At 37.1% G+C, this 72,089-nt stretch overlaps 1 protein-coding gene and 2 long non-coding RNA genes across 4 annotated transcripts; 2 read left to right on the top strand and 1 right to left on the bottom strand.

The window, feature by feature from the left end:
- The first annotated feature begins 18,566 nt into the window (after nucleotides 1–18,566).
- Nucleotides 18,567–19,046, top strand: LOC136350034 (golgin subfamily A member 6-like protein 2). Its single transcript, XM_066301558.1, has one exon. The coding sequence runs from the start codon at nucleotides 18,567–18,569 to the stop codon at nucleotides 19,044–19,046; it is 480 nt and encodes a 159-aa protein (XP_066157655.1).
- A 10,116-nt stretch (nucleotides 19,047–29,162) lies between these two features.
- LOC136350053 (uncharacterized) lies at nucleotides 29,163–60,861 on the bottom strand. Of its 2 annotated transcripts, XR_010734051.1 has the most exons (5): nucleotides 60,687–60,861; nucleotides 60,206–60,376; nucleotides 58,636–58,804; nucleotides 44,042–44,097; nucleotides 29,163–34,823 (listed from the first exon to the last, which is right to left on the bottom strand). It is a non-coding gene; the product is annotated as an uncharacterized lncRNA (long non-coding RNA). The 2 variants fall into 2 exon arrangements; XR_010734052.1 differs by lacking the exon at nucleotides 44,042–44,097.
- A 5,426-nt stretch (nucleotides 60,862–66,287) lies between these two features.
- On the top strand, nucleotides 66,288–70,119 carry LOC136350048 (uncharacterized). The gene is made up of 4 exons (XR_010734048.1): nucleotides 66,288–66,462; nucleotides 66,773–66,943; nucleotides 68,345–69,385; nucleotides 69,450–70,119. It is a non-coding gene; the product is annotated as an uncharacterized lncRNA (long non-coding RNA).
- Nucleotides 70,120–72,089: the final 1,970 nt, after the last annotated feature.

Genomic DNA, 72,089 nt, shown 5'->3' with positions numbered 1-72,089 from the left:
AAAACACCTGTGAAATTTTGCTTCAAAGGCACGAAAGAAAATCAGTTTTTCATCGAATTGTTACTGGAGATGAAGAATGAATTTATTTTCAAAATCTTAAACGAAAAAAATCATGGGTTGATTCGGGACAACCATCAACATCGACTGCAAAACCTGATCGATTCGGCAAGGAGGCAATGCTGTGTGTTTGGTGGGATCAGAAAGGTGTGGTGCACCACGAGCTTTCATAACCTGGTGAAACCGTTCATACTGTTCGCTACCGACAACAATTTATTAATTTAAACAATGCATTGATCGAAAAACGATCAGAATGGGCCACAAGACACGGGAAGGTAATTTTGCTCCATGACAACGCACCTGCACATAAAGCAACACCGGTTCAGAATACCATCAAAACACTTGGCTGGGAGTTGCTACCTCATCCGCCGTATTCACCAGACTTGGCTCTTTCGGACTACCATTTGTTTTCATCGATGGGACACGCATTGACTGAGAAACACTTCGATTCCTACGAAGAAGTAGAAAATTGGGTGTCTAATTGATTTGATGCCAAAGAGGCACATTTCTATTCGCGTGGTATCCATAAATTGCCAGGAAGGTGGTCAAAATGTGTAGAAAACAATGGTCAATATTTTGAATAATTTTTTTTTCTTTCCTTGTTAAAATTGGTGTTTTATTTTCACAAAATAGCGTTCATTACGCTGGAAGACGTAAACAATTTGTATGGGAAAGCAATGTGTGACTCTCTACCTTACGGCTGTTTTGAATGGATGAAAGATACAAATGTCGATATATTAATTATTCTTGATGATTTTCCCCTAGGGTACATTGTGCAGGTAAATTTAGAGTACCCGAAAAGGTTGTGTGATACGCGTAAGGACTCTTCTTTTGAACCTGAACACCTTAAACTGCCCCAATCGAAATTGCCTAAATTAATGACTACCCTGTTTCATAAAAAAATTATATTGTTCATTACAGAAATTTGAAGCAAATGTTAAAGCATGGATTAGTATTAACAAAGATTCACAAAATTTTAAAGTTTAACCAATCACCATGGTTAAAATCTTATATTGAATTAAATAATGGACTACGAACCCAAGCTCAATCTTAAAAAAAATATATATTCAAACTGTTTAATAACGTTGTGTTCGGGAAAAGGACAGAAAATATTCGGAAGCATCGGATGGTTAAAATTGTGAAAACTTGGGAATGGCGTTATTGTGTAAAAACTTTAATTTCTAGTCCTAGGTTTCATAGAAAATTAATTCTAGATGAGCATTCGGATTTTGAGAATCCACGAGTAAACATCATGAGAATCTCTGATGTTGTTTGCTTGAATTCCCGCAGTAGTAAGAAAATACGAGTGCTGTTTCTTTTCTTTTCCGATACTTAAATATTGCTAATATAAATAATTATTATTTCTAAAAAAATAATACTCGATATTTAGCCGTAATGTCTAAACATTTGGAGGCTGTTTTTGACTACAAGAGCAACCAAATAATTAAACCAATTGAAAGAATTAATCCAACTGAACAAAACTCAATCAACATGAATGTGACGTGTTCAGCAGTTACCAAATCAACGCCAAGGCAAACCTTTCCCAGAAAAGAACAAGCAATAGTATTGCATGCGGAATCAACCCTTAAGCTGTTTGATTGTGTAAGCACTAACGGGAATCTGGTTGAACCTAAAAATATTATATTTGCTTCAAGAATATCTAACAATAGAATTTGCATATACCTAAAAAGTAAGGAAATCGTAGCTAAATTCACACAAACTCAGCAAACAATGATAATTGAGGGAATCCAACATAGCATTAAAAGACTAGTTTCTCCAACCAAAAGAATTATAGTTTCTAACGTCAGTCCATTCATCCCACATAATGCTATAGAAAATATAATCAAAAACCTAGGACTTCAAATGGCATCGCCCATATTGTTTCTAAAAGCTGGTGTTCCTGGGGATGAATACAGCCATATCCTAAGTTTTCATCGACAAGTGTATATTAAACCGTCCACAGAGGATTTTCAACTACAGACATCAGTTGTTGCACTATGAGGGAGTATATTATAGAATATTTTTATCTACTGATGAAATGGAGTGCTTTTTATGTAAAAAAGCAGGTCATATTGCAAGCAAGTGCCCAAATCCACCAACCACAGTTGATAGCAATGAGAACACTAACTTAAAAGAGGTGTTAGGCGTTCAGAAGGAAATACAAGAGACAGCAACCATAGCACAGCAAAAGAGGCAACATTCTGGCATCATGTCATTCCTTGATTCGGAAGAAAATGACATTGGGGAATGGAATTTAATGCCACCACCTATAACCAAAAAACAGCCAAAAAAGAAAAGAAAAATCCTCTCAGCGATCACCTGTTCGCCCCTTTCGAATAATAGCAAAGATGTAATAAAGGAATGTTATGAATCTGTTGTTAATGATTTCATCCTATATTTTCACCCTTTTATAGCTTTCTCGGAAGACATGTTTAACAATGAGGATCCATATAGCGAAGCCTGTAAATTCACAACTAATGTCAAACAATTGCTTGACAATATATATTCCATTTATCCATTTTTCCAGGAAAGGTCTATTAAAAACAGTTTCACACGACTGCATAGAAAACTGAAAGCAGGCATAAATATTGAGAAAACATCGATTGAGAGTATTACATTCACTTCAGACGAGGAGGACACTATGTCAGACAGTTCCCAACGGTCGAATATCTCAGCACAATAACAACCATAACCAACATTTTCAAGATTATACAGTAGAACTGCGATGGATTCTATTCACGCCTTGCCAATCTACACCAACTGATTGCGAAACATCTGCCAACTATTGTCTGTCTGCAGGAAACAAATTTTAATGAAACTCATAAAAAATCCCTCAAACATTATCAAGGATATCACTATTTGCGAACAGATTGTGCTAGAGCCAGTAGAGGAGTTTCAATGTTCATCTCGAATGAAAATTTTTTGGAACATTTCCGAATAAACTCCGAACTGGAATTGATAGCAGTAAATGTATGGTGTCCTAATAAGATTACAATATGTAATGTCTACCTCCGCCCAAATTATCCACTCGTGAAGGCTGAAATAAGTGGAACCATCAGCTAATTGCCAAAACCGTTTGTTCTTCTCGGATATTTCAATGCGCACAGCCTATTATGGGGATCGGTCCACACATCAGGAAGGAGGAAAATTATTGAGAAGATTGTAAATGTTCTTAACATACACCTCTTAGATTCAGGGCAATCCACACACCTTAACATTTCCTCGGGTTCACTCAGTGCGATAGACTTAAGTTTTACGGATCTAAATACAGCATCTCAACTAAATTGACAAACTCTGGACAGTCTATATGACAGTGATCACTTTCCTATTCCGATTTCTAATAATACGACATCCGAGCCATATATAATTGAGAGATGGAACCTATCAAAAGCAAAATGGGACAAACATTCGGCTGAAACAAGAATGCAAAGTACACAAACCCAGCTCTCGGAAGATGTTCAAACCGCAACAAATCAACTAACAAATATTATACTTTCCACAGCAAATAAACACATTGGCAAGAGGAGGGTGGCCAGCTCTGGCAGGAGTGTTCCATGGTGGAATGACCTCTGCAGTACATCTACTAAGGATTGCAAAAAAGCGTTAAACAGATACCGGCATACAAGAACCTTGGAAGACCTCATTCATTTCAAGAGGCTAAGAGCCTGAGCTAGGCGTATAATAAGGGAAAGCAAAAAACGATCTTGGGAGGGCTATGTTAGTTCCATAGTACCTGATACGCCGCCAGCGGAAGTATGGACAAAGATCAAACACATTCGAGGTGAAGCCATCAACCACAAAATAAATTCTATTAAGCGCAATAATCAAATCGTCACAGATGACCAATCCATTGCGGACATATTGGAGAGCTATTTTCAAGGGAAATCGACAAACCAATCTCCACCACAAGACCTATTCATATCACAACTTAATCATCTCCAATCTTCAGACAGCTTGGATCTACCGTATTCAATGGAAGAACTAACCTCTGCCCTAAACAGTTGTAAAAACACAGCAGCAGGCCCCTATAATGTTCCATTCATACTGCTGAAAAAAGTTTCATTGGAGTATCTTGGGAAATTGTTGATGCTTTATCATCAAATCTGGACATGTCAACTATTCCCCGCCTAGTGGAGACAATCCATCATTCTGCCATTCAAGAAAAATAATATCTCTCCAAATGAAAAAAACTTTCAGCCAATATCGTTAACCTGTACAATGTGCAAGTTAATGGAGAAGATGGTCAACAAGAGACTAGCATGGTATCTTGAATGTAACAAGGTCATTAATCAGAATCAAGCTGGTTTTCGCTCTCATCGCAGTACAATAGATAATCTAATTCTTTTGCAGTCAGAAATGGCTAGAAATGTCCCACTACCCTATAAACTGCTATCCTATAATTCTGACTATGAATTTATTATTATATAAATTTAGAGACCTGCATAGGACACGAACATTCCTGCGTATCTATTCTCTTAGCGATATTCAAGCAGTAGTTCTACGCAACATTAAGTACGTGTAAAAGTTGTGCCGTTCGCCTTATCTTAAGTGCATGTCAAAGCCTTCTGTTCGTCTTGATGTTTCGTATAGAATTAAGGCCCTATTTTAAATAAAAGTATTGTTTTTTAAAAGTGAGTTCGAGAAGTGTTTCATTTAATTAGCTAACTCCATGATGGTTAATAGAGAAGTTATTGCTGCTTTTCTGAATATAGAAGCAGCTTTTGACACTGTCTGGAAACCATTGATCTGCAATAAACTTGAAAGATGTTATATAACCGGAAATATGCTGTCTTACATTAAACATTTTTTAAGTGAAAGAACTGCCAGAGTTTTGGTTAATGGAAAAATATCACACGAGATCTTTTTAAGAGATGGTGTCCCGCAAGGAACGGTTCTCAGTCCCACATTATTTAACCTAGTCATAACGGACATTTGCAAGTGTATACCACCGTCAGTTAGACACTCACTATTTGCTGATGATCTAATGGTGTACTGTTCGGGTACCAATACTAAGTCGACTAGCAAGCTAGTCTAGAATGTAATGAATAACCTGAAAGTTTGGTGAACCAAAACTGGTTTTAAATTTTTCACGGTGAAATCAAAGGTCATGCTTTTCAGCCGCAGAAAGATGCAATATATACGGAAAATTACTTTAAATTCAGGCGTTCTGCAGGTGGTTCCAGATCATCTATTCCTTGGGCTGATTTTTGATACTACGATGAACTCGAAAAACACATCCTTTCTACCAAGACTATTTGCATGCAGCGGATGAGTATAGTAAAAGCTTTAGCACATCAACATTGGGGCTCTAATGAGCAAATGCTCTTGAGGTTATATTGGACGCTTATAAGAGGCAGACTAGATTATGGTTCTTTTGTATACTCAACGGCGTATGAGACAAACTTGAAATTGCTGAACCCAATACAAAACACAGCACTTAGAATTTCTTTGGGAGCATGCCGATCCAGTTCACTGGACTCGCTTGCCTATGAAGCGCATGAACTACCATTAAATCTGAGAAGGGAAAAACTGCTCGTGAATTACTTTGTACCCACTATGTTCTATCCAGGAAATCCTGCAGCACCAATATTTAAAAAACAGCTCAGACCGGAGGAAACATGGAAACGACCCTACTCCGGGCCTCAAATATTACACAAACTGTTATAGAATACTAATTATCTAAATATCCAAGGAATAAACATGGTTGAAACACCCCCATGGATGAAGGAACAGCCGGTAACGCAGGAGACACGGAGGTTCGATGGGGAAGTGAGGCAGTAGAAATCAGAACCCATTTTGCTTGAATCTTGGATGAGAAATGGCAGAATATATGGACCCTTTCAAATACCAAACTGTCACGCATAGAGCCACTGATATGTACGGCAAAAGCCTTAGGACTATCCAGGAGAAGTAATATAGTGATACGAAGATTGCGTATTGGGCACACAAGAATAACTCATGATTACCTAATGAATAGAGAAGCGTCATTGCAATGTGTCCACTGTAACAGCCGCATTACTGTACAGCATCTTTTAGTGGATTGCCCACAGTATTCGAATAATAGAGTAATACATGGGATAGACGGTAATATCCTGGATATCCTCAGGATAGACTTCATAACACAACAGAAAAAACTCATACAGTATATAAAAGCAATTGGACTCTATAATGATATACATAATATAATAAATAAGTGTTTGATATTTAATTTAATGCTGTGATTCTTAGTGCCAATGGCCAGTAGTAATCGAGGCACTTAAATAAAGAAAATTCTAGATGAAAACCTTATTATTATTGAACTGAAAAAGTTTAAAATCTGTTTCAATAAACCGCTAGGGGCATGACAATTTTAGATTGGTCTAAAATATACAAGATTTTCATTATGAGTACATACTACCGAAAATGGGAGTTGATCGGAGTAAGCTCATGTACATGGATACTGACAACTTTATTTACAAATTCTGTTGTAATGACGCTTACTAAGAAGTCATAAAGAGAGATCCAACGAAATTTGATACCTCCGATTATCCTGCTAATAATCAGTACAATAACCCTGTGGTAAATAAAAAAATCTTAAGATTAATGAAAGATGGGGCAAAAGGGAAAATTATTTCCCAATTTGTAGGACTCAGGTCGAAAATGTACAGTTTTAAGATTCAAGATGGAAAAGTTACCAAAAAAGCGAAAGGAGTCAAATATAGTATCGTTCGTAACAAATTAACTTTTAACGATTATATACTTTTTAAAAACTTATAAAATCACATCGGTAGTCCAACGATCTATTCGTTCCTATAATCATAAAGTTTATAATGTTGAGCAAAATAAAATTGTTTTAAATCCTTGATGATAAACGACAACTTTTATCAAGCAGCTTTGATACATTACCTTACGGGCATTTTAACGTGGATGTCCCCGCTGTCGTCCAGGAATTCCATTAGCCGCCTGCCGTTGTCGTTGTTTCTTCTACAGTGCCATTCTGGGAATTTTGTATTGAAGTCTCCCATCACAATGTGCTGTTCTCTTTGTTTCTTGAACAGCGTTTTGTCCAGATCATTCTTTAGGGAGTCTGAATTTGAGGGATTGTAGCAGGATGTTATTCTCAATCTGCCTTGGATCGTGCAGATTTCGACTGCTATCGCATTCATGTTTTCTGTCTGGATTGGTGGCAACTGCACGTGCTGGATGTTTTTCTTAACCAGTATGGCGGATCCTCTCGTTCTGGGATTTTCATTGTGCTTCTTGTGAGTTCGGTATCCTGGAATACCAAAGTGGTCTGTAGCTCGCAATCTGGTTTCCTGTATCGCAGCTACGCCAATGACGAGGCCTTCGAGAAGCTCCTGCAATTCGATTTTACGCCCACTAATACCGTTGATGTTTCACGATATTATTTGCAGTGCTCTGTGTTTGGAGTAAGCAGCCATTAATCTAGGATTTTGGGAAGTTTGGAGAAGAATGCACTCATAGCCTAGTACATTGTCTACATTTGCTTCAATGCCTGTTGGAAGTTGTTAAAGAAAAATCCTTCGCAACGTTTTAATTATATGTTTATTAAACTAATGTACGGTATCAAAGCTTAGAGATGACTGACTGTATTGAACTAAAAAGAAAAGGAGCCAAAACAAAAATCATTAGCGTAATGCTGATGAAGCAAACATACAAATCTATTACATGAATGATGCGTTCAGCAGAAAAACGATATTGGTCTTAAAACTAACATTACAGATGCCGAAAGAGATTCAAATTTCAAATATGGTTATTTATTATAATCCTAACACTCCCACTTATATGAAATTTGTTTCAGCAATTAACAGAGTTTTCGACTCGGCCATATTGCAGGCCCATCATTTCCTAAATCTCCTAATCTTTTCGGTACCTCTGAAATGAAAGATTTTGAAAACCTGCAAATCACAAGGGTTATTTACAATTCTCTTGTATTTAAAAACACAAGAGAAACCAAATCACCACTCCTCCAGTCGAACCTGTTGGTATCCGGCCGATTTTCACCTATCGAAGGTGATGGTTGACAGCACTCGGAGTTAGGTCATAAACCTAAAATCACGTACATGCCGCTCCGCAGTTCCGATCGATCCTTCGTGAAGAACAGACGTGCCTAAAGCAAACGCAAAATTTCGTGAAAAGACGCGAGTCGTAAAAATTTGGGATCACCCAAATAAATGCGAACCGCGACTAATCGGAGAAAGAAACGCGAGTGAAATCGACCCAAGAGCCCATTACCTGGGCATCGTAGCGAATCCGACCCTCGAGTTTTATTGGCCAATCGGAACAACCCGACATTCCAATTGGAGTGCCGCTAGTACCGCAACGGCCAACTGACTCGATCGAGCCGACCGTCGACATTGCAAATCGGCCAGAATAAATCGGTCTTCGAGCGACTTCACCATCGATAGGTGAAAATCAGCCGGAAACCAAATATTCGCGGTTAAAGAAAGGCTGCAGGATTCTCTTGTGTTTTTAAACACAAGAGAGTGTAAATAACTCATTCTTTTCAGGATATAACATTAATTTTTTACAGAGAAGTGCTACCATCAATGATTGGGCCAATAAAATGGCCGAATCTAGAAAGATAGTGGAAGAAAGGGCCTTGGTTGCCATGGAAGTAAAGAGGGACCCGGAGGCGCTGTTCTTAATGAACCAGCACTTCTTCGAACAGAACCAGGATAAAGATAGGAAGATATTGGAGTTCCAGGGGTTAGTAAAGGACTTCCAAAAAATCAACTTCGAGTTGCTGGAGACGATGAAGAGACTCGAAGAAAAAATGGACAGAATGGAGAGAACTAACGAAGCCGGGGCTAGCTCGCAAAGGAAGAAAAAGAGGACTATCGAAAGAATCGAAGAAGAGGCTGAAGGCGCTGCCAAAACGTACGAGCCAGAAATCCCTGATGTGGTAGAAGACGAAAAGATGCAGGAGATGGAATTTAGACTCATCCAAAAAGAGCAAAAGGAGGAACAAAAAAAAGAAAAGAAGGCGCAAGAACTAAGCCAGCGAGGACCAAGCAGGTCTGTTGACTCAACAGCAGCTGAACAACCTAAGAAACAAAAGATCCCCCCGATCGTCATCACGAACTCACAGGACTGGACCGTAGTCTGTAACAGATTAAGGTCTAAGAAAATTGGCTATAATAAAGCCAAAATGACAGGTAAAGGTGTAGCCATTTCACCTAATACTGCCGAGGACTATAGAGTAATGACACGACTTTTGACGGACGACAAGAGAGAGTTCCACACGTACAGTCTACCAGAGGATAAAAAAGTGAGGGTAGTTATAGGTCTTCTACCCATAAATATCACAGAAGAAGAGATCAAAAACGACCTCACTAAACAAGGAGTCGTCCCGTGTTCAGTCCAAAGAATGAAAAGTCCAGTAGACAAGCGCACCCTCAGACTAGTACTAGTCCAAGTAAATAAAGAGGACAAAGAGAAAATCTTTGGAATAAATTACTGTTGTAACCTTATAGTTAGAGTAGAAGCCCAAAGACTACTAAAAGGCCCAACACAATGCCACAAGTGCCAGAAGTTCGGGCACTCACAAATGCACTGCACTGCACTAGCAAAGTGCGTAAAGTGCGGAGGAAATCACCACAGTGGTGATTGTAAAAAAACAAAGAACACTCCGGCAAAATGTGCCAACTGCGGAGGGCCTAATCCAGCCAGTTATAAAGGATGCAAGGAGATCCCTCAACCGACGAAGCAGACCATAGTCAAGCCAAAATCAGTAGTCATAAAGGTGACTAAACAGCAGCTAAAAGCTGCCCCACCACCACCACCACCACAAAAGCCAGGCATGAGCTACGCAAGAGTAGCCAAAAAGAATGACAAAAAAGCCCACGAAAATGCAAAGCCTGTAGATTTCCAACAGGCTCTCAAACAGATGCAAACAATGTACTCTGCAAAGAGTGTATTCTTTGCGAACTTGCCAAAACTACAAGGTTAATGGACTCACACCAGAATACCCCATCTTCATTGCAGATCATATCATGGAACATAAATGGTATGAAAGGGCGAAAAACAAATTGCAGGAGATATTAGAACGCCTAAATATCGATATAGCTGCAATTCAAGAAACCAGATTAAAACCAATGGATGATATAAAAATCCCAGGCTATAAAATATACAGAAAGGATAACGAAAAGCCGGGGAACCCGAGGATGAGCAATTTTAATAAAAAACGGCATTCAGCACGAACAATTGCTACCGATATAGACGATCGTCATGAACACCATCGCAATCGAGCTAAACAATGCAAGGGGACGGTTACGAATTGCATCGTGCTATCACCCTCCGCAACAGAAATTGCTACCTGAAGATGTTGAGAAAGCATTGTTCGGAAGAGAAAGCGGTCAGTACATCGCAATTGGAGATTTTAATGCCAAATCGCAAAATTGGCATAGCAGAGCAACGAATGATAATGGAAGGCAACTTAAAAAGATTCTGGAAAAAAAGGATGACGTCGCAGTCATGTCATCTGAAGAACCCACTCATTTTTCCACCTATGGAAATCCGACGTGTTCGATATTATGCTAATCAGGGATCTAGCCGTGGAGGCAGAAATCAACGTAATTAACGAAGGATCTTCTGACCACAACCCAATACTAGTGGTCTTAGGAGAAGGAATTCCAACCGCGGATACCATCATCACGAAAAGGACTAATTGGAAGAAATACAAGAAAAACTTGCAAGAAAACCTATCGAAAATCGGCAAACTCGAAAGTGAAGCCGAAATAGAAAATGCCGTTTCACAACTAGAAACGGACATAAAAGCAGCACTGGAATCAAGCACAAAAATAAGAAGAAAACCCAAAATAAGAAATTACCTAGGGGGAATTTCCGAGGAAACAAAATAGCTGATACAGCTAAGAAGGCATGCTAAGAAAAAAGCATTTAAAACACAAGCCCAGGCGGACAAAACCGCCTTATATCAGCTAAACAGGAGAGTAAAAGCAGCACTACAGGATCACAAGGAAGAACAGTGGCAGGAACATTTGAAATCCCTTGACCCCCAGGATAAGAGCATGTGGAAAACACTAAAAGCCATTAAAACCGAGAGAAAACCAATGCCACCTATACAAGGAGAATATGGAATAGTATATACTTCTGAAGACAAAGCAGAGGTATTCGCGGACAGCCTAGAAAATCAATTGAAGGAAAACATAAACCAGGACCAAGAAGCAGAAAACTGGGAAGAAGAAGCCATTAGGCATGTCACGCCAAAAGAAATAAAAGGCATCCTGAAACAGCTACAAATCAAGAAAGCACCAGGATGCGATCAAATAGGGAACCAGGCACTGAAGGAATTGCCAAATCGACGGGTAGCCGCATTAGTGAATATCGCAAATGCGGCCCTGAGAAAAAGGCATTTTCCTTCAAACTGGAAAAAAGCAGATGTAATTCTGTTCCCTAAGCCAGGAAAAAATCACAAGCTATCCCAAAGCTACAGGCCAATAAGTATACTACCACTCATGGGTAAAGTAGTGGAAAAAATAATACTAACAAGATTAAAAGAGAGCGAAGAAGAGCTCAAAATTATACCACAGGAACAGTTCGGATTTAGGAAACAACATTCGACTGAGTTACAAGTTCTAAGAATGGTCGAATACATCACTGGAGCATTGAACAAAAACCAAGCAGCAGGAGCGATACTGTTGGATATCGAAAAGGCCTTTGACAGCGTATAGCATAGAGGATTATTGGCGAGACTGTTGGAATCAGGACTCCCAGTACCGCTGGTCAAGCTAGTAAAATCCTTGCTCGACAACAGGAATTTCCGAGTAAAACTAAATAACAATTACTCAACATATAGGACCATAGAGGCAGGAGTACCGCAAGGAGCAGTACTATCCCCGTTCCTGTACAATGTATATGTGTCAGAACCACCGAGAACTAATAACACTCAACTGGCACTGTATGCAGATGATACTGCAATTCTCGCAAGTTCATGGAACGGAAAACTGCTAGCCAGGTCCCTCCAGGAAGAGATGACAGCGCTAGAAAAATGGTTTTCCAAATGGAAAAACAAAATAAACGCTGAAAAAACCCAGGCCATCGTTTTCAAGAAAAATAGAAGAATAAAAACTGAAGAAACAGTTAAAATAAGTAACAAACAAGTACCGTGGACCAAAAAGGTCACGTACCTGGGTGTCGACATGGACGAGAAACTTACGTGGGGACCCCACGTCAATAAAACAAGGAACAAAGCAAGATTAACAAGGGCAAAACTCTATCCTATGATATGCAGGAAGTCCAAGTTGCCGCTCAAAAATAAAATCACGTTAGTTAAAACTGTGATTCAACCACAGCTAACATATGCATCGTCCGCATGGGGACATGCATCAAAATGGCAATTAAAGAAACTCCAGGCAGTTGAAAATATTGCATTAAGGACAGCAATAAACGCGCCTTGGTATGTTAGCAATACAAGAATCAAAGAGGACCTCAAATACGAAACAATGACCGATGTAATGAAAAAACATGCTAAGAAGATATTCCAAGAAGCAGAAGATCACCCGAACGAACTAATTAGAAAGGCAACGGACTACAGTACGGAATTTAAAATTCCGTACAAAAGACCCAAATACCAAGTATTTGACAACGGTTAAGGGACATAAACCTAAACTGCATAGGATCAACGAGCTAAAAGACTTGAAATTAAAAAAAAAACGAGGACAAGGAACCAAAAACCTTATGCAGCATAGAATTTAAAAAGGCCAGATAGCCGTTCTGGTACTTCAAACTCGTTGCTGCAATAAAAGCCAAAGTCCTCGGGAACAACATGGAATTCCCGTAAAGAGGCACGCCAAGGGCCTAACTAAGATTACAGAGCAAAGAGCGGATTCCGTTTGACTGATAATAAACGACCCACCAAATAGCGACCCAAAAAGCGCGATTAAGAATAAATTGAGTCCGCTCAATTTTTCTTTGATTTTACGGGGTTTTTTAGTGGGTGAAACCCCACACAGGCTGGATGCACGGGCACCAGTATCGTCTTCCAGCAAGATTTTTTATCCCCGGGGTCGCGTCCCCCCAAAAAAAAAACGCCAACCCTTTTAGTACAGTGTACAGTGCGGTGACGGACGGATGTCCCTTCGTGTGCGTGGTGATTCGACGCGAGTGAGTGCATGTGCGTTTAGTGCAGTGTAGTGATTTATGCTTTTTTGTGTTTGTGCAAAGAAAATCGTTCTTGTACATGTGTTTTTATTAAAACACATATGCGAGTTAAAAGCTAGCCAGCCTAGTTTTTATTAAAAAAGAAAAAGAAAATCGTTTCACGAGTTTATGTTTTTCTAAAAACATAAGCAAGTGAGTTTTTAATTTTGATTGTGTTATAGGTAACAAACCACGGTCCTTGTCTCAATTGAGACCTAGGAAAGGACCATCGAGCGGGCCCCAAGCCAGGGGCTACCCAAGGAAGTGCACCTTCAATCCAGGAAGGGAATTCAGGACGCCGAAACAGCGATGGAAACCGAGGAGATTAAGAAGAGCCCGGAAGCCTTACTGATGCTAAACAAGCATCTTTTTGAGGCTAACAAGGCTCTCATAAAAAGAGTTGAGCAGCTCGAAAAGATGCTCAACGAACAAACCGATCTTCTTAGGTCTATCAAGGACCAGATGGACGAAAAAGACGACATAAAAAGGAAGAAGAAGAGGACAGCAAAGACGGCCCCAAAGATGGACGAACCAACAAGCCAGGACGAAGAAATGGAAGACGAGCCCGAGGACAACAACAGGGATTTGAGAAAAATCCAATAGGAACAGCGCAAGGAAAGACGGCAACAGCAAGAACGGGAACGGGAACAGAGGACCCAGGAACTAGCCAGGGAACCGAGGACCGCGACAGGCAAACCAGGACACAAAGGATTCCTCCCATTGTGATCAAAAATGCCAAGGATTGGACGGTAGTAAGTAACCGCTTAAGAACCAAAAATATCTGTTACAGCAAAGCAAAGATGACGGGACAAGGAGTGGCAATCACTCCAAACACGGCCCAGGACTACAGGGCTATGGCGAGGCTCCTGAAGGAAGACAAGAAGGAGTTTCACACTTTCTCACTGCCAGAAGACCGAAAGGTGCGCGCTGTAATTGGACGACTGCCCGACAACGTGACGGAGGACGAAATTAAGACGGACCTAGGTAAGCAAGGTATCGTTGTAGCCTCAGTGCAAAGGATGAAGAGCCGGAAGCACAAGAGGATCCTGCCCCTAGTACTAGTACAGGTGGAGCAAGAGGACAAGGAGAAGATATTTACAGTCAAAACGTGCTGTGATTTGATTGTTCGAGTGGAACCCCAGCGACAGCAACAAGGACCGACGCAATGCCACCGATGCCAGAAGTTTGGACATTCCCAGACGTTTTGTACAGTAGCCGCCAAATGTGTGAAGTGCGGGGATAGCCACCACAACGGGGAGTGCACCAAGGCCAGGAACGTCCCGGCCAAATGCGCAAACTGCGGAGGGGCTTATCCTGCGAGCTACAGGGGCTGCAAGAAAGTCCCGCAACAACCAAAGGTACAACAAAAGGCTCCCCCCAAAAACCAGGAACCAAAGAGGACAATGAAGGACGCCTCCATCCCGGCACCATTCAAACCGGGAACAACCTACGCAGGAGCGGTAAAGAAGACAACAAACACGCAAGTAGCCAAAAAAGAGCCTGTTGACTTCCAGCAGGCTCTTAAGCAAATGCAAATGATGTACTCAGCAATGAGTGCATTTTTTGCTAACCTTCCTAAAGTAAACCATTAATGAATCTACATCCTTCTTTTTCAGCATTGCAGATAATATCGTGGAACATCAACGGTATTATAGGGCGTAAAAACGAGCTGCAGGAGCTGCTAGAACGCCTGGACATCGACGTAGCCGCCATCCAAGAGACGAAGCTGACACCGACGGACGACTTCAGAATCCCGGGATACCAAATCCACAGGAAGGACAATGACAATCCGAGACGATCAAGGAGACGAGGAACCGCACTACTGGTGAGAAACAACATCCAGCACGCTCAGATGCCACCAATCCCGACGGGACACATGGACGCCATAGCAGTTGAAATCAACACCTGCAAAGGACGTTTGAGAATTTCATCCTGCTACCACCCGCCTCAAACCGACTCTCTGCAAAACGATGTGGATGAATCTCTTTTCAGACGACAAGGGGGACAACATATCGCAATCGGCGATTTCAATGCCAAATCGCCCGATTGGCACAGCTGGACGACGAACGGGAACGGCAATCAATTGAGGACGTTCCTACAAAGACGGGATGACGTGCATGTGATGGCAACTGAAGAACCCACCCACTTGGCAACGACGGGAAGAAATGACGTGCTGGACATTATGATCACCAGGAATCTAGCAATGGAAGCCGAAATCGAGGTCCTCAATGAGGGATCCTCAGACCATAACCCGATTTTAGTAATTCTAGGAGACGGGACGACCCAGGAAGACACGATCACAACCAGAAGGACGAACTGGAAGCTATTCAAGACGACCCTGCAAAAGAACCTATCGACCATCGGGAAACTGCAAAGCAATACCGACATCGAAGATGCCATTTCAACGCTCGAAGTGGACATAAAGACAGCAATGGAAGCCAGCTCCAAGACGATCATCAAACCAAGGATGAAGAACTACCTCGCGGCAGCAATCCCGGAGGAAACCAAACAGCTGATCCGGCAAAGACGGAAGGCAAAGAGGAAGGCATTTAGGACCGGCGACCTTGCGGACAAGAACGCACTAAACCAGGTAAATAGGAGAGTTAAAGCTGCTTTACAGGAACACAGGGAACAACAGTGGCAAGCGCACCTGGAATCCCTGAGCCCAGACGACCGGAGCATATGGAAGACGCTGAAGGCAATCAAAGCGAAAAGGAAACCGATCCCAGCCATCCACGGGGAACGGGGCATAGTCTATACCATCGAGGACAAAGCAGAGGCATTCGCTGATTGCCTAGCCAGACAGTTCAGACCAAACCAAATCAAGGACAAGGACGCCAAGGACTGGGAAGAAGAGGTCAACAAGCGCATCCAAAGCCTACAGACGACCGGAGAAGAAGGAAACATACGACACGCCACGCCCAACGAAATCAAGGCCATACTGAAGCACCTCAACATCAGGAAAGCACCAGGATGCGACCAGATAGGGAACAGAGTCCTCAAGGAACTGCCACAAAGAGGGATAGCCGCATTACTAGCCATCACGAATGCGATACTCAGACAGAGACACTTCCCGACGAACTGGAAGAGAGCGGACATCATCTTGTTCCCGAAACCAGGTAAAAATAATCTTTTTCCACAGAATTACAGACCTATTAGCCTACTACCGCTAATGGGGAAAATCGTTGAGAGGGTGATACTAAGGAGACTGACAGACTGCGAGGAAGAACTCAAAATCATCCCGGCCGAGCAATTTGGATTCAGGAAGCAGCACTCGACCGAACTACAAGTGCTGCGAATGGTGGAGCACGTGACCGAGAGCTTTAACAAGAGACAAGCCACGGGAGCAATACTGCTGGACGTCGCGAAGGCCTTTGACAGCGTATGGCACAGAGGACTGCTAGTGAGACTGTTGGACTCCGGACTCCCGGTACCACTGGTCAAGCTAGTGCGATCCTTCCTCGCTGACAGGGAATTTCGCGTCAAGCTGGACGGATGGTACTCAACCCACAGGACCATAGAAGCAGGAGTACCCCAGGGAGCGGTACTGTCGCCGTTCCTATACAACGTCTACGTGTCGGATCCCCCCAGGACGGAAAGGGCGGAACTGGCACTATACGCGGACGACACGGCAATACTAGCACGATCTGGCAACGGAAAACAGCTAGTCAAGTACCTGCAACAAGAAGTCACAGCGCTGGAAAAATGGTTCGCCAAGTGGAAGATCAACGCCAACGCCGAGAAAACACAGGCCATAGTTTTCACCCGTAGGAAGAAGCTCAAGACGGAGGACAAAGTGATGATCCAACAGAAGCCAGTACAATGGAGCAACAACGTTACGTACCTTGGAGTACACATGGACGAGAAGCTCACGTGGAAGCAACACATCGAGAAGACCAGACTAAGGGCAAAGATGACGAGAGCGAAGCTCTACCCCATGATCAGCAGTAAGTCCAAGCTACCGCTCAGGAACAAGATCACACTGGTCAAGACAGTGATCCAACCACAATTGACGTACGCATCAACAGCATGGGGGTATGCAGCCAAGTCGCACCTGAAGCGCCTTCAGGCAGTGGAAAACATTGCACTGAGGACGATTGTAAACGCGCCTTGGTACGTCAGCAACGAGACAATCAGAAGGGACCTCAACTACACGTCGATGACGGAAGTCATTAGAAGCCATGCCACCAAGACGTTCCAAACCACGGAAGACCACACCAACGAACTGATCAGGAAGGCAACGGACTACCAACTGGAGGATGCCATCCCACACAAGAGGCCACGACACCAACTTCTGGACAATGGATGACAATAGGGAGCCAACCAACAGGACACTAATAAAAATTATTCTTTTCAGGACACTAATTAAAAATCTATTTTTTACAGGATTTATTCTTTCAGGACACTAATCAAAAATTTATTTACAGGATTTATTTTACAGGACTTGTAAAAAAGGCCTTCACAACGATGTATGAACAAGGACCGAAAGCAATTCGGGACTTTGACATCATCGTCTGTGAAATAAGACCAAAAAGAGCCGACAAACAAAAATGGACCACAACAACAACATAAAAGATGCTAGAAAATCCCTCGTCGGCGGGAAAATTCTAGCCAAAGATCAGGGGGGGACCTAAACCATCTCCCCTCAAAAGAGGAAAAAGGATCCCAAAGAGATGACTGAGTAAGAAGCGACGGTCCCGCTTGTCTCTCTTTAAAAACAGGACCAAAACCAAGCGACCCAAAATCTCGATCGAGGTTGTTCGGGCACGGGCTCGAAAACCTCTAAAAACACGGGGATTTTTTAGTGGGTGAAAACCCCACACAGGCTGGTGCACGGGCACCAGTAACGTCATACCGACAAGATATTTTGCATCAGGGTCGCGCCCCTAAAAAAAAAAAGATCGTTCGAAGAGAGTTCCGATCGAGAAATCGTAAAGAACAGACGTGCCTAGAGCAAACAGAAAAATTTCGTGAAAAGACGCGAGTCGTAAAAATTTGGGATCACCCAAATAAATGCGAACCGCGACTAATCGGAGAAAGAAACTCGAGTGTCGTTCTGATACGTACGATCGACGCCATTGCCCAATTACCGGGGCAACCGTGACGGGCCAACCAACACAATCGAGACGACCGTCCGATATCACAAATCGGGTCGAGTGACTTCACCTTCGATAGGTGACAATCGGCCGGAATTTAGGTCCATGACCTAACCGGCCAGAGTCACCATAGTTTTTGTTAAATAGCGTGTTTTTAAAACACGCTAACCATTTTTAACTAACTAATAAATTTCTTTCTGGATAATTAACAAGTAAATTTAGATTACAAGATAAAGCAAAAGGACAACTACCATGGCGGAAGGCCTGCTGAGGCCTAGCGCGCTAAATCTTCTGCGGCAACAAAAAGATCTGAGCGATTCACAAAAACAGATGGCAGTAAACGAACTGCAGACGAACCCCAGCAGCCTCATGGAACTCAATAGATATCTTATGGAGAGCAACAAGGCACTCATTGAGGCAAACCAGGCCCTCAACAAAAGAGTTGAGGAGCTGGAGCAAATGCTGTCCAAACAGAACAAAATGTTCGAACAACAAGCCGAGATGCTGAAAAGCATCAAAGCAAATATGGATAGAAACGATAACAAAGGCCGAGAAGATGAATTGAAAAGAAAGAAGAAAAAGACGACATGGACGCCTACAAATGAGGAAGAAAACCAGGACCCACAAGAGCAAGAAGCATCAAAAGAGGACGAAGAAATGGAAGTAGCCGACTTCCAAACAATTCAGAAGCAGCAGAAAGAGGACAAAATTAATAGGGAAAAAAATAAGTAGGAACAAGAGACAAACAAACCAGGACCCAGCAAAACAACTGACTCAGTAGTCTTAGAGGAGCAAAAAAACAAAAAATACCGCCTGTCATCATTACTAATGCTCAGGACTGGACCATAGTCTGCAATAGACCAAGGTCAAAAAAGATAGGCTTCAACAAAGCCAAGATGACCGGGAAGGGAGTATCTATCTCCCCTAATACCGCCGAAGACTACAGGGCGATGACAAAACTGTTAAGGGACGACAAAAAAGAGTTCCACACTTACAGCTTACCAGAAGATAAAAAGGTGAGAGTAGTTTTAGGACTAATCCCAGCTAACATTACTGAGGAAGAGGTCAAAAATGACCTAACAAAAGAAGGGATCAGTCCTCACTCGGTACAAAGGATGAAAAGCCGGGTGGAAAACGCACCCTTGGACTACTTCTAATTCAAATGAGCATGGAGGACAAGCAAAAAATATACGGGGTTAAACACTGTTGCAACCTCAGTGTCAGAGTAGAAGCCCAGAGACAACAAAAAGGGCCAACTCAATGTCACAGGTTCCAGAAATTCGGGCATACCCAGATGCATTGCACTGCACTAGTAAAGTGCGTAAAATGCGAAGGCAATCACCAAAGCGGTGATTGCAAAAACGCGAGGAACATCCCGGCTAAATGTGCGAACTGTGGCGGACCTCACCCAGCAAGCTATAAGGGATGCAAGGAAGTCCCTCAACTCCCAAAAAAGCAAGAAGAAGCAAAAACGAAATCAGTGGTCACAAAGGTGGCTAAACAACAGTTAAAACCTGCCCCTCCCCCACCACCATTCAAGCCAGGCAGGAGCTACGCAGCAGTAGCTAAAAACAACGAGAAGAAAAACCAAAAAATGAGGAGCCTGTTGATTTCCAACAGGCCCTTAAACAGATGCAAACAATGTACTCAGCAATGAGTGCATTCTTTGCAAATTTGCCAAAACTGCAGGGTTAATGGAAGCACACCAGAAAACCAAATCATCATTGCAGATCATATCATGGAATATAAATGGTATGAAAGGATGAAAAAACAAATTGCAGGAGATACTGGAACGTCTAAACACTGACATAGCTGCAATTCAAGAAACCCGACTCAAACCAAAAGATGAAATAAAAATTCCCGGCTATAAAATCCACAGAAAGGACAACGAAAAGCCGGGAACACGAGGATCAGCAATTTTAATAAAAAACGGCATTCAGCACGAACAATTGCCACCGATAAAGACGATAGTCATGAACACCATCGCAATCGAGCTAAACAATGCAAGGGGACGGTTACGAATAGCATCGTGCTATCACCCTCCGCAACAGAAATTGCTACCTGAAGATGTTGAGAAAGCATTGTTCGGTAGAGAAAGCGGTCAATAAATCGCAATAGGAGATATTAATGCCAAATCGCAAAATTGGCATAGCAGAGCAACGAATGATAATGGAAGGCAACTTAAAAAGATTTTGGAAAAAAAGGATGACGTCGCAGTAATGTCCACTGAAGAACCGACGCATTTTTCCACTTATGGAAAAACTGACGTTTTGGATATTATGCTAATCAGGGATTTAGCAGTGGAAGCAGAAATCAACGTAATTAATGAAGGATCTTCTGACCACAACCCAATACTAGTGGTCTTAGGAGAAGGAATTCCAACCGCGGATACCATCATCACGAAAAGGACTAATTGGAAGAAATACAAGAAAAACTTGCAAGAAAACCTATCGAAAATCGGCAAACTCGAAAGTGAAGCCGAAATAGAAAATGCCGTTTCACAACTAGAAACGGACATAAAAGCAGCACTGGAAACAAGCACACAAATAAGAAGAAAACCCAAAATAAGAAATTACGTAGCGGGAATTTCCGAGGAAACAAAACAGCTGCTACAGCTAAAAAGGCATGCTAAGAAAAAAGCATTTAAAACACACGCCTAGGCGGACAAAAACGCCTTATATCAGCTAAACAGGAGAGTAAAAGCAGCACTACAGGAACACAAGGAGCAACAGTGGCAGGAACATTTGAAATCCCTGGATCCGCAAGATAGGAGCATGTGGAAACGCTCAAAGCTATCAAAACAGAAAGAAAACCAATGCCACCTATACAAGGAGAACATGGAATAGTATATACCTCTGAAGATAAAGCAGAGGTATTCGCGGAGAGCCTAGAAAATCAATTCAAGGAAAACATAAACCAGAACGAAGAAGCAGAAAAATGGGAAAAGGAAGTCAACAAACGAATCTACAACCTAGACAAGACACAGGACGAAGAAACCATTATACACGTCACGCCAAAACAAATAAAACGCATCCTGACACAACTTGAAAACAAGAAAGCTCCAGGATGCGACCAAATACGAAACCAGGCACTAAAGGAATTGCCAAATCGAGGGATAGCCGCACTAGTGAATATCGCGAATGGTGGTCCTGAGAAAAAGGCATTTTCCTTCAAATTGGAAAAAAGCAGATATAATTCTGTTCCCAAAACCGGGAAAAAATCACAAGCTACCACAAAGCTACAGACCAATTAGTATACTACCACTCATGGGAAAAGTAGTGGAAAAAATAATACTAACCAGATTAAAAGAGAGTGAGAAAGAGCTCAAAATTATCCCACAGGAAAAGTTCGGATTTAGGAAACAACATTCGACTGAATTACAAGTCCTAAGAATGGTTAAGTACATCACAGGAACATTCAACAGGAACCAAGCAGCAGGAGCAATACTGTTGGACATCGAAAAGGCATTCACCAGCGAATGGCATAGAGGATTGTTGGTGAGACTGTTGGAATCAGGACTCCCAGTACCGCTGGTCAAGCTAGTTAAATCCTTCCTCGACAACAGGAATTTCAGAGTGAAACTAAACGACAGTTACTCAACATATAGGATAATAGAAGCGGGAGTACCTGAAGGAGCTGTAGTATCCCCGTTCCTGTACAATGTATATGTGTCAGATCCACCGAGGACTCAAAATACTCAATTGGCACTGTACGCAGATGATACTGCAATTCTCGCAAGATCATGGAACGGGAAACTGCTAGCCAGGTACCTTCAAGAGGAGACGAAAGGGCTAGAAAAATGGTTTTCAAAATGGAAAATCAAAATCAACGCTGAAAAAACCCTGGCCATCTTTTTCAGAAAAAAGCGAAAAGTAATCACAGAAGATACAGTCAAAATAAACAACAAACAAGTACCGTGGACCAAAAAAGTCACGTACCTGGGTGTCGATATGGACGAAAAAACTTACGTGGGGACCCCACGTAAGTAAAATAAGAAACAAATCAAGATTGACAAGGGTAAAACTGTATCCTATGATAAGTGGAACGTCCAAATTGCCGTCCAAAAATAAAATCACGCTCGTTAAAACCGTTATACAACCACAGCTAACATATGCATCGTCAGCATGGGGATATGCAGCCAAACCGTACTTAAAGAAACTTCAAAAAAGAATTGGAAGTGTTATTGGAGGAAGATTCGTCTCAAACACAAAAAGAACTTGCACTTACATTAGAAGTGACGCAACAAGCAATTTCACATAGTTTAAAAATGTTGGGAATGATTCAAAAACAAGGGAATTGGGTTCCTTATGAACTGAAACCCAGAGACGTCGAACGCCGATTTTGCATGAGTGAAATGCTGCTTGCCAGGCATAAAACAAAGGGTTTTTTGCGTCGTGTAGTCACTGGGGATGAAAAATGGATCCATTATGATAACCCAAAGAAGAAGAAATCATGGGGTCCACCTGGCCATGTTTCAACATCAGTAGCCAAATCAAATATTCATGGAAAAAAACTCATGTTGTGTATTTGGTGGGATCAACTTGGTGTTGTATATTATGAGTTGCTCAAATCGAACGAAACTATTACTGGAACTCTCTACCGAACACAATTAATGAGATTGAGCCGAGCACTCAAGGAAAAACGCGCTCATTACTACTCTAGACATGACAAGATTATTCTCCTACATGATAATGCTCGTCCGCATGTTGCGGCACCGGTTAAAACCTATTTGGAAACACTTAATTGGGAAGTCCTACCCCACCCGCCATATTCACCAGACCTTGCCCCATCCGACTACCACTTGTTTCGATCAATGGCACACGGTCTGTCTGAGCAGCGCTTTACATCATATGAAGATACCAAAAATTGGGTCGATTCATGGATAGCTTCAAAAGATGAAGAGTTTTTTCGCCGTGGTATCCGAATGCTGCCAGAAAGATGGGAAAAAGTAGTGGCCGTTGATGGGCAATACTTTGAATAAAACGTAATATCCCGTTCTTTCACAATTAATTCCAATTTTTTTATAGAAAACGGCGGAAACTTATTTGTACCCCTAATATGTTAGCAACAAAGCTATTAAAACGGATCTAAAATACCAAACAATGATCGACGTCATATAGGACCATGCAGCGAAGATACTCAAGGAAATCGAAGACCACTCGAACGAGCTGATTAGAACGGCAACGGATTATAGCACGGAAATTAGCATTCCGCACAAACGACCCAAATACGAATTGTTTGAAAATAGATAAAGGAATACAATCCAACTGCATAAGATAAACGAACCAAAAGACAAATTCCAAAGGAACAAGCCGACAAACAAAGGAAGCGTACAACAGGACAATAAACACGGCAAGAAAATCCTCGTCGGCGGGGCAACAAAAGCCAAAATCCTCGGGAATAACACGGAATTCTCGTAAAAGGTACGCAAAGGGCCTAATTAAGATTACAGAGCAAAGAGCGAAGGTACCGTTTGACTCTGATAATTAAACGACCCACAACAATAGCGACCCAAAAAGCGCGATTGAGAATTATCGAAAGCCTCTCGATTTTCTCAAAATTTACAGGCTTTTTTAGTTTTAGTTAGGTGAAACCCCACACCAGCTACATGTACGGGCACCAGTATCGTCTTCCGCCAAGATTTTTTATCCCTCTGGTCGCGTCACCAAAAACAAAAAAAAAATGAACTCTTCAGTTCCGATTGTGTTGTGTTAGTGAAAAGACACGTCACGAGAACGAAATCGGCAACCAGACATCGCGATTCGCGTCAAAAGGTCAAACGCTCAAAGCAACGAGACGACAACGAGAAACCAAAACATTCGAGGCGAGGCAACTAGAGTGTCAAATCCCAGGGGATTGGGTATTTTTGTGTTTTTCAAACACAAAAATCGCAAGTATTTTCTCTTTTAGGAATTGTTTTTCAAATTTCAGTTAGCGAAAAACAAGATTCCACATACAACAAAGAAAAAAATCAAACGGTCAAACGAGCGAGCGGCGATTTCGATCGTCACATCCAGACGTTCGCGCGCTTGGCGCGGCGTTGGATCCTTGGAGGCGAGCTACCAAAGCGCCGAATACTAGGGGATTTGGTGACTTGAGTGTTTTTTGAGCAAAAACATCGAAACTTTTTTTTCAGATTCTAATCTTTTTTGACTTCAGTTAGGGGAAATTAGAGGTTTGGAAGAAGAAATACAAACGCCAAGTTCAAGCCACAAGATGGCGGAACTGGGCGCAAATAAAGGGGGAAACCCCGAAATGGCAATATCCATCGAAGAATATAGACAAAATCCCGAGATGTTGTTCGAAATGAATCAGCTTGTACACCAAAAAAACTTTGCTTAAAGCAAAGAGATCGACGAACTGAAAGAGACAAACAAGAGACTTGTTGCAGCCCCAAACCAAATGGAAGTCAGACTCGAAAAAACTGAAAAATTGTAGCGCTGGCGAAGAAACAAAAAGAAAAAGGAAAAAGAAAGCACCTAAAGGGACTGATTCGGAAAGAGAAAGCAAACGATCGGACGAGGAAATGAACGATTTGGATCTGAGACAAATTGAAAAGGAACAAAGAAATGAAAAATCGAAAATGAAAGGAGAAAAGAAGAAGAAGAAAGACACAAACCAAAGGAAAAAACTGACCAGATCTTACAAGTAAACATAAACAAAATACCCCCGATTATAATAAACAACGCAAGCGACTGCACAACGATCAGCAACCGATTGAGAACAAGAAAGAGAGCCTATAACAAAATAAAGATGATCGGAGAGGGGGTCATAATAACCCCGAACTCAGCTGAGGATTGAAGAAGATAAAAACAATTTCACACCTACAGTTTGCCCGAAGACAAGAAAGTCAGGGCAATGATCGAACTTCTTCCCGGAAATGTTACGGAAGAAGAAGTCCAGAGAGACCTTTCTGGACAAGGGATCGAAACCTTTTCGGTACAAAGGATGAAAAGTCGGGTAGACAAAAGAACCTTGCCCCTGATGTTGGTTCAAGTGGAACCAAAAAACAAGGAGAGGATCTTCAACCTAGCGAGACGCTGCGACCTCAACGTGAAAGTTGAGGCACAGAGAATTCAACCAGGACCAAACCAGTGCCACCGATGTCAAAAATTCGGGCACTCCCAACGGTTCTGCCCGGCCCAGCCGAAATGGGTGAAGTACCGAGGACACCTCACCGAAAAATGCCAAAAGGCAAAAACCGTCCCGGCAAAATGTGCCAACTGCGGAGGACCACACCCGGCAAGTTACAGAGGATGTAAAAACGTCCCTCAACTGCCGAAACCCAAGAAGGAAGCTAAAAACAAGCCAGCGATGAAGGAAGCCCCAGCTCCGCCCCCGTTCAAACCGGGAACGAGCTATGCGAGCGCGACAAAGAGCGAAGCAAAATCAAAAACACCATCAACGACGAAGACGATGGCAAAGAAAGAAGAGCCTGTTGACTTCCAACAGGCCCTAAAGCAAATGCAGATGATGTACTAAGCGATGAGTGCATTCTTCGCGAATCTCCCCAAGATCCAAGGCTGTTAAATGTCAAGACAACAAAAAGTGTCAGCACTGCAGATAATATCCTGGAATATAAACGGAATAAAAGGAAGAAAGGCAGAACTGCAGGAGCTGATACAACGGAAAAATCCAGATGTCGTAGCTATCCAAGAAGCGAGGCTACGACCGACAGAACATTTTAAGATCCCGGGATACGAACTCCACAGAAAGGACAACGAAAACCAAAGAGAAACCGCACACGGAGGAACCACACTTCTCGTCAGGGATAACATCCAGCACGCACAGCTGCCGCCGATAGAAACAGAGGAAATGGAAGCCATAGCAATCGAGGTAAATACTATCAGGGCTAGATTGAGAATTGCCTCCTGCTATCATCCATCGGCCAGATGACTCCAGCAAAACGACCTGGAACAAGTTCTCTTTGGGAGACAAAGAGGTCAACAAGTGGAAATCGGAGATTTCAACGCGAAATCCCCAGATTGACACAGTGGAATCACAAACGGAAACGGCAGGCAGCTAAAATCGTTCCTACGAAGGAGAGAAGACGTGCAAGTAACAGCAACTGAAGAGCCCATGCACACTGGAGGTGTGGGAATAAGCGATGTCTTGGATATCATGCTGGCAAGGGACCTAGACATGGAAGTGGAAATCGAGGTCCTACAGGAAGGATCTTCGAATCACGACCCGATCCGAATTCGACTAGAAAACGGACCGCCGACAGAGGACACCATCGAGTTCAGGAGGATTAACTGACACTGTTCTAGAAAACTTTAGCGAAAGATCTATCTGCCATAAACGGAATAGAAAATACGGATGAAATCGAGGAGGCCATCTCGACCTTTAAAAGAGACATAAAAACGGCCCTAGACGCAAACTCGAAAATCATCAGGAAACAAAGGATTCGGAATTGCATGGCGCAAATTTCAGAAGAAATCAAACGACTGATCCGACAAAGGAGACAGGCAAAGAAAAGAGCATTTAGGACAAATACATCGGCCGATAAAAATTCCTTAAATAGATTAAACAGGAGGGTAACAGTGGCCCGGCAGAAAATCAGGGAAAAACAGTGGCAGGAGCATTTGGAATCGCTGAACCCAGAAAATAAGAGCATGTGGAAAACGCTCAAAGCAATTAAAAGCAAGAGAAAACCGATTCCTCCCATCCACAGGGAACGAGTAATCGTGTACATCCCCTAAGAAAAAGCCAAGGCCTTTGCCGACAGCTTGGAAAAATAATTTTGAAAAAACGAAACTGACGGCGACGATGCAAATTTGTGGAAAAAAGATATAAACACAAGTCTCCAGACAGATGGAAAACATGGAGAACAACGAAGTCATCAGGCACGCAACGCCAAAGGAAGTAAACGAGATCTCACGGCACCTGAAAACAAGAAAAGCACCAGGATACTATCAGATCAGCAACCAGATTCTCAAGAAATTGCCGGTACGACGGGTAGCCGCATTGGTGAACATTGTGAAAGCGGTCCTGAGGCTACGGCACTTCCTGAAGAACTAGAAGAAGGCTGACATCATCCTGCTACCCAAACCAGGAAAGAATCACACTCCTTTATAGAAATGCAGACCGATAAGTCTCCTGCCATACAAGGGAAAAGTCGTGGAAAGAGTCATTTTGAGAAGATCGAGAAAATGCGAAGAAGGGTTTAAAACCATCCCGCAAGAACAATTTGGGTTTAGAAAGCAACATTTGACAGAACTTCAGGTACTGACAATGGCGGACTACATCACGAACAGCTTTAACAGGAAGCAGGCAGCAGGAACGGTACTGTTGGACGTCTCGAAGGCATTCGACAAAGTTTGGCACAAAGGTCTTCTGGTCAAGATTATTGACGCGGGATTCAAAATCTCGCTGATCAAACTCGTCTGATCGTTTCTTAGAAACAGGACATTCACGACCACATTGAACGGACAACATTCAACATATAGGGCAATAGAAGCGGGAATACCTCAAGGAGCGGTACTATCCCGGTTCCTGTACAATATCTAAGTATCCGATCTTCCCAGAATCAGACAAACCGAACTGGAACCATACGACGACGATACGACGATACTGGGAAGATCCTGGAAAGGAACGCTGCTAGTCGGATATCTACAAGAAAAAATCCGATTATTACCTATGGTCCCGGACTCTACGCTAAAGGAAAGCTGATGCAAGAGCTTTTTTCGTATAAATCGGATTCCTGTATATTGGATAATTAGTCTTTAGGTCGATAAATTTAGTGTGATTCTCGCAGTCGATATATATAGAATAAATGGATCGTTCGAATTTCTTCATCTCATTTTCCTTTCTTTAAATAAAGTTTTTTAAAAACATAAGTTCGCGATAAAGAAACATAACTGACTCTTAGAAATTGATTTTCGAAATGGTAGATACCAATAAATGCAGAAAAGACCCAGGCCATCGTCCTTAGACGAAGAACGAAAATTTGAACCGAAAATCGAATAGTGCTCAAAAACGAACAGATACCGTGGGACAACAAAGTCACGTACCTGAGCGTGGACATGGAGGAAAGGCTTACGTGAAAACAGTACCTAACGAAGACCAGGAAAAACGCAAAAACAACGAGGGCAATACTCTACCCGACGATAAGGAAGAAGTCAAAACAGCTCTTGAGAAACAAGATCACGCTCATCAAAACAGTTATCCCACCACAGCTAACGTATGCATCAACGACATGGGGTTATGCAGCCAAGACGCATCTGAAGATTCTTTAAGCAGTGGAAAACGTTGCTCTGAGGACGGCTCTGGGTGCGCCTTGATACGTTAGCAATGAAATGATAAAGAAAGATCTCAATTACAGATCAATGAAGGACGTCATCAAAGACCATGCAATAAACACCTTCAGAGCAACGGAAGAACATCCGAATGAGGTGATCAGAAGGGCCACGGACTACAGTCCGGAAAATACCATACCGCTCAAGAGACCAAGACATTAGTTGCTGGACAACGCATGATAAAAGGGAACTACCTACGCAAGACCAAGAAGTCAAAATATTTTAAAAATAAAAGATAAAATGCCAAAAGGCATCTCCTGCAATGATGGAAGAAAAAAGGCCGGATAGCCATTCTGGAACTTCGGACTTATCATTGCGAACCAACAATCAACAAGGAGACAGCCGACGAAGAAAGAAGCATCCAGAAAGGCAGAAGAAGGCGGAAGAACCCCCTGTCGGTAGGGTAATTTAAACCAAAGATTGGGAACTTTTCTGGACTGGAATCGACCGGCAACCATGGGAAAGAATTTTCATTCGGTTTTTTTTAGTGTGTCGCTGAACGGTGTTGAGAACCGAAAGGGAAAATGAACAATAAGAAAATCTTTAGGAAGAGGTTTCTCACACACACAGCTGTTCGTACGTGGTCACGTCGAAAAAAAGGCGTGAGTTAATTTTTATATATTTGATTTAGTGCTTTCTTTCGTCTATCTACGCTTGCTTTATTCTGCTTCGTTGACGTAGTGTGTAGTGTAGCTTTCGTTAGATGGAGTGTACGTAGACATTTTTCCATTTTCCCGCCTTTCAAGACTTTTCTAGACTTTATCTGTTTTTTCTAACTTTTTTCAAGACCATTTTTTTAGATTTTTTTTTCTAGATTTTCTTGTCCTCAGATAGAATGTGGGTAGGTTATTCCCTCTTTTCTTCATGGAGGAGTTTTTCCATAGTCTTGTAGTCATCTGCAGTGCTGGGGGTTACTGCAAACCCTTGTCCTATGATTTTTGCCATATTATAAGCAATTTTCTTGGACTTCAATCTGTTGCAAACCGTGGTCCAGTAATTTGCATTTTTAATGACAATGGGCGGTATTTTCTTCCCAGCCTCGCCATTATCTGGTTGGTTGGTTCTCTGTAGATCCTTTTATGTGGAATGGCATCCTTCGGATTGTAGTCGATGTTGCCCTCCTGATCAACTCATTTTGTATGCACCGCCGTCGCTTGGAAGATCTTTAATGCATGTTCCTTTATGACGTCTGTCATTGTTTTCTATTCTAGATTTCTCTTTATCGTCTCGTTGCTAACGTACCATAGGGCGTTTAGAGCTGTTCTCAGGGCAATGTTTTCCACTGCTTGGAGACTCTTTAGATGTATCCAGGCAACATAATCCCATGGTGGTAATGCGTACGTTAGCTGTAGCTGAATGACGGTTTTAATGAGCGTGATCTTGCTCTTGAGAGGCAGTTTGAATTTTCTGTTTATCATTGGGTAAAGCTTTACTCTAGCGACTTTGGCTCTCTGTCTTGTCTTTATTGCGTGTTATTTCCACGTGAGCTTTTTGTCCATGTCTAATCCGAGGTAAGTGACTTTATCGTTCCACTCTATTTGCTTGTTTTGGATTACCACTTTGCCTTCAATCTTAATTTTCTTTCTTTGTTTAAATATGATGGCCTGGCTCTTTTCGACGTGGATGTTTATTTTCCATTTCGAAAATCATTTTTCCAGCGCTGTGATTTTATTCTGTAAGTACTTGATTAACAATTTTCCGTTCTAAGATCTTGCTAATATCGCTGTATCGTCTGTATATAGTGCTAGTTCTGTTTGATTTGTTCTCGGTGGATCTGACACGTAGATGTTACACCAAAAAGGCGATAGTACTGCTCATTGAGGTACTCCCGCTTCTATGGTCCTGTAGGTTGAGTAACACTCGTTCAGTTTGATATGGAATTTCTTGTCGGCGAGGAAGGATCGAACCGGCTTGACAAGAGGAAGTCCTGAGTCAAACTGTCTCACCAGCAGTCCTCTGTGTCATACGCGGTCAAATGCCTTCGTAACATCCAACAGTACTGCTCCTGTAACTAGTCTTCAGTAGAAGCTGTCCGTCAAGAGCTCAACCATTCTAAGAACTTGAAGTTCGGTCAAGTGTTGTTCCCTGAAACCAAACTGTTCTGGTGGGATCATTTTGAGGCTTTCTTCCCACTCCTTCAGTCTCGTCAGTATAACCTTTCCCACGACCTTTCCCACGAGTGTTAGTAGGCTGATCGGTCCATAATTCTTTGGGAAAAGATGGTTTTTCCCCGACTTCGGGAATAAGATTATATCCGCTTTCTTCCAGTTCGGCGGAAAATACCTTAGCCTTAGGACCGCATTTGTGATATTAACTAATGCGGTTATCCCTCGTGCTGGCAGTTCTTTGAGAGCCTGGTTTCCGATCTGGTCGCATCCCGGTGCTTTTCTCACTTTCAAATGTTTCAGAATGCTTTTCAGTCCTTCCGGAGTAGTATTCCTAATGACTTCTTGTTCCTGGATTCTCTCTAAACTTAGGACGCGTCTGTCGACTTTTTTTCCCCAGCTTTTTGCGCTGTCATCCTTGGTTTCATTTTCTCTGAGCTGTTTTTCCAGGCAATCCTCAAATGCCTGTGTTTTGTCTTGAGAGGTATACATTATTCCTCGTTTCCCGTTGATGGGGGGAATCGTTTTTTTTTTCCTTGATTACCTTGAGAGTTTTCCACATGCTCCTATCTTCTGAGTCAAGGGATTCCAGGTGCTCCTGCCACTGTTGTTTCTTGTGTTCTGGCAGTGCCGTCTCGACTCTCCTATTTAGCTGATTCAGGGCGTTTTTATAAGCCGGGTCATTTGTCCTAAATGCCTTTTTCTGAGCTTGGCTTCTTAACTGAATCAGCTGTTTAGTTTCCTCAGGGATTCCTGCTAGGTTATTTCCTTGTTATGTTCGTATTGGCTTTCATCGCTGTTTCAATGACCGTTTCCAGTGTTGAAACGGTATCGTCTAATACGACGTTACTTTCCAATCTGCCGATGACAGATAGGTTGTTTTGCAACGTTGTCTTGAACAGCTTCCAGCTCGTCCTTTTAGTGATAACTGTACCTTCAATTGACACTCCGTTTTCTAGGATCATTCGTATAGGATTGTGACTTGAAGATTCCTGGTTAATGACGTCGATTTCTACTTCCATGCCTAGATCTCTGGTAATCATGATGTCCAGCACATCGTTTCTTCCCACATTTTAAATGTGAGTGGATTTTTCGGTTGCCATGACATTGCAGTCTCTTCTTTTTTCCAGGAGCTTTTTTAGTTACCTGCCATTTACGTTGGTTGTTTTGCTATTCTAATCTTAGGATTTTGTATTAAAATCCCCGATTGCTATGTGCTGTCCTCTTTGCCTTTTAAAGAATGCTTTGTTCAGTTTAATTTTCAGGGAACCTGATGCTGCTGGTGATTGATAACAGGAATATAAACCTCAATTTGTTCCTGTCGGTGTTGATTTCTGTATCGGTGTTGATCTATTGCTGCAGCGTCCATAACTTCCGTCTGAATTGGAGGCAACTGAACGTGCAGGATGCTATTTTTAACCAGTAGTGTAGATCCTCGTCTCCCCGACCCCCGGATTGTCGTTATCTTTTTATGAGTTTGATGGCCTAGGGTTCCGAAGTTGTCGGGTTAACGGAGCTTAGTTTCTTATACGGCAGCTATGTCGATGTTCAGGCTTTCTAGTAACTTTCGTAGTTCTGATTTGCGCCCACTAATACCATTGATTTTCCATGATATTATCTGCAGTGCTGTAAGTTGCGGGCGTAGAGCCATTCACCTTGTAACTTAGGGAAATTGGTGAAAATATACTCATGGTAGAGTACATTGTTTGCATTTGCTTGAGATCCTGTTGAAAGTCAGCAGCCGCAACAGTTTGACTGCTGGATTCTTTACGCGTTTGGCTACTCCTGCGTAACTTGTTCCAGGTTTGAATGTTGATCGGGGAGGGACGGCTTTCATTGTTTTCTTCGCCTCCTGTTTCTCCGGCTTTTTCAGTTCCTTTGACCTTTATAGAACCTCTTTGCAGCCTTTGTAACTAGCTGGGTAGGGTCTTCCACAATTGACGTATTTGGCAGGTACTTTCTTGGCTTTTTTGCAGTCCCAACTGTGGTGGTTTTTGCCACACTTTATGCACATTGCAACCGCAGTACAGAATATTTGTGAATGCCAGCATTTTTGATATCTGTGGCACTGAGTAGGTCCTTTTGGCTACCTCTGTGCCTCCACTATCACGCTGAAGTCGCCACAGTGTTTTATTGCGAAAATATTTTCTTTATCTTTTTCGTTTACTTGAATGAGTACTGGGCAAAGATCTGTTTGGCGACCCGACTCCTCTCCTTTACACGGAGAAGGGGACTATTCTTTGTTGCGCGAGGTCTTTTTTGACTTCTTTCTCCGTGACATTGGTCGAAAAAAGTCCTATTACGGCTCTCACCTTTTTGTCTTCTGACAAGCTATATTGTGCGGAACTCCTTTTTCTCGTCCCTCAAAAGTTTTCCCATCGTCCTGTAGTCTTCTACTGTGTTAAGCGTGATCGTCATTCCATTTCCCAACATTTCGGCTTTGTTGTGGCCAATATTTTTTGTTCTGAATTTGTTACAGACTACAGTCCAATCTTGTGAGTTATTAATTACAATTGGTGAGACTTTTCGTTGTTCCTGTTGCTCGGTTTTTATTGAGTCAGCAGCCCTACTTGGTCCTGGAGCATCTCGGTTTATAACTTCCTGCAGTCTTCATCTCCTTCTACTCCCTTTAGATCCGTCTCAGATCCACTTCCTCCATTTCCTCGCCTTCGACTTCAGCTGCTCTTGCTGCGGTCCCTCCTCCCTCTGGTTTTGAGGTGTCCTGTCCTGGTTACCTTTTTCTTCTTCCTCTTGATTTCCTCGCTGTCATTGTTGTCAATGCTACTTTTAATGCTTCTTAGCATCTCGGTTTACTGTTCCATCGTGGCAGATTATTTCTTCAACATGGCCTCTACCTCCTCGACATAGCAGTGCTGAAGTGCTAAAGGTTTTGGGTATACTAGCATTTAAACCTATACTATTGGCAGATTTGCGAAAAATGCACTCATTGCTGAATACATCATCTACATCTGCTCTAGAGCTCGATATAAATAAATAGGTTCTTCTTTCTTCGTCGTCTTGGGCTGGGTTTCAGTTTTTGCTGCTCCAGCATAACTGGTTCTTGATTTGAAAGGGGGCGGAACTGGAACCACTTTCATTTATTTTTTGGGTGTCGCTTTCTTTGATTTGGGGGGATGGAAAGCGTTCTTGCATCCCCTGCAGCTTGCTAGGTGTGGTCCACCACAATTTTACATTCTTCTGTTAGATGGGTCTCTCCACATTTCACGTACTTTGATGCGGCTATGCGATATCGCTGCGACTGCCGAATTTTTTGAAACGGTGGCATTGCGCCGGTCCGGATTGCTGCCTTTGGGCTTCTACTCGAACACTTAGATCGGCAGCATCTTTGCACATCGAAGAATTTTTCTTTGTCTTTGGGGTTTATCTGGACCAACATCAATGGTAAAATCCTCGTGTCTACCCTGCTTCTCATTATTTGAATTGAAAAGGTTTGAATTTCCTATTCAGCCAAGTCGGTTTTGACCTTTTTTCGGTCACATTACGAGGAATCAGGCCTACTGCTGCTCGGATTTTCCTATCCTCAGACAGGATGTATATGTGGAACTGCTTTTTGTCTTGTTTCAGGAGTCTTGTCATGGCTCAGTAATCTTTCGCTGTGTTAGGAGATATTGCCACCCCCTGTCTGATCATTTTTACCTTGCTGTAGACAATATTTTTGGACCGTAGCCTGTTGCAGACGGTGGTCCAATCATCGACATTGTTAATAATTATTGGAGATTTTCTTCCCGATCAGTTATCTATCTATTTCATGTTGATACTGCTGATTTTATGCAGTCGCAGATCGGTCTCAGATCCAGTTTCTGCATTTTTTCGCCCGTTTCAGCCGATCCAGTTTTTCTTCAACTCGCTGAAGAGCCTCAAACAGTCTACGGTTGCTTTTCGTCAGTTCTTTCACTATGTTTCGCAGCTCTTCAATTTTCCTATCTTTTGCTGCGTTATCGTCGTACAGATGCTGGTTCAACACCATTCGTGCGGCGGGGTTCCGTCGACATTCTTAAGCTGTCTTAGCAACATCTTCCATGGCTCATTTGCTCTGAAATTCCGTCATCTTTTTTAGTCCTTTTCTTTTGCTTCTTTTTTTCCTTCTGAAAAAAAAAATATTATTTTGTAAAAGAAAGAATATCTTCACACGATTCTATATTTAAAAACAAACGAATTTCCCGCTGTTTTGTTAATCTCAGGAGTTCAACCGCTAAATCGGCACAGCCCTTGACAAGATCAAACTTGTACCAACACAGACCTTGATGTCCGGCGGACTGGTCATGAATTACCGAAAATTTTATATTTTTTGTGCGTTTCGGAAGCTCCGCCCCCACTGAGTCAATTTACATCAATGGCATCACGAAGCGTTTCAACAAAACTAGGACGACAAATTGAACGTGACGTTATTTACGTTTCGACCGGCCACCGTTTCTGTGTATCGTCGTTGTTGTTGTTGTTAATTAGTCGCGTTTATTATAGTTTATAGTTTGCTTGTATAGGTATTTGTGCGCGTGTATGGGTATGTGTTTTGTGAAAATGTAATTTCTTGTTGTTGTTCTATCATTCTTACGGGAACAGAGAGAGACAGGTATATATTTGAATATCTGTTAGTATTAGTTATATTTGAAGTGTCTAGGAATTTATTCTTACCCGGAAATTAAGCTTGAGGTTCGAACAAACTTATTTAAAAATATATATATATATATATATATTTATTATTACAATTTATACTCATTTTCAGCAACATCGACACTAGACTAAGGTAAAAATCGGAATCCCTTCTTTCTTCGTTTTAACTATTATAATTTATATAAAAAATATACTTATTATACATAAGGGTTCTAGAATCTATGATTTCCTATATTACGTCGCAGTAAAGAGTAGTAGTTCCTCTAATTGCAAGTTCTAGACAATAGTAAACACTACGCAGTTAAACTATTTTTCATGTTTCGTAAATATGGCAATAGTTGTCATATAAATGGCATGGTTGACTCATATTGTGTACGCAAGTTACGGAGGCGTATTGTAGACAATGATGTTTCTAGATTTCCTTTTTACACAAACTTCCAGTATTATTAGAAAAAGTCTCTTTAAATATTAGAACCATCATGTGGCTTCAATTGAATCGAGCTCCATCTCATTATCATCGTGAGGTTCGGCAATTTTTAAATGTCAGCTTTAAAAAAAGGTGTATTGGGAGAAATTGATTTCAAAATTTGCTCCTGCGATCCCCGAACTTAACTCCTCTAGATTTGTTTATGTGGGGATACATAAAATGAATTGTCTACAATACGCCTCCGATAACTCCGCATGATATAAAAATACGTATAAGAGACGCGTTTGACCCCGCAAATGTTGTCCAGAATTAGTAGTGGTTTTGAAAAAAGAATTTGTAAGTGTCTGGAAAAATGGACGGTCGACATTTTGAACATTTGTTATAATTATTTTGTTTTTGTTTTATGTTATAGTTGATATGTAATTTAGAACTTTGAACAGAAACAAACCAAATGGTGCAAACAACAATTATATAGTGTATTCTGTAAAAACGCGAAGACTTAGCTGTGAACGTCCTAGTACCATTCGATAGGCAACTGAAAATAACATATTCTGGTAAGTTAGAAAATGTGGCATTGCGTTTAAACTAATGTAGTTATGGCCACTTAAAGTTTTTACTAGATTAGTTTTCATTTTTGCACACCCTGTATAAGATAGCAAATTTATCATGATTGGGATACAAAATATTATCTATTATTACACTACACTGCAAATTGCACTTACATAACTTAAATACTTCTTTTAAGTGTTTAAAACATGAAAATAATGTAAAATTTTGATGAAATTTTAATTATTTAAACAACCTTAAGTGTTAGGTACTGTAAATCTTATTAAAATACACACTTATTTTGAACGAAGAACTCAAAAATGTAATAATATACAAGGGGTTTCATTTGAAAAACACAACTTTGATACTTTTAGGGCTTTTGGGACACCCTATATAATATGAAAATAATTTTAAAAAGTAGTCGTAACAGACCCTCATATAGTCCAAAGATAAAACTTTTTGAAAGTCTCGTATTTTGGCCACAATATTCCGTGTCGTATAGCATTAATACCCTTGTATAGTTCAATTAAGTGTACATTTCTTATGATTAAAATTTTTTTTTAATGTAAAAAGAATCGGAAAAATAGTGGGTCGTGTATACGTTTTCCTTCCAACTTTTTTTGGCGCTCGCCAATGGTACATTTGTTGTTTAATTATTGAAATTAGTTGTTCCTTTATTCGGATTTTTTCATTCTTGTAAAATTTAGATTTATAGCTTACTTCACAAAAAATATTTCAACTTATTGCCCCGCCATACATGGCTTCCATTTACTATTTATGTCGAGACCGTAGTTCCAAAACACACATACGATTGTCGTTTTGGTATTTGGTGTATGTTGAACTTACTATTCTCTCGATTTTCCATTTGAAAAGCAATCATTCTCGTGCCAATATCCAGATTGTTATGGACAATTTGTGAAATTTCCTCTTCGTGGTACATGTTCGACGTAAATAAAAACCGGAAATAACGTGTTAGAGGCAATAAGCCAAAACATCTTCCAACGTACGGTGTAAATTTAAATTTTACAAGAACGAAGAAATCCAGATAACGACACAGCCAATTCAAATAACTAAACAAATGAATCGTTGACGTGGACAAAAAACAGTTGGGGGCGAAAAATATATGCGACCCCCCATTTTACTATCGTTTCTGTAAATTTTTTTATCCAAACCGTAGAAAATGTGCGTCTAATCGAACTATACGCCACTGCAAAATTTAATTAAAATGTTAAAATATCTTAAAAAACACCCAAGTTATTAACAATTTTTTAAAACTAACTTCAACTGTATGATAAATATAAAAAACACTAAAGAAAAAGTGTCACAAGAAAAGTCTGATTATTTTCGTTAAGGAATCTTCGGTTATTGAATTGGCTTTCTAATAAGAGACACCCTGTATGTATAATGTATATACAGGGTGTCCCATTTAAAGCTGTGATTGAAGATTATTCCAAAGCGGTACGTTGTATGAATAAAAAAGTTGAAAAAAAATTGTCTGGTAAAGAGTGGGGCATGTCATGAAGATAGTGACTTTTAGTCAAAACGTCGTTTTAAGGCAATTTCAAGTGCAACTATTTTTTTTCAAATGGCAACCCCATATTTTTTTTACAGATTCTTCTAAACTTTCAAAAAATTAATATCTTTTATTCGAACAATGTTTTTATTAGATATTTCGCTGCAGAGTTATCCTCGATTTTTGTCCAATTTTTGAAATACTACGTAAAGTAATGAATAGTCAAAATTTTTGCATTTTTGTTCTTAAAAAGTTTTGCAATACATATTCTGTTTAAAACTCATAACAATCCTTCTATCCAATAATAAAAAAAATGTATTTGGCAAATTAATTTAAAATCCCGACTTGAAAAACTTATGAAAGAAAATGTTCAAAAGAATGTTTTTCCTGCTCCTAACACGTATCAACACTTATTCGAAAAAAAAATTGTTTGCTCTGCGCAAAATCTCTCCGTTTATCAATTCTTTTTTTTATGTCGTCTACAGTTGTTGGTGCTTCTGCATAAACTTTGCGTTTAAAAAAAAAAAACCCATAGGAAAAAATGTAATGAGGTCAAATCAGATGACCTAGGAGGCCAATTCACTAGGTCGCTCTATCAGATCTATTGATCTAGATACAGTTCATAAAAAAACTCACGACACATTCTAAAAAAATAAGATGGATAGCCGTCATACTGATACCACATCACCCGTCTAATCGCAAGTGGAACGTTATCTAACAATTTCGGAAGTTTATTACGCAAGAAATTGCGGTACATTTCTCCATTCAAGTTTCCTTCAATGAAAAAAAATCCAAATATGTATTTCCCGACAATATCGCACCATACATTTATTGACCATAGTCTTTAACGTTCAACTTCTTTAAGCCAGTGTAAATTTACAACACTTCAAAAATGCAATTATCGCGATTCACTGCAACATGGTTTGTGAATGAGGATCCGTCCGAAAACAAAACGTTACAGAAGAAATATCCATTTTTAATTAATTAGTGCCTTGGCCACTTAAAAAAATTGATTCGATTTTCAAAATCAGTTCCGTGAAGTTCCTGATGAAAAGAAATGTGGTAAGGATTAGTATTTATTCACCTTTATAATTGTTTGGACCCGTATCTATGATACTCCCGATTCAGTAGCAATTTGACGACAACTTACATAGAAATCGAAAGCAACAGCTGCAAAAACTGCCATTTGAGTGCCTTCATGTGTTGCACTTCGGGAGCAATTGTGTTTTCTGTTTTCAACGTCTTCGTTTCTTTAAAATTTTTAATGACACTGTTGAATTCGCCCAATAGAGAACTCTTTCATTTGGAAATCCTGCAGCATAAAGTTCTACTGCACGACTAACATTTCTTCCAGCCTCTCCATAAATAAAAGCCCTTTCTAATTTTTGATCCAAACTGTAGCAATCCATTCAAATTATTGAATTTTGAATAATTTCACACAAAACAATTAATTTGTCGAAAAAAAGAATATAGATTTCCTGTAGACCTTGTTATAAGGTAGATTCTAACAAGAAGAAATTTAAGATTTTTTTTCGTAGATATATATATTTTTTATTGATTAGATAGAAGGATTTTTATGAGTTTTAAACGGAATATGAATTACAAAACTTTATTTTAAAAAAGCCAATAATTTCGGCTATCTCAAAAATTGGACAAAAATTAAGGATAACTCTGCAGCAAAATGTCTAATAAAAAAATTGTTCAAATAAAAGATGTTTATTGTTTGAAAGTCTGCGAGGATCTGTTAAAAAATACAAGGTTGCCATTTGGAAAAAAAATTGCCCTTGAAATGACATTAAAATGACGTTTTGGCTAAAAGTCACTGTCGTCATGACATGTCTCCTTCTTTATCGGACAACTTTTATTTGAAATTTTTTTTCGTACAACGTATCGTTTTTCAGTAATTTTTAATCACAGCTTTAAATAGGAAATCCTATATATATAGACTATAGGCAAGTAGAAAATAAAGTACACCTGCATCTTCTTCATCAGATGGCGGAGGGAATTTATTCATACTTTCCATTGCCTCTGTTGAGAAATACAAGGAAAGAACACTGCGAGTGAAAAGGATCGAAGAAAAGTTTTATTAAGATTTTCCTCGACCAAGAAAGAAATCTACCCTCTATCCGACGCATAAGACTAACGTGATAATTTTGTCTTACGTTCGGACCGTTTCGAACTAAAATTTGAAAGACACATGTAAAATACAAATAAGTGCACGCGGAAATACACTACGGGCACGTGGAAAATCATTATGTAAAGGTACTCGAAATATAAACTACGTACACACAGAAAAACACAAAGTAGAACCACGTGACAAGAAGATACCGGTGCCAGCCTGCCTACCCACTATAGGACGGACACACAGTTAATATATTAGCTTTTCTCTCTAATCGTATTCTATTCAATTTAAATTTGAAAATTCGACGCATTCAACATACAGGACGACCAAAAATCTATCCCTCGATATGGCTACCTTTTTCATTTCAAGAGATGGAAAATCAGTTAAATGGACAAAATTTTCTATTTTAAATTGAAAACAATTCGAATACAAGGAAAAACTATTACGTTAACTGTGTGCGTTATATAGTGGACAGGCCGGCCTACAACAGTACATCACGTCACACATATTTTTTCGTCGTATACACACAATATAATAATTTCGTTAAGCTAATTACGTTTTTACTAACTTGAAATATAAAAAAAAATTATTTATTAATTAAATTACTACAAATATCTTAACAACGATAACTAACAACTGACTTCGATAATAATAATAGCAATAATGGCCCACATACATCCTTACCTCTCTATTTATAATAATATTAACATAGACTCAGCATTTATTCTGGATTCCGTGGATTCTCGTGGGATTGCTAACTACTCCGACATCAACATCGACTTGTGCCTAGAGTTTAGGATCGATTGACTCGTGTACAACGGCTGTTTACGTGAAACCCTTTCCACGTCAGTCTTCCACGGCCTCACTGAACTATTTGCAACTACTAACAAAATCTGCAAAAACGGCAGCTCCAGACAGCCTCGCGACCAGCCCTTCTGCGCTCACCACTGTGACCCTCCTACTCGTCAAAGCTTCGTGACGATGCGAAGACTGAGTTGTCGCACGTGCCGCTGATGGTCGGATATAAGCACGACGCTTATATATAAGATGTCCCAGAAATAATGGAACAAAGAGCAACAGCGCGTTTCTGTCATCAAAATATTACGATCCAACGCAATTGTTGCATTCCGAAAGTTGATATTAAAAAATATACAGTGTTAAAGTTAAAATTTTATTTTTGATTTTATTTTATATCTTCGGAGTCTTTTGACCTATGGTAATGAAATTTAGTATACGGAGTTTTTCGGACGTGATAAACAATCTAATGCTGTTGGTTTTATTGTAACTAATAGAGGGCGCCCTTGAAACTGCCTTGGTAAGTTAAAAACGCTTTAACTTTTTTTCTATGCAGCTTCAGTAGCCATATTAATTAAAAATATTATTCTGTTTAATATTTGAAACAAAAAAGGTATACCTATTAGTAGCCTCAAAATTTACATCACATTTGCATAATTTACAATAGGAATTACGTACAGGCATCCTCTTTCCTTTTGCATGTCAAAATAATATTGTTTCGTGTTTTGATTGAATGGAAGCAAAGGGGAACCATTGTAATATAAGGTAATGTATGAGACTATATATTACAACTAAAAACCAATAGAAAAACAACACTCACAACCTAGACATACTAAACTCTCTTTGCTTAGCAAGACAAACAAGACAATCCCGCTTCTTTTTTCCTGCATCCAAACTGTTAGTGCATTTCCAAACCTAAAATAATCCTACTCCTAATTTCATTAGAATTCATAAATTTAATTTCCAATGTAAATTTTTTTTCTTTTTTTGTCTTTCGTAATTCATAATTTAACTTATAAGAATCCATAATTTAATTTATGTTAATGTTGTTCAAATATGAGTAGGTTTGAAAAAACTCTATGAAAAGTTGAAAATACTCTAAACAAGGGCAGAAAGACCTAACGGTCGATAGCCTATTTCTTAGGAAGTAAAGATTATTATTAATATTATTATTATTAAACAGAATAATATTTTTAATTAATATGGCTACTGGAGCTGCATAGAAAAAAGTTAAAGTCCTTTTAACTAACTAAAGCAGTTTCAAGGGCGCCTTTTATTAACGACAAAAAAACCGACAGCATTAGATTGTTTATCACGTCCAAAAACCCCCGTATACCAAATTTCATTGTCATAGATCAACAGATTCCGAAGATATGAAATAAAATTTTAACTTTAACACTCTATATATTTTTTAATATCAACTTTCGGAATGCAACAATTGCGTTGGATCGTAATATTTTGATGACAGAAACCTGCTGTTGCTCTTTGTTCCATTACTTCCGAGACGCCCTGTATAAATACATATGCAGTATCAGGTTTTAATTTGGATGTAGATATAAGGTGGTGTTTATATCTATCAAAGAAATTACATGTTACGAAGAAAGATTGTAAGTATTAATTTATTAATGTGAAATGACAATATAGCGAAAGACAGAGCGCGGGCACAGTTTCTGAATCGCTAGAGACCAACGGCAAGAAAAAGCTCCTATACATATTTTTCAATTCCCTTAAATATAAAAAAGCCTACGGTCATAAACCATGGGCGTACCCTGGCTAGGGTGCCGCTAAGGCAATCTAGTCTACCCGTCACATTAAACTATGACGCTTAAACGAAAAATTGGTCATTTACCGCTAATTTCACCAAACGGAATTGGGACTACAATTCTAGGTCCGACCAAAATTTATTGTGGGGAAGTCCAATGTCGACAAAGTCTATTGGGAAGAATTTCAATATCGACGAGGCAAATGGTTGAGAATTCTTGTCTATCACCTAATACCTACCACGGGCGTACTCTTAAGAGGATATCCATGAGTGCCCCTTCATTAATACAACTTAAAATTATTAACTATAATCTATAGCTATTTACAACCCTACACCTATATACAGAGGGAGTCTTAAGTAATAGGACACAGAGCAACGATGGATTTATGACATAAAAATAATGCAATATAGCTAAATTTATGTTATAACAAAAGTTGATAATAACTGAGATACAGGGTGTCAAAGTTGAAACATGAAATCAAATTTTCTTTAATATCTCTGGAACAGTTCGGGCTAATTTCACAAAATTTCTTATATAGTTGTTTTTGGAGATGATCAATTCAAATTTATCGACGATTTCGGTGTATCTTCTAGAGGGTGCCACAATCGACAATTAGGAGTCATTTAAACCATATAAACTTTTTTGTGCCACGGTGTATGTCATTTTGGACTCATAAAATTTGTTCCCCTACCTTTTCTAGTTAAAAAAGTTATACCGTATTGGTGACGCTAGGAGCAACGGTTTTCGAGAAATTCAATTAAATAACTTGAGTTCCCATTTTTTTTACTTGTTGGCATGTAACAACATAATTTTTTTTGTATTCGACAAATCCATCGCCGATGACCACCATTTCTAGTGCACTAGTGTTTCTAGTTTTCTTTTGTGTAAAAAAGTTTGGTATAGAAACTAAGTGTAAAAAGCCTCACACAAAATTAAACATTTCCGCAGCCACTGGCCACAAAATCTATAAAACACATTGAACTGTATTGGCGCTCGAAAACACCTAATGTTAATGATAATTTGTGTACAAGAGCTCAGTTTTGTACCTCAAACCGGAACAATCTATTTTTCAAAAATGTTGCGTCTGTCCAAAAACATTCTCTGCTCGAGGAGATGTTATGAGAAAAAATGTGCATTTGTACTTTTATCTTTTGATCGAAAACAAAAAATAATCCAGAATTAATTGGTCTTCAAAATAAAAATTGACCAATTCGCGAGTGCAAAAGGTTCATTTTCAATAAGAGAGGAGAATGACAAACGCCCCAACACAGCCGCAGCCAACTAGAGAGGATATACTTATGTGTAATCAGTTTTATAATTAAATGGTATATTTAGAGATAACTTTTAATTAAATCTTGAAAATAATTCTACGTCGATACACGTTTGCACTTTTACAATTTTGCATTTTTAAGGGATCGTCAGGTGGATTATTGCGATAACGGTTGCAATCACAGATCCATGAACAATGTTAATTACCTTATAAATTGTATATTGAATTCATATTACAAAGTTTTGACTGAACTCACCTGCCTTGTCTTGACGATTTCCCAACTTTTCCGTTTAGATACCTGGCTTGCCATTTCTATTGGAATTAGAAATTATTAATTATTATATACTATTTGATTTAAATTTGATTTACTTGATAATGAAAGTTATTATTACGTATTTTTTACTACCTAATTCAAATACCTATACTATAATAGTAATGATGATTTCATTGATTTTAAGTAAAGTATTAATTGGATATCAATCATTTTCGTCAAAGGCATAACTAAGCGAAAAATAAACAGTCACTCTAAGTGGAGTCTAGCCAAGTTACATGGTAACTATTGCCATATTTACGAAAAATGAGAAAGGGTTTAATTGCGTAGTGTTTACTATTGTCTAGAACTTGCAATTAGAGGAAATACTACTCTTTACTGCGACGTAATATAGGAAATCATAGATTCTAGAACCCTTATATATAATAAGTATATTTTTTATATAAATTAGTTAAAACGAAGAAAGGATCCCGATTTTTTACCTTAATCTAGTGTTGATGTTGCTCAAAATAAGTGTAAATTGTAATAATAAATTTATATATATATATATTTTAAGTAAGTTTGTTCGAACCTCAAACTTAACTGGCGCAGTCGGTAGGATTGCGCAGTAATGTTGGAAAATCGAATCGTGCGGTTAAGAAGACACTACCAGTGGTTTCAACCCTGATTTGCACAATATGTAAAAAGCATCAAACTCGACCACAACGGAACCCGAGAAGGAAATCAAGTTCTCAAGAACCAGCAATTATCCTCTGTTAAAGGATTTGGATGGGGATAATTAAGAATTGCGAATTTTATTAAATAGTAATAATTTGAAAAACAATCGTTAATGTGCGATAGTGAAGTTGACGAACCGATCGATTAATTATCATATCGACTGATTAGCGTTTAAATTAAAGGAAATAATACATCTACTAGTGAAAACCTAAAAATGACTTCTAGTAGTGGTTCAACAGGTGCATGTGTAGTACCGCCTAAATTAAATTGGGATTTGTTTCAATCCAGATTAAATTCGACTAAACCCTATTATTATAGCAAAACACTTAATAGGTTTATAGGCCGTTTTGAGAGTGTAATTTCTAGTTATTTCTCGTTAAAAGACGAAAAGCTAAACACACATATTTTCGAATCGATCCAAAATTTATTAGTAGGTAGAGCTGAAAGACTCAAGAAGAGTACAATTAATTTTAAGTAATATTATCCAACGTATTGAAAATGATAATACACTTTGTACAGTACAAAAACAATGGGATATTAGACACCATGAGAAAACTGCATTGAATACCTTTATCGCCGGATGTACAGGAGTTTTAAAAAATAATATGCATTTAAAACGACCTGAGAGTTTAGAATATGAGATGGCTTACGCAAATGAATTTAATAATTTCCAATCTTTATTTGGTAAATGAGGCGATAAACCAATGAAATAAAATTTTTATCAACAAAGACCTAATCGAGATTTTAATAGTCAAATGCGACGATTTGAAAATTACCAAACTAATTATAATATTAACTTGCCACCACAAAGATTTAATTCAGATTTTAACCCACAACAATCAAATACGTTTTACCAAAATCAAAGACCTATGAATGTATTTAGACCGGGTCAAATAAAACCAGATCAATTACGAAAACCGATTCCAATGTCAACTACTTCAAAAAGCCCTACAATTCGAACTAACTATTCAAATTTTGGAAATACTACAGGAAATTATAGGAATTACAATAATTTTCAGAGAAACAATGCTAATGACATAATTAGTGCACAATTATTTGCTCAAGACTAATTGGAACCAGAAACTAAATGGGATAGTTACAATCAAGAAACCGAGTACTTTCCTGAAAGTGTGGAAGAAACCGAAATTGCTTCAAATGAATCTGAAGGGAAAAGAAATGGAAATTTTCGTAACATTTTTTGAATCAAAGAAACTCAGATAGTAGAAACAAATATTTCACTTAAAGGCGCTCTGTCATATATCGAAATTAAAGCATTAAATATAAAATTTTTAATAGATACCGGTAGTAGTCGTTCAGTAATCAAACCAACTTTTGTCAAAAAATATTTTCCAAATAATATTTATGAATCAAAAAATATTGTTAAAACAGTCTTAGGCAGTCAAACTACCAATTTTTGTGCAATCATTCCAATTTTAAAATAATTTAACATTAACCACGGTATAGAATTTATATTATTTGATTTTCACAATTATTTCGATGGAATCTTAGGTTTGACAGATTTATTGAATTTGGATTTGAATATAGATTTAATAAATAAAATTTTAGTGAATTCCAAAATTAAAATTCCTTTTAAAATTCAAGAAAAATTGGATGAATGTTATCATTTCTCAATAAATCCACATGAAAAAATTGTTAAGAAACTTCCAATAACAATATTTGAAAACGATATCATAATAGATCGAGTTGACCTAGATGGAATGATGATCTTGCAAGGTCTAAGTACTTCCAAGAACGGATACGCACTTAGAGAAATTCAAAACCATACAAATGAAACTGTTGATATTACAATGAAAGAACGCCTTCCAGTCCGACTGTTCAATGGGAAAACTTATATTTGCACTTTAGATAATATGAAAAATAATATATTATCTTTGTATAATGTTAATTATGAGGACGGAAATGATATACAAAATTTAATCAGAATAGATCATATAGGCTCAGAAGAGAAAAGTGCAATCATGAAACTATGTAAAGTGTAATGAAACTTCGCGAAACAAAACTCGGAAGCACTTTTGGTAGATCTTTATTGTACTGGTTGTGATACGCACACCTTAATCGTTCACAAATTTAAATAATGAATGATTTTTAACATCAAAGTAGCTATTCGAAAGAGGATACTGAGAGATTATTTTAATCCTGCATTGACACTATATATCTCCTCTATGTCTCTCTGTGTCTAACTCTTTCTTTTTACCTTCAGAGTATCTTCAGTACCAATATGTGGGGGTCGGTATTCATAGACGTACCCCGGGTTTTGGCAATTCACAGGATAATCCATAGTTGGTAACTTTCTAAGTCTTTAAACCGTGACGTTTTAAAAGAATAGCAAAATGAGAATTTAAGGAGAATTGCAGCTGTACCGATTTTTTTTAGCCAATGAATACGTATTTAGACTTTTGTCTTGATAAGGGTAAAGGAGTGAAAGGTTCTTTATGTAAGGGAACCCTAATAGGAAAATAATGGGTTCCCAACATATGGTCATCCCAGGGCAATCTACTAAGATAGCGTATTGCATAGGCGTAGCCTAAGGGTACATTACAAAAGAATACTCCGATATGTTTTTAAAACCTGATGATAAGTTAACATTTACCTCAAAAACTAAACATGAAATGAAAACGGTGGATGAAATTTCGGTACATACTAAATCATATAGATATCCATTTATTCACAAACAAAAGGTTCAGCATCAAATCAACGAAATGCTAAAAAATGAATTATTCGACCATCTTCTAGTCCTTGCAGCTCACCAATATGGATTGTTCCAAAGAAATTAGATACAACAAATAAACAAAAATGGAGGATTGTAGCAGATTATCGGAAAATTAACGAAAAAACGGTAAATTCACGATGGCCTATTCTAAATATTAATAACATATTAGATAAATTAGGACGTGCTCAGTATTTTTCTACTTTAGATCTTGCCAGTGGGTTTCATCAAATAGAGATGGCCCAAAATTCAATCGAAAAAAACCGCTTTTACTGTAGAAAATGGTCATTATGAGTATCTAAGAATGTCTTTCTGACTTAAAAATGCACCTAGTACATTTCAAAGAGTTACGGATGAAGTTTTAAAAGAATTACAAGATAAAGTGTGTATGGTTTATATGGATGATATTATTTTCACTACTGGGTTGCAAGAACATATTCAAAATTTAAAATTAGTATTTTCAAAATTACGCCAAGCATGTTTTAAGGTACAATAAGAAAAAAAATTAATTCCTTCGTAAAGACGTAGAATTCTTGGGACACGTAAGAACACCATTAGAAATAAAGCCAAATCCGAAGAAAATTGAAACAATTCAAAAATTCCCTCTACCAAAAACAGTTCAAGAAATAAAGTCATTTTTCGGATTAGTAGGCTATTATCGAAAATTTATTAAAGATTTAGCCAAAATTACAAAATCAATGACACAATACCTAAAGAAAAATTAAAAAATTTAGTACTATAAGGAATTTCTCGATTGTTTTCAAATTTGTAAAAACGTCTTAACCTCTGAACCAGTATTAGCGTATCCGAACTTTTCCAAACCATTTGAACTCAATACGGTTGCATTAAACTTCGCTATAAGCTCTATTTTGTACCAAAATGGACATCCGATTGGTTATACTTCTAGAACCTTAAACCCAGCCGAGATAAATTATTCTACGATAGAAAAATAGTTACTTGCAGTAACACGGGGATGTAAATACTTTCGTCTATATTCGTTTGGAACAAAATTCACAATTTTAACAGATCACAAACCACTTCAATAGGTTTATTTCCTAAAGGAACCAAAAAATCGGTTAATAAGGTGGAGACTTAAATTAGAAAACTTCGATTACACAATTAAATATAAGAAATGAAAATTTAATACTGCTGCAGATGCATTACCTAGAAACTCAAGTAAAGATCTAAATGCTTTAGAAACACTTTCAATAACGAATAATCCAGGTGATTGTGATGAGGCAATTTTAGAATTTTGTAAAAATAGAGAAAAGTATCCACAATTAAACGAACAAACGGTTAAGGAAATATTAGGAAATATAGAACCACCAAAAATTAATGTTATATCTGATGTGCAAAACAAATCACCTAATAATAAATACGGAAACAACGAAATATTGAATTTAAAGAAATTTCCACAAGAAATCATCGAGAATTCTGACGATGATTTAGAAACAGTGTAAACCTCATTAGAAAATCCAATTTTTAATTTACCAATTACGGAAAGAATATTTAACGGGTATAAAAATCAAGTCCTTGTAATAAGAGGCGATATTCAAAAGGCAGAATGTAAAAAGGAAAAGATTTTCGAAAATACAAAATTTTATGTTATACTTCCAAAAAACGATCTAGTTAATGGAATTATTCAATTTATAAAAGAATATGTTAATCCTAAACGTCTTTACGCACATTTGTTCCGAGACTCGCGATTGGGAATAATTTTTACGGTAACAATGCAAAATATTTTTATAAACTCTTCATTTAGATTCGTACAATCTCCAAAGATGCGAGAAGATATTTTAACTGACGAAGATCAAATTAAAAAATTAGATTTGCATCACAATACAAAAACTCGCCATAGGGAAATAACAGAAATGAAGATTGCTTTAACAAAGAAATATTATTGGCCAAATATGGATGTCTATATTGAAAAATATGTTAATGAATGCAAAATATATCAAAGAAACAAATATGACTGAAATTCTCCAATTATTAAATTCAATTTAACATCAACAACTACCAAATCTTTTACATTACATACATACAGAATAGAAAACAAATATTTTTTAACAATAGTTGATGCATTTTCTAGGTATGGTCAAGCTTATTTGTTAAATAGTTTAATAGGTGTGTCTATTGTCGAAAATTTGATAAGTTTCATCACTCATCATGAACTTCCTTTAAAAATTACTAGTGATTGAGGGTCAAAATTTAAAAACATCGATTTAGAAAATTTTTGCAAAATTTATAAAATAGAACTGCATTACACCACCTCTAAGAATAGTAACTCTAACTCTCCCGTTAAAAGGTTTCATTTGACAATAATCGAACATTACCGATGGCTGAAAGAAACCAATAAACATTGGAATTCAGAACAAATTATGAAAAGAGCTGTATTGGGATATAATAACTCAATTCATAGCATTACCAAATTCACACCTTTTGAAGTTAATAAGGGACGCATAAACAATTTAGACCCACTCGGTATGAATGATCGCGGAATTGTATCGAACTATGTTCAGGAACATAAAGAAAATTGTCAAGAACTGTATTAAAAAATAGCCCAAAAGAATCAACTTTTAAAAGAACAAATAATTTTAAAAAGGAATGAAAAACGTGAAGATCCCGTATCTTAACCGTTAAACAAACCAATCTATGTAAAAATAAAAAATCGTAACAAAACCTTACCAAAATTTAAAAATTATAACTTAAAAGATCGATCAATGATAAAAGTAAAAACAACCAATGCAGAATATCATAAAAATTCAATTAAAAGACCTACAAGTAAAACAATTGAAATTTTTCAGGATGAACCCAAAAATCGTGACAATAGTGCTGATGATCAGCCTTCAATGAAGAAGCCAAATTTATTTCCATCAAAAATCCCTTACTACTAATTAGATTAGGATCAGCGCGGATAATTTATACGAAACATACGGTTTTATATTATGTAGATGTGGAATCATTAATTAACCAATTAACTAATATAAAGGAATCATATGCTTCAATTAGAAACGATATCGTTAAAGAGAACGCAACAAATCTAATATTTAATCATTGATTGGTAGAAAATTTACTTTCTAGAACAGAATTTCTCATAAATACAACTGAACAAAAATTAGTAGATATTTATCCTAATTCCAATCTTTGGACAAGAGAAGAGATTTAGTAAACGTAATCGATCATTGTAAAAAATGGATATTTGAAAATTTAGACTATGAAGATGGCAAATATTATTATAAAACTATTAAAAAATTGCAAACAAATCAAATAAACTTAGTAAAACATATAAATGGACAAATGACACTATCCAGGAATATTATAAATCTTTTGAATAACACAATGATAATAATTTCAAAAAATCAAGAAAAACTAAAAAAGAGTATAGAATTGATCCAAGGTACTGTAAATAAATTAATTCGAAATCAAGACCAATATTTAAGTATTCAAAACATTTTAACTCAAATTAATCTGGATTGTCAAAGTTTAATTACATTTTTAGATAACTTAAAAGATGCTATTATTTTTGCAAATTTAAATTCAATCCATAACACTATAATATCTATCTCTCAAATTAATGAATTGCTTTTAGAACTCTATAAAATTTACGAAAATGATAAAATACCTAAATTAAATAACCCTGTAGAATATTATCAATTATTAGGAACCCAAGTCTTTTTTGTTAAAAGTAAAATAATTTTTGCAATACATATCCCAATCCTAAAAACCGAAAATTGTAACTTTTATCGCATACATTCAGTTATCCAAAGTAAATCCATACTTCTCTTAAAATTTCCCTTTGTGGTACAAAACAATGGAAAGTTACAATTCGAGAAACATATCTGTCCAGAAATTGGAGAAATCTTCTTCTGCAAAGAAAATGAAGAACCTGTCGATGAATGTGTCGTTAATCTATTTACAAACTGTCCACTAGAAAGGTGCCAAAAGACATTTCTATCATCACAGAAAACGCTAACAGAACAAGTTACAAACAATAAACTATTAGTGATTCCTTCAGAAACTATACAAATGTTGTCAAGGTGCCCATCAGACCATTATACGAAAACTAGTGCGCCTACTTTGATTGAATTTTCAATTGATTGTGAACTTATCATAGAAGAAAAGATACTTGTTAACAAATTTCAATTAAGTAGAGAAGTTGCATTTATTCTACCGAAAGTTCAAATGGACTACATCCAAAATATGTAATCATCTCTAACAATCAACTTGATTGGGTCTACAAGAATACAATTACTTGAAGAACATTATCGAGTACCTACCACCAGCATTGGAAAATAGCCAGTATGAAACATTACTTTGGTCAGATGCAACCTTGTGGATATTTATAATAATCATAATAATTAGTATTTTATTAATAAGATGCAAAGGACTTTCAAAAAGAAAAAGAAAAGTTAAAAAAGAGGAAAATAGTGAATTAAAATTAAAAGATGTTAACAGTCAAACCCATTCCATTAAGTTTGCCTCTTAAAGATGGAGGAGTTATATGGTAACTATTGCCATATTTACGAAAGATGAGAAAGGGTTTGACTGCGTAGTGTTTACTATTGTCTAGAACTTGCAATTAGAGGAAATATTACTCTTTACTGCGACGTTACATAGGAAATCGTAGATTCTAGAACCCTTATGCATAACAAGCATATTTTTTATACAGGGTGCGCCAACTAAAACGAAACAGAGCTGTTTTCTCGGTTAATAAAAAAGTTATGCAAAAATGCTCGGACACGTCAACTTTAGTGTGGAGGGGGAAGATCTTTTATTAGATATTTACGGTGGTTGCCTTCACCCCCTGGGCAGGGGATGAACCACCTCTGAAATTTTAAATGGGAAGGGGGGTCGAGTTATATATCAAATTAAAGGTTTTTTGACGGGCTTTATGGTGATATCAAAATTTCTTACTTTCGAACAACCACTGATGAGTAAAACGATTATTTCTTTATGAATACTACAAATACATAACGCATAAAATCATTTAAATCAATTGTTTAAAATGCTGTCCGTTAACTTTCTGACAGTGAAATAAATTTTCTTCGAATCTCTGTCGTACCTTCTGGAGTATTTCGGGGGTTATTTGGCGGCATTCATTAACAATACGTTCTCGCAAAATTTCCAAAGTCCCTGGAGGAGTGGAGTACACTTTCGACTTGAGATGACCCCAAAAGAAGAAATCTAATGGAGTCAAATCTGGAGACCTTGCAGGCCATTCAATTGGATCCCTTCTACCAATCCAATGACTAGGAAAATTTTCATTTAGAAATTGCCGAACGGCTAAAGCATAGTGCGGTGGTGCACCATCTTGTTGGAATGTCAATAAATTTTCTGAATAATCCGGATTATTTTCCACAAGATCTACTAATTGGGGATAAGCGAAGTCTTCCAGCAACTGAAGATAAGTCTCGTCAGTCAGATTTCCGGGAATAAAATATGGTCCGATAATGTGATCCCCAAAAATACCCGCCCAAACGTTTAGTTTTTGAGGATGTTGTGTATGCGCTTCGTGGAAGATATGTGGGTTAATATCTGACCAATATCTACAATTATGACGATTAACAATGCCATTTAAAGAAAAACTTGCTTCATCCGAAAAGCAAATATTGAAAATAAAATTATGATTTTCAGTGGCTCGTTGGCTTATGAGTTCGCAAAAATGTAGTCGGCGGTCAAAATCGTCTTCGTTTAATTCTTGGACAAGTTTAATTTTGTAGGGGTGAAATTTGTGTGATTTTAAAATTCTACAAATGCTGGTTGCGCTTATTCCAGTGGAAGTCGCCAACTGTCTTGTACTGGTTATTGGTTCTAAAACCATATGTCCTAAAACTCCTACCTCCACCGCCTTATTTCTGACCGGGTGTCTACGATTCGTTTTTACGTTAAGAATTGAACCAGTTTCTCTAAACTTCGCTACTAAATCCAACACATACTTTCGGCTTACATGCTTGTCCCCATAACGTTGGTTGAAAACATTAACTGCTTGGTTCGCACATTTTCCATTTACAAAAAATAATTCAATAATCTCAACTCTCTCTGCAGTTGAATAAACCATTTTTAACGATTAACACAGACGATGAATTACCAGGTCACCTGAGAGTCACAAACCAAATGGGTTTAATTTTCGATGTTTTCGATACTTCCAGGCAAAAACTTGTTGATAAGGATTTTATTTTTAGTATAGCAAAAAACATTAAACTTTGTTCATTTTGAATTATTTATCAAAAATGACTAAATGGCATCTAACTTTAATAGAGAAAAAGAAAAAATGTTAATTTGATTATAATATTTAATTTTTTTTTAATTCATAAAACCCATTATTATTACCTAACAAAATCCATGATTTTAGCTTTAAGTGTGGTTCATAAAGAAATAATCGTTTTACTCATCAGTGGTTATTCGAAAGTAAGAAATTTTGATATCACCATAAAGCCCGTCAAAAAACCTTTAATTTGATGTATAACTCGACCCCCCTTCCCATTTAAAATTTCAGAGGTGGTTCATCCCCTGCCCAGGGGGTGAAGGCAACCACCGTAAATATCTAATAAAAGATCTTCCCCCTCCACACTAAAGTTGACGTGTCCGAGCATTTTTGCATAACTTTTTTATTAACCGAGAAAACAGCTCTGTTTCGTTTTAGTTGGCGCACCCTGTATAAATTAGTTGAAACAAAGAAAAAAGGGATTCCGATTTTTACCTTAGTCTAGTAATGATGTTGCTCAAAATGAGTGTAAACTGTAATAATAAATGTATATACAGTGTGACCCACTTAAGAGCGGGACACCCCTGTAAAATTTTTATTTGTGGTTCGATTTTGATCATTTTTTTATATGTTGTAGGGCATCAAAAACTCTATTTTGTGACAAGTTCTTGTTACGCTCGCTTAAAATCTAAGGTCTACTTTGCCCCTTTCTCATGACGAAATTTTAAGAAAAGACATTAGGGAATTTTTTATTTTAAATTTAGCTTCAGTAATAACTTTAGAATTATTCAAAATGGCTGTATTTCAAATTTCGTTAAAAAATGTTTATCCATAAAAAAGTTGTAGAGCAATCCAATTTTAAATTTATTGAACCATCTGGATGTAATAATTTTTGGTCAAGTTGGCTGAGTACGGATCCAATAAACATAGTTAAGTCACTTGTTTTATCCTTGTCATTAAATACAATGCAATTGTCTTTTTGTAAATAAATAAACCAGTTCTTGGTGGTTTAGAAGAAAATTTAACTGTTTTTGATTGAAGAAAAAGTTCAGATATGAATAATCAATTAACTTTAAGGGAAAAAATTGAAATAGTGCGTCTTTCTGGTGACAATGACAGAAGTGTAAGGGAAGTGACTAGAATATTTAACACAAGATATCCTAATCGACGTCCGATTACTAAAAGTACAGTGAATCGAATAAATCGTACATTTAATGAAACTGGAGCCGTTGATAGATATTTGTTAAAAAACAACCGTCCTGGAAATAGAAATGAAGGTGATACAGAAATCGCAATTTTAAATTATTTTACTAATAACCCACATGCTACATTAAGAATAGCAAGTTTAGATTTAAATGTACCGAGGGAAAACATTCGTCGATGCCTGAAAAAGAATAAAATTAAGCCATTTAAACCAAAATTTCTGCATACTTTGGAGGAAGGAGACAAGAACAGAAGATTGGAATTTTGTTTGTGGGTGCAAGGGGAGTATCAAGATAACAACAATTTTCTAAAATGTATTCTATTTAGTGACGAAGCTACATTTACTACTAACGGGATAGTTTCTTCACAGAATTGTAGATTTTGGTCTCATGAAAATCCACGCTGGATTATCAACTGCAAAAGTCAATATTCCCAAAAAGTAAATGTTTGGTGTGGAATAATCTATGACAAACTTATCGGTCCATTTTTTCTTGAGGGCAATATGAATTCTGCAAGTTTTTTAGAACTATTGAGAAATTAATTATCCAATGCGATTGACAATCTTCCACTATTATACACAAGTAACATGTACTTTCAACTTGATGGAAGTCCTATACATAACGCGAAAATTGTTCGGCAGTGGCTAAATACAAACTTTCCCAATCAATGGATCGGACGGAATAGTCCATTAATACAATGGCCACCCAGATCACCGGACCTGACCCCTTTAGATTTCTTTTTGTGGGGTACTCTTGGGCAAAAAGTATATAAAAACCGCCCCAGAAATAGAGAAGAACTATGCATAAGGTTGAGACGCGCCTGTGAAGAAATTACTCCCTTATCTCTCGGAAAAGTAATGAGTAATACTAGAAGAAGATACGAGAAATGTATCCAGTTGAACGGTAGCTTAATCGAAGCAAGGGTTTTTTAAAATGAATTAAATCTCTTTTCGTTACAATTTTTTTTTCACATTGAATCATTAATTAATTTAAATTAAATAAAATTTGATTGTTCTATAACTTTTTTATGGATAAACATTTTTTAACGAAATTTGAAATACAGCCATTTTGAATAATTCTAAAGTTATTACTGAAGCTAAATTTAAAATAAAAAATTCCCTAATGTCTTTTCTTAAAATTTCGTCATGAGAAAGGGGCAAAGTAGACCTTAGATTTTAAGCGAGCGTAACAAGAACTTGTCACAAAATAGAGTTTTTGATGCCCTACAACATATAAAAAAATGATCAAAATCGAACCACAAATAAAAATTTTACAGGGGTGTCCCGCTCTTAAGTGGGTCACACTGTATATACAGTGAAATCCCTCTTAAGCGGACACTGACGGTGCCAGAAATTTTGTCCGCTCAAGAGAAGTGTCCGTTCAAAGGGAAAAAAAGTTCAGGCATAACGGATTTTTTTTATCATATAAAATGATCAAGAAAATATGCACATATGTATTGAAATGAAGGATTTTTTTACTTAAAGAAAAAACAAACATATATACACATTAAAAAAAAATTAAGATAAAAATTCATCTAACGTAGTTTGACGGATTTTTCTTTTCAAAAAGGCTTCTTGATAGTGTATTTCTAAATTTGACAACATTTTTAAGGCTTTGGTGTCTCCTTGGTGTAAAGAAAAGACTCTCAGTGCCTTTACCGATTTAATTGCTTCATTGTAGGTGTTAATACTGCATTCTATTTCTGCTGCACTTTCTTGGTCATCATCAGACTCATCTGACTCACTTTTTTCAACATCCATGTTTTTTAAAATTGAATCTGAAACAAATTCCTCTTGCATTTCTTCCACAAATAAATTTTGATCCATGATAAAAAATTCTTCAAAGCTCTCCTGCGTTATTTCTAAAGGCACTTCTTTCTTATAAATCTCCGCTAGCAGGGATAGAGGGAGTTCTTCTTCCGGATCGTACTGTCCTTCTAACTTTGGGTTTTCAATGTGAAATGCGTTTTTAAAACAATTTTTTATAGTAACGCTAGTCACTTCACTCCATGCTTTATTTGCATAGAATATTGCATCCAATAAAGTTATTATTTTTACTAAATCCTGTGCAGAATTTGCATCATCGATGTTTACCAGTAAGTGTTTCAATAATAAAGTCCTGTAATTAAATTTGAAATTCTTGATAATTCCTTGGTCCAGCGGTTGGCACACGCTTGTGCAATTTGGGGGAAGAAAACATAGTTTTATATTTTTGAGATTGATTTCTTTGGGATGCGAACAAGCGTTGTCCAAAAATAATAGAATTTGTCGTTTTTGAGCACCCATTTGTCGGTCAAAGTCTCTTAGCCATTCAGTCATTATGTCAACGGTCATCCAAGCCTTTTTGTTAAATTTCCACATCACTGAAAGTTTGTTTAAGTCAATATTTTTAAATGCTCTCGGCCTAGCAGCTTTTCCAATTATCAAGAGTGGTTCTTTTTCACCATTCATATTGGCACAATGTAAAATAGTAATTCTATCTTTGGACAATTTTCCACCAAAACATCTTTCTTTTTTTAGAGCTAAGGTTTTATTTGGCAAAGCTTTAAAGAAAAGCCCCGTTTCGTCGACATTGTAGATGTTTCTTGGTGGGTACTTCTCTATTAAAGAGGGTAATTTTTCTAAAAAAGTTTTCACATCCTCAGGATTCACTGAAGCAGACTCCCCTGAGATTGTTTTAAAAGCTATATTGTGACGAGTTCTAAATCTATTAAGCCAACCGGTAGAAGCACTAAAATTTTTGTTTCCTAGCGTTTCTGAAATTTCCTTTGCTTTTGCTTGTACCAATGGACCTTAGTAGAAATAATAACGATTAAGGAAATTAACGAATTGAAAGAATTTGGAATTTGTACATACCTGTTAATGGGATTCCTTTATTCCGAGACTCTACAAACCACTTGTAACATAACTGATCAATTTTTAGACCCTGCGACTTTAAAAAACTTCTTTTTTCGTCGACGTTAGTATTGGAATACCATTTCTTCATAAGATTTTCTCTATTTTTTATAATTTCTGCTACCTGTGTTTTGCCTATTTTAAAACGTACTGCTAATTGCCGAACACTTAACTTTTCATGTTCGCGTACTTCAAGAACTTTAATTTTTTGTTGTAGTGATAAAAATTGCTTTTGTACTTTTGGCCCCATATTTAGAAATATGAAACGATGAACAACTCTTGAAATGAACTACATATTAGACTGCTCTATTAGACGCCTTATTGTACATTTTGTATTAAATCAAGGGTTGCTAAATTCTCATTAACATTTCAAATCATAAATCAGTGCCTTTTGAATAGACGCCGACACTGATGCCGACAATACATCAAAGGTACCGCCAAAGGGCCGAACCGTTATATAAATGAAATTTACCGACATTTTTTTAAGAAATTTACCTATCTTTATTTGCCGGTTTAATTTTTATTCGTCCGGTCAAGAGAGATTTTTTTTTCTCGAAGTTCTAAAAACGACTGTCCGTGTCCGGACAAGAGAGTGTCCACTCAAGAGGGAATCGCAGCAATGCTTTTCTAATGGAAAGTATTTGGGACCAGGACAAAGTGTCCGTTCAAGAGGGGTGTCCGCTTAAGAGAGGTGTCCGTTATGAGAGATTTCACTGTATATATATATTTTTTTTAATAAGTTTGTTCGAATCTTAAACTTAACTGACGGGTAAGAATCAATTCCCAGACACTATTCAAATATAAATGATATTAGCAGATATTCAAATATATACCTGTTTCTCTCTGTTCCCATAAGAAAACATGCCATTGGCAAGCGACTTCTTCCACTATCGAGCCATGGAATCTTTTTCAGTTCCTTCAAGTTGAAACCATAGTTTCCCATCATTCGACCGTTTTACATGACTTTTGCGATAAAATGATAGAGTTTTGATCATATTGTTCCTAAAAAAATATAGTATTAGATTTCATTAACTATCCACAGTGATATTGAGATACATATGAGACTGATCTTCTAACTATCCAAACAACAAATAATTTCAAATTGCAAGTGAATCCAACTTTCAAGATGAAATTGATGTAGTCGTTTGTGAAAAGGCTGCTTCATAATGGTGCCCCAGATAAATTTTGATTGCGTAAAAAAAAAGAAACATTTATTACTAGTTCTTATACTCTGTGAACACGTACTAGAGAGTAGGTAGTAGAAGTGGAGCATTGTTGAAAATTCCTTTTTAACGATGAGTTTCTTTTCGTTCTTACTGCCTGAATCGTCCAAATTCCGTAGACGTTCTCTCTATCCACTGGAATAATTTCTTTCTTATTATTTTCTGCTCGATTTAAAATGGCTTAATATTTTTAATTCAACCGTAAATTATTATGTAACTTTCCAGTTTCAATTAATGAAAACAAAGGAAGAACTCTCATGTTTCTGATTACTGACCACGACTGTCATCGAACTATTTTATGAAATCTCTAACAATATATATCTTTCAAATAATATCTATATACTCCAAAGAAGACTTTTAACCAATCAGCTTTCGAATAAATCTCATGAAATCTCAAACAATCTTCAAAATCTCAACGAAACCTTTTCTAAATTGTCAACTTTTGAATGAATGTTACAAAATTTGAATCACACAACAAACAATATATCTTCCAAACCATATAAATCCCAAAGAAAACTCTTCTAAACAGTCAACTTTCAAATTAATCTTATGAAATCTCAAACAAAACATCTTCCAAACTATATGTATTAACATATAATTGGTTTTATAATTAAATTGAATATTTAGAGGAAATTTCTAAATAAATCTGGAAAACAATCCTATGTCGACACATGTATGAACCTTTAGAATTTTGTATTATTACAGGATCCTCAAGTGAATTATTATGATGAAGGTTACAATTACAAATCCAAAAAAAATATTAACTATTTTATAAATTGAAGAAATATCAAATGTTCAATAATTCATATTACAAAGTGTTAACTAAACTCACTTGCCCTGTGTTGACGATTACCCAACTTTTCCATTTACATACCTAGGTTGCTGTTTCCCCAGGAATTAAAAATTATTAATTATTATATACTATTTGATTTAAATGATATTTACTTGGAAATGAAAGTTATTATTACTTATTTTTTACTTCCTAATTCAAATACCTATGCTATAATAGTAATAATGATTCTATTAATTTTAAGTAAATGATTCATTAGATACCAGTTTTTTTAGTCAAATGCATAACTAAACAAAAAACAATAATTCCAAGTGAGGTCTAGCTGGGTGAGAATTAATTCCCAGAAATTATTCAAATGTAATTTACACTAACAAATATTCAAATATATACCTGTCCTCTATCAGTTCCCATTAGAAAACCTTCCTCCAGCAGGCAGCTTCTTGCACTATCGAGTGATGGAATCTTTTCCATCTTATTCAAATTGGAACCACAATTTCCAGTTTTTCAGCTGTATGATGTGATTTTTGTGCAAAAACGAGAGTCAGCTTTGATCATATTTTTCTTTAAAAAAATGTGGTATTAGATTTCATTAATTAAACACCGGGATATTGAGATATGTGTATGAGACCAATCTTCAAAGTATCCACACAACGAACAACTTCAAGTTGGAAGTGAATCCCACCTCCAAGATGAAATTGAAGTGGTGGTTTATGAAAAAGCTGCTTAGCAAATGGTACTCGAGATCAATTTTGATTGTGGTAAAAATAAAGAAAAATGTATTACTAGTTCCTGTACTCTGTGAGTACCTACTAAAGTAGATACTAAAAGTGGAGAGTTGTTGGCAACTCCTTTTCAGCGATGGGTTTCTTACCTCTTGGGTTGTGTTAGTTCCGTAAACGTTTTCTCCATCGACTGGGATAACTTCTTTCTTAACTGTTGCTGTTCAATTTGAAATGACATAATATTTTTATTTCAAACGTAAACTATTTAGCAAATTTTCAGTTTAAATTAACGAAAACCAAGGAAAAACCCTCATGGCTATGATTGATAACCTCGAATGTCATTGTTGTCATCCACGATGCACAGGCGGGAAGAAGAAGAAATCTACAGACACTTGCGACGCTGGTGCACAGATGACGCCACGCATAAAAAAAATAATAAGTCGAAAGTATTCGTTGTTTCTTTCAATGACAAAACATATACACGAGTTAATTCCCAATTTTACTGAAATTTCACGATAAATCGAAGCCTCGCTTAAGCCACTCAAAGTAAAAGTCTCTCAAAACTGCTACTCCATTGATAGATGAATTATATGCACCGACGCTCGTCACTGAGCTATCGTTAGCATAAAACTTTTTTGTACTCATACTAATTATCAATAAAGAGAACGAATTTCGACACGCCGAAGAAACGCTTTCTAAACAGTGATAGTTCAACCTAATTTCCACTTCCAATCTTCCAAAAGGTATAAATCTCAAAGAAAACACTTCAAAACAGTCAACTTTCTAAAAATCTTATGAAATCTTAAACAATACACGTTCCAAAATATATACAGTGCATGGCAAGAAAAAGAGAATACCCCGTAAAAATAGTTTTTTTTTTTAATATTTTTTGTTATGCATGTTTGTATATGAGAACACAAAAAACAATCAAAATTCAGCCAATATCGACAATATCATTTATTGGTGTATGTCAGAAAATTGTTTTAAGGGTAATGAAGGAGGGTGAAATAAAGCACAAGTCTTGGCAGTACTTCTTTACTTCCCTGAGATCGGGGGTCGAATGCCCCCCCACACACAATGTATCCGAGTCACCCTGGGTGCACCTGTTCTTTTTCACCAGAACCGGCACCCAGGCCTCCACATTCTTCCCACGCTCGCATCCCTGAATCACTCCCTTCACACTTCCATATATTTTTGGCGAGATTATAAACAGGCCCTATTTATCTTTTATCACCGATAATCTATTTAACTATTACAGGCTAAGTCCATTTCTAAAATGTGATAAGACAGTACCAAGTGTTCGTAACATTGTCCTTATGCCTAAGGCCAGGTTATAGCACTATCTTTATGAGACAACATGTATTTTCACACTCACATTAGGCGAATCAATAAACACCCTTGTATCACTTTCTTCATAAAAGCTCACATGTATATAGTGCTTAGAAAGTGCTTTTAAATTAATCAAATATGCCTAGACGCAGAATACAGCGAAATTTTCATCAATTGAGCGAATTTGAGAGAAGTCGAATTGTGGGTCTACGTGAGACTGGTCGGTCATTTAGGAAAATCGCCATAAGATTGTATCGTATTGTACACACTATTGTAAGATATTGCCAGGCATGATTTCAACAAGAGTAAACAGGCAGAAGGAGGGGTACTGGGCGATCCGGAAATACTAGAAAATTCCAAGATCGCAGTCTTCGAATTATGGCCCTAAGAGATAGGTTCATCTCCTCGAGGACGCTGGCGAATCAGTAATTTACTGAGTATGAAAGGTCCATTGAGATTCGAACTATTTATCACAGGATCAGAAGTTTTGAATTAATTTCCTACCGTTCCCATCTTGTGTTACCTCTGACCTTAAATCATCGTTAAAATCGAATGTAGTGGGGAGAAAACGGATACATTAGAATCGGGAATGGGATAATATCATGTTTGGTAACGAATTCAGATTTTGTTTGGGTATACATGATGGTGGGGCAAGAGTAAGAAGACGGAGTGAAAGACCGAATCCTCAGTTTACAATATAGAGGCATGTCCATCAGACTGTTGTGGTAATGGTTTGGAGTGCTATTGCATAAGATCACTTTTACTTTTCATTTAAAGCAGTATGACAACCCAACGATACATCCAAGAAGTCCTGCAACCTCATCTCGTGACTCGTTTTTTTTTTAACAATAAAATTTGTTCTGTTTTTTTAATGAAGTATTTGTTTTAGCGTTAGAAACGTCCATACCAAAAATTGATTGTTTTTTGTGTTCTCATATACAAACATGCATAACAAAAATTATTTTAAAAAAACTATTTTTACGGGGTATTCTCTTTTTCATGTCATGCACTATACAGTGGATCACAAAAATATTCGGACAGCAAATCTAATTAATTATACTTACCGTTTTAAATGGATATTTGAAAGACTTAAACAAAAAATATTCAATAATGAATTTCTAAGAAATTTTTCTTACCACAAAGTGATCTTAATTTTCAAATAAAGCCATCGAAATCGAAAGAAAATTATGAAATTAGAAAATTATCGCATATTTTTAATCTCACAAAAATATTCGGACGCTGTTTACCTGCTTGCAAGGCAACAGTTTTTTTACTATTATCTAACACATTTTTATATCATGAATTACTTTCGTACACATTCATATAGTATCCTATCGAAGTGCAATTTATTATCATCTGAAAAATGGGTCGTATCGCAAATAAGAAGAATATTAGTTTCGAAATTAGACAGTTAGTGATTTTCAATTATGAAAAAGGTTATTCATACCAAAAAATAGGTGCTATGGTAAATTTAAGTAAAAGCTCGGTAGGAGACATAATATCGAAGTTTAAAAATGAAGATCGAATTATGCCATTGAAGCAATCAGGCCGTCCACGAATTCTTAACGAACAAGATTACCGACTTATTATGCGCAAAGTGAGAGAAAATCCTAAAATTAGTGCCCCTAAGTTGCAAATGGAAATGGAAAAATTTCATGAAAAAAAAGTGTCAGCGGAGACCATTTGAAGATGTATTCGTGATCATGGTTTTCATGGTCGTGTAGCCAGGAAAAAGCCCTGGTTAAGTAAAAAAAATCAAAAAGTTCGATTTGAATTTGCCACTGAAGACATTTCTAAGGATGAGGACTTCTGGAACAACGTTATTTTTTACGATGAATCTAAATTTAATATTTTTGGATCGGATGGTAGGCAAATGGTCTGGAGAAAAGCAAATACTGAGCTAAATAACAACAATTTATGTCCCACGATTAAACACGGAGGAGGTTCTGTAATGGTTTGGGGATGTATATGATCGCAAGGTGTGGGCGAATTAGTTTTTATTGAGGGAATAATGGATAAGATATATTACCTTAACTTATTAAAGTAAAATCTTAAAAAAAGTGCTGAAAAAAATGGGATTACTGAATCGGTTTAAATTTTATCAAGATAATGATCCTAAGCACAGTGCTCGAATAGTGAAAGAATGGTTGTTGTATAATTGTCCAAATGTGATAAAAACACAACCGCAATCCCCGGATCTCAACCCTATTGAGAATGTGTGGCATCAATAATTAGACGTTCAAATTCGACAACATCAGATTACAAATAAAGAAACATTAAAAAGAGTATTAACTGGAGAATGGCTTAAAATTGATACACAATTTATAAAAAAAATAATTTTTTCCATGTCACGCCGATTGCTGTGTTCGGAACCAAAAAGGAGGTCATACGAAATATTAATTTTTAGAATAATTGCAACTATTACCGTTTTTTGTCATGTTTAAATCGGCGTCCGAATATTTTTGTGATTTGATAAAAATGTTATTTAAACAGATTTGTTATTATTTCTCTTATTGTATATGTTTTTTTGTTTATGAATTTATTAAATATTAGTATGTAAGATTGAATCTATTTATTGGCAATTAAATTTTTCTTCCCCGTTCAGTACATCTTGGATAAGGAAGGGAAAAATGAGTTTCGGTGATAATGAAACGACACGAGTCGTCAATACAAGCCAGAGCACTATATTTTATTTTACGGTATTCAAAGGACGAGATCTTTACCTGGACTAACTAATAAGCCCTTCTCTATATCATGCTGTATCCCCTATTTCCCTCTTTTGTTTATATTATCTAGTCGTATATACAGGGTGTCCAAGCGAACATTGAATATAGGAGATTAACATGGGAAATTGGTTTTTATTTTTTTGCGCCTGTACGGATTATCCAATTGAAAAATTTTTATATGGAGGTCATAGTATGCAAGACCGGCTATCTTTCAGTATTTTTTTCAGTCTTCTAGTTACAGCCGTTTTGGCTCAAAACGCCTCCAAAATTCAAAAATTTGAATGTCCCGCGTAACCGTTCGGCGCCATGATTGGTCAGAATTAATGTCAAAACACAATGTCGCCAACAACGTAAGCGTAAACACCCCATTTCAAATTAATTTTCCCTTTTTGCTGATTTCTAACTTATTTAAGAATTAATTCAGGGAAAAATCAATGGAAAACCTGAGGATAATTATTATGTGGTCTGCTTTGATGTCCCTACGGTAAATACGCAAGTTTTGTTTTGAATTAAATTTAAAATTGCCCGCGAAGATTCTGTCTATTAAGTGAGATAAAAGGTTAGGTTATGTCTTTGTGTTATCATTATGGGGTAATAAGAAACTTGCGTATTTACCGTAGGGACATCAAAGCAGACCACATAATAATTATCCTCAGGTTTTCCATTGATTTTTCCCTGAATTAATTTTTAAATAAGTTAGAAATCAGCAAAAAGGGAAAATTAATTTGAAATGGGGTGTTTACGCTTACGTTGTTGGCCACATTGTGTTTTGACATTAATTCTGACCAATCATGGCGCCGAACGGTTACGCGGGACATTCAAATTTTTGAATTTTGGAGGCGTTTTGAGCCAAAACGGCTGTAACTAGAAGACTGAAAAAAATACTGAAAGATAGCCGGTCTTGCATACTATGACCTCCATATAAAAATTTTTCAATTGGATAATTCGTACAGGCGCAAAAAAATAAAAACCAATTTCCCATGTTAACTCCTATAGTCAATGTTCGCTTGGATACCCTGTATACTTAATGGGTCCAGACGTTTACATCATAAAGTATGAAAACTGATATTACTATTTATGCCTTTTTGGATATGAACCGGCAATATACATATCTCTAATAGTACACAGTCTATTAAATTCTATAATAAATGAATTTTAGTAGGTGTCCGAATATTTTTGCGATCCACAGTATATATTTTGGAACGTGTATTGTTTAAGATTTCATAAGATTTTTAGAAAGTTGACTGTTTTGAAGTGTTTTCTTTGGGATTTATACCTTTTGAAAGATTGGAAGTGGAAATTAGGTTGAACTATCACTGTTTAGAAAGCGTTTCTTCGGCGTGTCGAAATTCGTTCTCTTTATTGATAATTAGTATGAGTACAAAAAAGTTTTATGCTAACGATAGCTCAGTGACGAGCGTCGGTGCATATAATTCATCTATCAATGGAGTAGCAGTTTTGAGAGACTTTTACTTTGAGTGGCTTAAGCGAGGCTTCGATTTATCGTGAAATTTCAGTAAAATTGGGAATTAACTCGTGTATATGTTTTGTCATTGAAAGAAACAACGAATACTTTCGACTTATTATTTTTTTTATGCGTGGCGTCATCTGTGCACCAGCGTCGCAAGTGTCTGTAGATTTCTTCTTCTTCTCGCCTGTGCATCGTGGATGACAACAATGACATTCGAGGTTATCAATCATAGCCATGAGGGTTTTTCCTTGGTTTTCGTTAATTTAAACTGAAAATTTGCTAAATAGTTTACGTTTGAAATAAAAATATTATGTCATTTCAAATTGAACAGCAACAGTTAAGAAAGAAGTTATCCCAGTCGATGGAGAAAACGTTTACGGAACTAACACAACCCAAGAGGTAAGAAACCCATCGCTGAAAAGGAGTTGCCAACAACTCTCCACTTTTAGTATCTACTTTAGTAGGTACTCACAGAGTACAGGAACTAGTAATACATTTTTCTTTATTTTTACCACAATCAAAATTGATCTCGAGTACCATTTGCTAAGCAGCTTTTTCATAAACCACCACTTCAATTTCATCTTGGAGGTGGGATTCACTTCCAACTTGAAGTTGTTCGTTGTGTGGATACTTTGAAGATTGGTCTCATACACATATCTCAATATCCCGGTGTTTAATTAATGAAATCTAATACCACATTTTTTTAAAGAAAAATATGATCAAAGCTGACTCTCGTTTTTGCACAAAAATCACATCATACAGCTGAAAAACTGGAAATTGTGGTTCCAATTTGAATAAGATGGAAAAGATTCCATCACTCGATAGTGCAAGAAGCTGCCTGCTGGAGGAAGGTTTTCTAATGGGAACTGATAGAGGACAGGTATATATTTGAATATTTGTTAGTGTAAATTACATTTGAATAATTTCTGGGAATTAATTCTCACCCAGCTAGACCTCACTTGGAATTATTGTTTTTTGTTTAGTTATGCATTTGACTAAAAAAACTGGTATCTAATGAATCATTTACTTAAAATTAATAGAATCATTATTACTATTATAGCATAGGTATTTGAATTAGGAAGTAAAAAATAAGTAATAATAACTTTCATTTCCAAGTAAATATCATTTAAATCAAATAGTATATAATAATTAATAATTTTTAATTCCTGGGGAAACAGCAACCTAGGTATGTAAATGGAAAAGTTGGGTAATCGTCAACACAGGGCAAGTGAGTTTAGTTAACACTTTGTAATATGAATTATTGAACATTTGATATTTCTTCAATTTATAAAATAGTTAATATTTTTTTTGGATTTGTAATTGTAACCTTCATCATAATAATTCACTTGAGGATCCTGTAATAATACAAAATTCTAAAGGTTCATACATGTGTCGACATAGGATTGTTTTCCAGATTTATTTAGAAATTTCCTCTAAATATTCAATTTAATTATAAAACCAATTATATGTTAATACATATAGTTTGGAAGATGTTTTGTTTGAGATTTCATAAGATTAATTTGAAAGTTGACTGTTTAGAAGAGTTTTCTTTGGGATTTATATGGTTTGGAAGATATATTGTTTGTTGTGTGATTCAAATTTTGTAACATTCATTCAAAAGTTGACAATTTAGAAAAGGTTTCGTTGAGATTTTGAAGATTGTTTGAGATTTCATGAGATTTATTCGAAAGCTGATTGGTTAAAAGTCTTCTTTGGAGTATATAGATATTATTTGAAAGATATATATTGTTAGAGATTTCATAAAATAGTTCGATGACAGTCGTGGTCAGTAATCAGAAACATGAGAGTTCTTCCTTTGTTTTCATTAATTGAAACTGGAAAGTTACATAATAATTTACGGTTGAATTAAAAATATTAAGCCATTTTAAATCGAGCAGAAAATAATAAGAAAGAAATTATTCCAGTGGATAGAGAGAACGTCTACGGAATTTGGACGATTCAGGCAGTAAGAACGAAAAGAAACTCATCGTTAAAAAGGAATTTTCAACAATGCTCCACTTCTACTACCTACTCTCTAGTACGTGTTCACAGAGTATAAGAACTAGTAATAAATGTTTCTTTTTTTTTACGCAATCAAAATTTATCTGGGGCACCATTATGAAGCAGCCTTTTCACAAACGACTACATCAATTTCATCTTGAAAGTTGGATTCACTTGCAATTTGAAATTATTTGTTGTTTGGATAGTTAGAAGATCAGTCTCATATGTATCTCAATATCACTGTGGATAGTTAATGAAATCTAATACTATATTTTTTTAGGAACAATATGATCAAAACTCTATCATTTTATCGCAAAAGTCATGTAAAACGGTCGAATGATGGGAAACTATGGTTTCAACTTGAAGGAACTGAAAAAGATTCCATGGCTCGATAGTGGAAGAAGTCGCTTGCCAATGGCATGTTTTCTTATGGGAACAGAGAGAAACAGGTATATATTTGAATATCTGCTAATATCATTTATATTTGAATAGTGTCTGGGAATTGATTCTTACCCGTCAGTTAAGTTTAAGATTCGAACAAACTTATTAAAAAAAATATATATATACAGTGAAATCTCTCATAACGGACACCTCTCTTAAGCGGACACCCCTCTTGAACGGACACTTTGTCCTGGTCCCAAATACTTTCCATTAGAAAAGCATTGCTGCGATTCCCTCTTGAGTGGACACTCTCTTGTCCGGACACGGACAGTCGTTTTTAGAACTTCGAGAAAAAAAAATCTCTCTTGACCGGACGAATAAAAATTAAACCGGCAAATAAAGATAGGTAAATTTCTTAAAAAAATGTCGGTAAATTTCATTTATATAACGGTTCGGCCCTTTGGCGGTACCTTTGATGTATTGTCGGCATCAGTGTCGGCGTCTATTCAAAAGGCACTGATTTATGATTTGAAATGTTAATGAGAATTTAGCAACCCTTGATTTAATACAAAATGTACAATAAGGCGTCTAATAGAGCAGTCTAATATGTAGTTCATTTCAAGAGTTGTTCATCGTTTCATATTTCTAAATATGGGGCCAAAAGTACAAAAGCAATTTTTATCACTACAACAAAAAATTAAAGTTCTTGAAGTACGCGAACATGAAAAGTTAAGTGTTCGGCAATTAGCAGTACGTTTTAAAATAGGCAAAACACAGGTAGCAGAAATTATAAAAAATAGAGAAAATCTTATGAAGAAATGGTATTCCAATACTAACGTCGACGAAAAAAGAAGTTTTTTAAAGTCGCAGGGTCTAAAAATTGATCAGTTATGTTACAAGTGGTTTGTAGAGTCTCGGAATAAAGGAATCCCATTAACAGGTATGTACAAATTCCAAATTCTTTCAATTCGTTAATTTCCTTAATCGTTATTATTTCTACTAAGGTCCATTGGTACAAGCAAAAGCAAAGGAAATTTCAGAAACGCTAGGAAACAAAAATTTTAGTGCTTCTACCGGTTGGCTTAATAGATTTAGAACTCGTCACAATATAGCTTTTAAAACAATCTCAGGGGAGTCTGCTTCAGTGAATCCTGAGGATGTGAAAACTTTTTTAGAAAAATTACCCTCTTTAATAGAGAAGTACCCACCAAGAAACATCTACAATGTCGACGAAACGGGGCTTTTCTTTAAAGCTTTGCCAAATAAAACCTTAGCTCTAAAAAAAGAAAGATGTTTTGGTGGAAAATTGTCCAAAGATAGAATTACTATTTTACATTGTGCCAATATGAATGGTGAAAAAGAACCACTCTTGATAATTGGAAAAGCTGCTAGGCCGAGAGCATTTAAAAATATTGACTTAAACAAACTTTCAGTGATGTGGAAATTTAACAAAAAGGCTTGGATGACCGTTGACATAATGACTGAATGGCTAAGAGACTTTGACCGACAAATGGGTGCTCAAAAACGACAAATTCTATTATTTTTGGACAACGCTTGTTCGCATCCCAAAGAAATCAATCTCAAAAATATAAAACTATGTTTTCTTCCCCCAAATTGCACAAGCGTGTGCCAACCGCTGGACCAAGGAATTATCAAGAATTTCAAATTTAATTACAGGACTTTATTATTGAAACACTTACTGGTAAACATCGATGATGCAAATTCTGCACAGGATTTAGTAAAAATAATAACTTTATTGGATGCAATATTCTATGCAAATAAAGCATGGAGTGAAGTGACTAGCGTTACTATAAAAAATTGTTTTAAAAACGCATTTCACATTGAAAACCCAAAGTTAGAAGGACAGTACGATCCGGAAGAAGAACTCCCTCTATCCCTGCTAGCGGAGATTTATAAGAAAGAAGTGCCTTTAGAAATAACGCAGGAGAGCTTTGAAGAATTTTTTATCATGGATCAAAATTTATTTGTGGAAGAAATGCAAGAGGAATTTGTTTCAGATTCAATTTTAAAAAACATGGATGTTGAAAAAAGTGAGTCAGATGAGTCTGATGATGACCAAGAAAGTGCAGCAGAAATAGAATGCAGTATTAACACCTACAATGAAGCAATTAAATCGGTAAAGGCACTGAGAGTCTTTTCTTTACACCAAGGAGACACCAAAGCCTTAAAAATGTTGTCAAATTTAGAAATACACTATCAAGAAGCCTTTTTGAAAAGAAAAATCCGTCAAACTACGTTAGATGAATTTTTATCTTAATTTTTTTTTAATGTGTATATATGTTTGTTTTTTCTTTAAGTAAAAAAATCCTTCATTTCAATACATATGTGCATATTTTCTTGATCATTTTATATGATAAAAAAAATCCGTTATGCCTGAACTTTTTTTCCCTTTGAACGGACACTTCTCTTGAGCGGACAAAATTTCTGGCACCGTCAGTGTCCGCTTAAGAGGGATTTCACTGTATATACAGTGTGACCCACTTAAGAGCGGGACACCCCTGTAAAATTTTTATTTGTGGTTCGATTTTGATCATTTTTTTATATGTTGTAGGGCATCAAAAACTCTATTTTGTGACAAGTTCTTGTTACGCTCGCTTAAAATCTAAGGTCTACTTTGCCCCTTTCTCATGACGAAATTTTAAGAAAAGACATTAGGGAATTTTTTATTTTAAATTTAGCTTCAGTAATAACTTTAGAATTATTCAAAATGGCTGTATTTCAAATTTCGTTAAAAAATGTTTATCCATAAAAAAGTTATAGAACAATCAAATTTTATTTAATTTAAATTAATTAATGATTCAATGTGAAAAAAAAATTGTAACGAAAAGAGATTTAATTCATTTTAAAAAACCCTTGCTTCGATTAAGCTACCGTTCAACTGGATACATTTCTCGTATCTTCTTCTAGTATTACTCATTACTTTTCCGAGAGATAAGGGAGTAATTTCTTCACAGGCGCGTCTCAACCTTATGCATAGTTCTTCTCTATTTCTGGGGCGGTTTTTATATACTTTTTGCCCAAGAGTACCCCACAAAAAGAAATCTAAAGGGGTCAGGTCCGGTGATCTGGGTGGCCATTGTATTAATGGACTATTCCGTCCGATCCATTGATTGGGAAAGTTTGTATTTAGCCACTGCCGAACAATTTTCGCGTTATGTATAGGACTTCCATCAAGTTGAAAGTACATGTTACTTGTGTATAATAGTGGAAGATTGTCAATCGCATTGGATAATTAATTTCTCAATAGTTCTAAAAAACTTGCAGAATTCATATTGCCCTCAAGAAAAAATGGACCGATAAGTTTGTCATAGATTATTCCACACCAAACATTTACTTTTTGGGAATATTGACTTTTGCAGTTGATAATCCAGCGTGGATTTTCATGAGACCAAAATCTACAATTCTGTGAAGAAACTATCCCGTTAGTAGTAAATGTAGCTTCGTCACTAAATAGAATACATTTTAGAAAATTGTTGTTATCTTGATACTCCCCTTGCACCCACAAACAAAATTCCAATCTTCTGTTCTTGTCTCCTTCCTCCAAAGTATGCAGAAATTTTGGTTTAAATGGCTTAATTTTATTCTTTTTCAGGCATCGACGAATGTTTTCCCTCGGTACATTT

Source organism: Euwallacea fornicatus, unplaced genomic scaffold (genome assembly GCF_040115645.1).
Source record: "Euwallacea fornicatus isolate EFF26 unplaced genomic scaffold, ASM4011564v1 scaffold_88, whole genome shotgun sequence".
Classification (NCBI taxonomy): Eukaryota; Metazoa; Arthropoda; class Insecta; order Coleoptera; family Curculionidae; genus Euwallacea; species Euwallacea fornicatus.
This window is presented reverse-complemented; position numbering and strand designations above follow the sequence as displayed.

Coding starts and splice junctions, on each gene's coding strand:
- LOC136350034 (XM_066301558.1), top strand. CDS start 18,567: ATGGCGGAAGGCCTGCTGAGGCCTAGCGCGCTAAATCTTCTGCGGCAA.